The sequence below is a fragment of the Silene latifolia genome, chromosome 4 (assembly GCF_048544455.1).
Source record: "Silene latifolia isolate original U9 population chromosome 4, ASM4854445v1, whole genome shotgun sequence".
Lineage (NCBI taxonomy): Eukaryota > Viridiplantae > Streptophyta > Magnoliopsida > Caryophyllales > Caryophyllaceae > Silene > Silene latifolia.
In genome coordinates this window covers 1,144,803-1,215,709 of record NC_133529.1, presented here as the reverse complement: position 1 = coordinate 1,215,709, position 70,907 = coordinate 1,144,803, and the positions used below count along the sequence as shown (strand labels likewise).

The window sequence follows — 70,907 nt, the reverse complement described above, 5'->3', positions numbered from 1 at the left end:
TATTTTTTTTTTTTTTTTTTTTTTTTTTTTTTTTTTTTTTTTTTTTTCATTTCTTTTTCCCTCTTATTTTATATACAACACCAAATGTAGACAAAATTTCGACCCAATGGACACGTACTTCGTCCATCACCAAATTCCGACTCCACCACCTAGACACTTCTACAAATCATGACCCATTCTTGATTAAGGAGGGGTGTTTTTGGGATGTAGCTCTTTTAGTGGGTATGCCAAAAGGAATAGGCTAAGGCTCAGAGGGGTGAATCAAAAAAGGAAATCAATGCAAGGGACGAAACTAAGCTAATTTGGCTATTGTGAGGTTCATAAAACTGATTTTTGCTTCATATCATGTGCACAAAAATGTAATGCAATTTCATGGTCTAAGGACGACGCGACACACTTATGCGTAATGATGTGACACGCCTCGCGAGGAGACCTACTCTCAAACCTAGATGAGGGCGGGGTATGAATGTACCCGCCCTAGGAGGCTCTACCCTTACCTTTGAGTAGTTAAGTCGAGTCAAAGGTCTAGTCTACGGCCCTAGGTCTCACAAGATCGGTCTAGACTCATTGGTCAAGCCCTCCTTCCTCGGCTAACTAAGAGGCCACGGGTGCGAGTCACGAGGAGGGGGAAGGCACAATTGAGCACATAAGTTCATCATGGGGGTACTTGGTTCCCTTCCTTTGACCATGTTCTTTCTTAAAAGCTTATTTACAAACTCAATGCAAAAGAAAGAAATGCAACAAGTATTTACATGTGAACAAATGCATGCGGAAATTCAAACAAACATGAAATGAAACGTGCAACAAATTGGCTAAACCTAGCAGCACATCAACACCAAAATTCCAAACGGTCTCCCAAGGAGACACCCAAAGCAACAAAATTCCCATTCTCCTTCAAAATATCCAAGATACTAAAAAGAAAGAATAGTAAAAAGGAGCAAGAGATAGGAAGGATTATACCAAGCGGTCTTCAAGCTCCTTTTTGCCTCAAGTGGTCAATGCGCCGAGCCAAAAGGTTAGACAAAACATATATAAACAATGCAATTTTTTTGAAATTTTCAGAAAATTTTCAATTTTTAGGCATTTTCTTGAATTTTCTTAAATTTACAAGCATTTACAAATATATACAAATATTCACAAGAGTGATATTTCCCTCCCCACACTTGAGATGTACATTGTCCTCAATGGACAAAAGCATAGGGAGTGAATAAGAAAAAGAAAGGAACATATTTTTTTGATTTTTGATTTTTTCAAAGGGAAAATAACATATTTTTGTGATTTTTGGTTTTGAGAAATTAAAAAGACATATTTTTGGGTTTTTGATATGAGAACTCCCTCCCCACACTTATTTATTTACATTACTTCCAAATGGAAATAACTGTGTGGAGGGAGTATAAATTAAAAGACATATTTTTTTGTTTTTTTTTAGGCCCTCCCCACACTTATTTATTGACATGGGAGGGCAATAGTGAAATAAAATAACATGTTTATGGTTTTTTTTTTTTGGTCATTTTTTCAATTTTTAGTTGTGTTTTTTTTTTATGAAAATGCAATGCATGCTCTATTCTATATGCTAAATTGAAATGACAATGCAAATTACGCTAAGTGAATGCAATTATTAAATGTGACAATATATTACAAAATTGAAATCTAATGCAATCCTATATGATGCAACTAAATGAATTATTAACTAAATGCATGCGAAAAATTTAAATATGGATGAGAAATTTGGATAAAGGGGAAAGATCATACTTGTCATTTGGATTGATTGGGAGGATAAACGAAACCATCAACTCGGGGACTAAGACCCCATGTCGTCATCATCATCTTCATCATCTTCATTACCATCACCATCACCATCAATTGCCCCGAACTCGGAGCCACGAATGAAATCGTCAGTGTTCAAGTGGACATCCGAGCTAAAATCCTCCATGGCTTGGCTCATACCAACAAATATCTCCGGGTGCCCTCCGGCACCACTGGACCCGCCCTCTTGGAAGATCGAAGGGGCACCCCCGAACCACCTCGCGTCATGTCCCTCCCCTTGGGAGGTAGGCGGGGTGGGAAAAACCGGAGCGCTAAAGTAGTCGGGCCGCAAGTTAATATCTCCGTAGCGGAAGGTCCCGTCTTCCGGATGTCCGCCATCCGGGAATAAATAGTAGGAGGGGTGAAGGCCGGAGGGGTGCTTGTAATGGTTCCTCATACAATCGTCATAGACCGGAAATTGACCAAGAGAGGTGTCATAGTAAATCCGGTCGAGTCTTTGTTGAAGGCCATGCCGCTCGTTTGCGGCGTTTGTCATATTAATTTTCATCTCCGCCATGAAGGAGACGAGGTCGGCATGGAGAGGAGGCGATTGTTGTTGGTGTTGAGAGGAGGACCCCTCTCCTTGTTGCAAGGGGCCGGGGACAAAAGGAGAAGTCGGTGTGGCATACCGCAAGGTAGACCTTGCGGGGATGATGGGTCGGCCACGAGCATACCGAAGGTTAGGGTTAATTTGTTGGGGGATGGAGGGATCTTCAAGATCTTCAATCTCAAGCAAGTAATATTCTTGGTTAGGTACTACTTTCATTTTATCGGGGTTGGGAAGAGGGATAGAATTCCGATCAACTCCATCAACCCGAATTTGCCAATAGTCTAGGCCATCATTCGGGTTGGTCTTCAACCAACCGAGGTTGTGGTGGATGTAATTTTTGAACAACATTGTATCACCAATCATGGAACGCAACCCACCCAAGTTGACCCTCCGATTGAGCCTCTTCATCAAATGGGTGATGAGTCCACCCACGACAACGGCCGTATTAGAGGCCGGAGAATTGCTAAGCCGCTGTAATGTGAGGGCCAAATGGTGGGCAATGTCAATTTTGAAAGTAGTTGGGTTGGAGCGAAGGTAGGAGCCGAGAATTAATTCCTCCGTTCTGAAATTATGATTTTCCTCTCGGCCAAAGATGGTCCAACCCATGTACCTATGCCAAACCCGGATAGCCGCATTGTGGACTGTGTTGGCGGCTCTCTTGACCCCCTTAACATCATCTAACCCCGTAATAGCCTTCCATAAGGCCCCATGGTCAAATGTCTCGGGTGCCTTGTGAGGAGGGCTAGTGTCAAGCCCAAAATGGGATGCAAAGGTCGGAAGGGTCAAGGAGTAGTCCTTGTTCATCAATCTAAAGTGCAGAAAGGCTACCTTTTGGGTTTGGCGGTGTTTGTCAAGACGGAGGGAGCTCAAAAACTCCCAAGTAAGGCGAACATAGGTCCGCTCATGAATTCCATACATCATTTTCATGCCCACCCCATCAAATAAATCAAGAGTAACTTGATCTAATCCTAGTTCCCTCATGGATTGACGATCAATGAATCGGGTAGGGACAATAGGGCGTCTTTTGAATAAGACAAACTTACCTTTCATTGTGATTGAGGTGAATTGGATGTCCGGGAAGTCGGGGTCGGAGCTCATGTCGGTCGCCGCCGCCGCTACCGCCTCCGCCTGCTGAAGAGCCAAGTCTCCTCTCCTCACTCTCTTCTTTGGGGCCATATTTGTGGTTTTGATGGTGGGTGAAAGGTTGGGAAGGAGGTTGGGTGGTTGTTGGTGGTTGAGGTGGTGGTGGGTGGTGGCTGGAAAGGTTGTGGGAGGTGGTGGTGGGAGTTGTTGAAGGGGATGAGGGAGGGGGAGTTAGGGTTAGAGTGAGAGAGAGGGGAAGAAAGTGTCGAAATTTATGAGGGAAATTGGGTGATTTTGGTGTTAAAACACGATCAGAGTACTCCCAGCCGGTCAGGAGACCGGCCGCCGGTCAACCGGCTGGGAGTTCGGGTGATTTTTGAAATTCCGTAAAAAGGATCAGAAAACTCCCAGCCGGTCAGGAGACCGGCCGCCGGTCAACCGGCTGGGAGAACACCCATTTCCCAATTTCTTCATTCGTGCATTCCCAGTAGGTGGACCATTGTCGGCCTCTTACGGGGACTTCCTTCTTAAGAAAACTTGTTGAAAATCCCTCCTAAGCGTACCCCCAGCCGGTGGACCGGCTGCCGGCCTGCCGGCTGGGACTTCCCTTCAATCCAATTTGATACATTTCCTCACATATACGCACTCCCAGCCGGTGGGCCGGGCTCGCGCCGCTCTTGGTGGGACTACCCTTCCTTGAGTTTTCAACAAAATTCCAACAAATTTACAGAACTTCCCACCGGTCGGGGGACCGGCCGCCGGTCAACCGGCTGGGACTCCTTCTCACAATGATTTCTTCAATAAACCCCCTTATTCCAATTCCCATCATTTATTGGCCTCGCTTTCCGTGTTTTCAACTTTCAAACCCGACTCGGGACGTCGGATAAAGGCCAATAAAAGGTCAAACGCTTGTTCATCAAACAAAAACCCCAAGTCTTCAACACTCATGGCCGACAACAATCAAATTGACAAGTAGTATCCATCCAAAATTCCTCGAATACTTCCTAAATGCATGATATATACAAAGATGCATGGGTTGCCTCCCATGAAGCGCCCTTGTTTTATGTCGTAGGCTCGACGGAGTTATGAATAACAATCAAAAACTTGGAATAAAAGTGGCAATTGAGCTCACATTCTTGATAAGAGGGGTTCCGGCAATGTAGTGCTTTAGCCGTTGTCCATTTACCTTGAATGTTTGGTCACCATCGGAAACTTCAACCGACCCATATGGAAAAGCTCGGACCACGGTGAAAGGCCCCGACCACTTTGACTTCAATTTTCCCGAAAAGAGCTTGAATCTTGAATTAAAGAGGAGAACCAAGTCCCCCTCCTTGAATTCCCTCCTTATAATAGCTTTGTCATGGAACCGCTTGGTCTTTTCCTTGTACAACCTAGAGCTCTCATAAGCCTCTAGTCGGAATTCTTCAAGCTCATTGAGGTCAAGTAGCCGCTTCTCCCCGGCGCTCTTTAGGTCAAAGTTTAGTAGACGGATGGCCCAATGTGCCTTATGCTCCAACTCAACCGGTAAATGACAAGGCTTACCGTACACCAACCGGAACGGTGAAGTTCCAATTGGTGTTTTAAAGGCGGTCCGGTAAGCCCACAATGCATCGTTGAGCTTGGTAGACCAATCTTTCCTTGACCGGCTCACGGTCTTTTCGAGGATCATCTTGATTTCACGATTAGAAATTTCGGCTTGGCCGTTGGCTTGCGGGTGATAGGCAAGGCTCCGCCTATGTTGCACCCCGTGCTTCTTGAGTAAAGCATCAAGAGTCCTCTCCCGGAAATGGGTTCCACGGTCACTTATCACAATTCGTGGGACTCCAAACCGGGGGAATATGATTGTCTCCATGAGCTTGGTCACGGATTTTGCGTCACAAGTCTTTGTTGGAATTGCTTCAACCCATTTGCTCACGTAGTCCACCGCAACAAGAATATATTCATTCCCATTTGATGAGGGAAAAGGGCCTTGGTAGTCAATGCCCCATACATCGAATAGCTCCACCTCAAGTATGTAGTTCATTGGCATTTCATGCCTCTTTGAAATGTTACCACTTCTTTGACACTTGTCACACTTCTTGACGTAGGTGGCCACATCGTGAAATAGGGAAGGCCAAAAGAATCCACATTGGAGCACCCTCGCGGCGGTTTTTCGTGAACTACCATGCCCTCCACTTGGCATGTCGTGGCAATGAGAGATTATGGGTTGGACTTCTTCATTGGGGATGCATCTTCTAATTATCCCGTCGGCACAAGCTTTGTAGAGACACGGTTCTTCCCAAAAATATTGCTTAAGGTCATGGAAGAATTTCTTTCTCTTATGGGAATCATAACTGTGGGGATGACCCCGGATACCAAATAATTTACATAGTCCGCGTACCACGGGGTATCCATCAAAGCTAGTGCGAATAGTTGATCATCCGGTAATGTGTCATCAATTGGCAATCCATCCTTATCCTTGACATGGAGTAGCCGAGAAAGATGATCGGCTACCACATTTTCTACACCTTTCTTGTCTCTAATCTCGATATCGAACTCTTGCAACAATAGTATCCACCGAATCAAGCGGGGCTTTGACTCCTTCTTAATTAGCAAGTGTCTCAACGCCGTGTGATCGGTGTGCACAATAACCTTAGAGCCCACCAAATAAGAACGAAACTTGTTCATGGCGTAAATGACCGCCAAAAGCTCCTTTTCGGTGGTAGTGTAATGAGATTGAGCTTCATCCAAAGTCTTGCTCGCATAATATATGGCATGGAGTTTACCATTCTTCTTTTGTCCTAGCACCGCTCCCACCGCCACATCACTAGCATCGCACATCAATTCGAAAGGTTCTCCCCAAGTGGGAGGTTGCATGATTGGAGCGGTGATGAGAGCTTCCTTCAACTCCACTTGAGGAGGCGTGGATCTCTCCTCTTTCTTATCATCTCTTCTCAAACTTTCAAATTCTTTTTCCGGGTCTTCTTCAATTGTTGCTTCCATAGCTAAAGCATACTCCCGGTGCTCCTTGCAATCCTTTACCTTGCCCTCAAGGAACCCTTGCAAACCCTTGTCTTCATCAAATTTCTTCATATCAACCCACTCTTCTACCACATCAATCATATAACAAGACTTTTCTTCCGAAGGCTCTTTCATAGCCTTGTTCAAGGAGAATTCAACCTTTTCTTCACCCACTTGCAAAGAAAGCTTCCCATTCTTCACATCAATCATGGCACCCCCCGTAGCAAGGCAAGGGCGCCCCAATATGATGGGAATATTTGAGTCTTCGGGGATGTCCATTACATAGAAATCACATGGAAATGCAAGTTTCCCCACCTTGAGTGGGACATCCTCCACAAGACCAATAGGGTATCTTACCGACCTATCCGCAAGTTGGAGAGAAACCCTTGTTGGTGAAAGCTCATAACCCTTCAACTTCTTGAAAATTTTGAGGGGCATAAGACTAATGCTTGCCCCCAAATCACACAAAGCCCTCTCAATGTGCACGGTCCCAATCTTACAAGGTATGGAAAAACTCCCCGGGTCTTCAAGCTTTTGAGGAGCTTCATTCATGAGAATTGCACTACACTCTTTGGATAAGCTCACCGTGGTTGTTGGGCTCAAAGAGTTTTTGTTTGAGATAAGCTCCTTCAAGAACTTGCCATAGCTTGGGATCTCCTTTACGGCATCAATGAAAGGCATGGTAATGTTGATACCCTTCATCATGTCCATGAACTTCCCATACTTTTGTTCAAGTTTGGCTCTTGCCAACCTTTGTGGAAAGGGAACCGGTGGGACATAAGTTCTTACCACTTGTTGTTGAGGCTCTTCAACCACCCTTGTTGGTTCATCAATCACTTTTGGAGTTTCCACAACAATTTCCACAAGCTCATCTTTTCCCTCCTTTTCTTCAATTACCTTAGGAGGTTCAACCACCATTTGAGGTTCAATGACATTGCCCGGTCTACTACTCTTCCTTTTCTTGACAAATTCCCGGTCTTCCAAATCTCTACCACTCCTCAAGTGAATAGCATTCATGGTTTTCGGATTTTCCTCGGTTTTACCCGGGAATTTACCTTGGGAGGCTTGTAGTTGGCTCATTTGGGTAGCCAATTGGGAGATTTGGTTGTCCGTCATCCGTTGAGAAGCTTGCATTTGGGTCCTAAGTTGGTTGATGGATGAGGTTGTCTCTTCTTGTTTTTGGGTGGTATGGTTGATGAATTGTGTTTGATGACTCATCATTTGTTCCATCATGAGTTCCATGTTTGACTTTGGTTGGGTGGGTTGTTGGAATGGTTGGAAATTTTGTTGGAAAGGTTGGGTTGTTTGTTGGAATGGTTGGGTGGTTGGTGGGTTAAGTGATTGAAATTGTTGTTGTCTTGGTTGGAAGGTTCTTCCTTGGAAACCCGGTGGACCTTGATTGAATGTCGTGTTTTGTTTTTGAGTTTGGAAGTTTGGTTGTTGTGACTTTTGTTGGAAGGTTGGGTTTTGGACATTTTGAGAGCCATAAGAGAAGTTTGGGTGGGCTCTCAATCCGGGGTGATATTGGTTGTTGTTAAATGCTTGCTTGGCCGGACTAGACTCCCATATCCCGTTCACTTGCTCCATACCACTTCCATCTCCAACCACCAAAGGACACTCATTGGGTGGGTGTCCTTGGTCTCCACAAAGCTCACAACTATAGACTTGGTTCCTCATAGAAGAATTGCTAGATGTTTTGCTTGAGCTCATCAAGGCAACTTGTTGCTTAAGCTCTTCTATCATCTCTTTCACTTCCACATTGTTGGCCGACTCGACCGTTGACTTCCCCTTCCTCTTGTGCCTATCATTGTTCCAATGAAAGGTACGAGAAGCCATTTCTTCAATAAGCTCTTTCGCCGTCTTGTGGTCTATCTTATCCAAAGCTCCCTTCCCCGAGCCGGAATCAAGGTTCATCTTCATATCATTGTTTAACCCTTCATAGAAATTGTTGATGAGCTCATCATCTCCAATACCGTGGTGAGGGCATAGCCTTTGGAGGCCCTTGTACCTCTCCCATGCTTCATAAAGGGTCTCATCTTCTTGTTGGGTGAACCCTTGGAGCTCACTCTTGATTCTTGCGGTTCGTTGGGGTGGGAAATACTTGTTGAGAAAAGCCTTAGAGACATCATCCCAAGTCCGAAGAGAGTCGGGTTCACAACTTTTAAGCCATTCCTTGGCACTTCCCCTCAAAGAGTAAGGGAAAAGCCTAAGGCGTACGGCATCCTCCGTCACTCCATTGGCCTTGAACATGTCACAACTATCCAAGAACTCGTTGAGATGCTCGTTGGGGTTTTCGGTGGCTCCCCCTCCGAATTGGTTCCCTTGGACAAGTTGTAGCAAGGTGGCTTTCACATCAAAATTGTTGGCTTGAATAGGTGGCTTCACAATACTCGGATTCACCACCTTTTTCGGAGCCAAGTTATCTCTCATAGGAACCGCGGCCATTGTTACTTCCGTTTCCGGTGTTGCAAAAGGATTTTCGAAAGTTTCAAAGACCCGTGGTTCTCCTTGAAGGTTCTCAATTACTGGATTTTCTTGAGGAATCGGTGTTTCTATAAGCCCTCTTCTACGAAGTGAATTTAGTCTTCTTGCGGTTGCTTCGATCTCGTGGTCAATCGGACGTATTGGATGACCTCTTCGAGTTCTCCTTCTCATGCAAAAAGTCCTACACACTCAAGAGAGGGATTAGTAACAAAGGACTTAGTCTAAACAAGAATGAAAACAATTAATATCTAGCCGAACTCCCCGGCAACGGCGCCAAAAACTTGATGGTATCAAGCTATACCTCGCAAGTGCACGATTCTATCGTTGTACACTATTAAGGGTCGATCCCACAAGGAGTTGAAAAGATTACTAATTGTTCTAATCCGATCGTTTAGCTAAGTCGAAAATAAAAGATGATGGTTGTTATACTAATGCTACCTAAGACAAAATGAAATGCAAACTTAACAAAAGCAAGGAAAATAAGCAAGAACGAAGGATAAGGTGTAATTCAAATAATTTAAAGGCCTAAGACTCGGTTCTTCCCAAACTATTCGCAATTCCACATGGTTAAATTTCTAGGCTAATCACAAAGGTAGTTAGGTGAGGAGGTGACGGCTCTAATTCGCCTAAGACCCCCCTCTCGGGTTCGAAATAGGACACTAGCTCTACCCACCAACCCCCCTCTCGGGTTCGAAGGTCGGAATCCCTGACTCAATACCCCACTACCCCAAAAACATGCATTTTCCCGAGGTAGTCCGATATTTGCTAAGGTCATTAAGCCCCATCAATACCCGGGTCATCCCACTCCCTCTCTCGAGGGTCGATTTCAAACACTAATTTAGAGGTGTCCTACCCCGGTTCTCCCTTTCGGTCTCAACCGAGGTCAACAATAGGGTCAAGTCTCGGGTACCCAAATCACAACCTAACCAACTCTCGTTGGTGGTCAAGGGTCGTGAGTCAACACTACCCAAGAGTCAACCCATAACCCAAGTCATCCCTCTAAACTACCCTCACCAATTTCCCCAAATAATTAGCCTTTATGAAATTCAATTAATGAAATTACTCATGTCGGGTCAAACCGAGCCCTAGTGGAAGACTACTCACTAATCATGGTTCTAATTGCAAAATTAACAATAAAGATGGAAACTTTGATCACAAACATGGTGAGAAGATGAAATTCACTACTAAACATGCAACAATCTAACAATGGGTGGAAGGAAAGATGATTTAATCTAATAATGAGAGAGATTTAAACTTAAAGACACAATCTTTAACCAAATCAACTCAAAGATTAAGTCTTTGAGGACAACTACCCAATGATGAACAAAAGCAAGAGGAACAAAGGAAAGATGAACAATGATAAGATGAGCAATGATGGAATTAACAACAACAAACAAACAACAACAACAATTTTAACATAAACAATCAAACAAACATAAAAGATGAACAAAATGTAAACAATTGAAAATAGGGAGAGAAATAATACCAACAAAATAGTGAAAGAGGAATTTGGATAGAAATAATAAAGAAGGAAATCCTTCAATCTTCTTACAAACCCAAATTCAATCACTAATTGATTGAAGAACTTCTCTAATTAAAGAAAGATTAACAAAGAGATTAAGAAAGTTTAAAGCTTGAAAGGGTAAAATTTCTGGATCTAGGGTTGTGTGTACAAGGGTTTAAGGAGAGGGGTATATATAGGTTACACAAGGATTAGGACAGAAATTGGAAATGGGCTTTGAAACACGTATATGTACTCCCGGCCGGTTGACGATCGGCCACGGCCATTTGACCTACCGGGAGTTTCTGGATTTTTGGTTGAAGTTTTGAAGTCATCGTGTGCACGGCGGTCAACCGGCCACGGTCCACGACCACGGTGGGGCAGCTTGACTTTGAAGCTTGACTTTTTGCCTTGGAGGAACTCCCACCATGTAGGCTAGCCAGGCTCATGGCCATTTGACCTACTGGGAGTTTCTGTAACATTCTTCCAATTTCTTGTTTCTTGACCAATGCGTCCTCCCGGCCTGGCTAGCCAAACCACCGGGCCGGGAACACTCCTTCCTTGTTTCCTCCTTCGTTTCTTGTATACAGTGCTCCCGGCCGGCCAGCTAGCCGCATTCCTGGTGAGAGTACCTCTCAAAGATCAATTCCTTCATTTTCCTTGTAGATGTACTCCCACTAGGCTAATGGCCACTGCCTTGACCTGAGGGTACATCTCAAAGATACTTCCCTTCTTCTTTCATGCAAGGCTCAGAAATCCCGTCTTTCTAGCTTCGTTTCGCCTGTTCCCGCCTCAATTTCGCAAGGGGGCAAAGTGTCATAGTAAAGGGAATCGGGACTAGAAACGAGAGTAAGGGGGTACAAAACCGCTTTAAATGGGGTCGAATATGCATGAAAATAGAGGGAAAAAGAGTGCAAAATGGTCCTATATCACTAACTCAAGGAACTTTCTATGTGATTTCCGGAGAGTTTTATTCCGGGACACCGGAATCCCGAAAAACCGTGTATTATACATTTCAATTTCAGCCGTTCGGAAGGTCGTACCGGAACCTGTTTCTTTTTCTCCCTGTTTTTCAAGCACGCGTCCGAGCTCATTTCAGGAATCAATCTGCTCGATTTCGGGAATCAACCTGTTCGTTTTCAGCCTCAAATAACTAGCTTTAACACATTTTTCACGATAATCCGAGTTTCGGCGAATGCTAGTTTGTGGCACACCGGCACCCCCAAATGTCTTCCGTTGGTGCTCAAACTTTGCGTGACCTCTTTATCTGACCCGATGAACTTTCTATGTGATTTCCGGAGAATTTTATTCCGGGAACCCGGAATCCCGAAAAATCGTGTATTATACACTTTAATTTGAGCCGTTCGGAAGGTCGTGCTTAACTGTTTCTTTTTCTCCCTGTTTTTCAATCATGCGTCCGAGCTCATTTCAGGAATCAACCTGTTCGATTTCAGGAATCAACGTGTTCGATGTCAGCCTGAAATAACGAGCTTTAACACATTTTTCACGATAATCCGAGTTTCGGCGAATGCTGGTTTGTGGCACACCGGTACCCCAAATGTCTTCCGTTGGTGCTCAAACTTTGCGTGGCCGCTTTATCTGACCCGAGAAACTTTCTATGTGATTTCCGGGGAATTTTATTCCGGGACCCCGGAAGCCCGAAAAACCGTGTATTATATACTTCAATTTCAGCCGTTCGTAAGGTCGTACCGGAACCTGTTTCTTTTTCTCCCTGTTTTTCAATCACGCGTCTGAGCTTATTTCAGGAATCAACCTGTTCGATTTCAGGAATCAACGTGTTCGATGTCAGCCTGAAATAACGAGCTTTAACACATTTTTCACGATAATCCGAGTTTCGGTGAATGTTGGTTTGTGGCACACCGGTAGCCTAAATGTCTTCCGTTGGTGCTCAAACTTTGCGTGGCCGCTTTATCTGTCCCGAGGAACCTTCTATGTGATTTCCGGAGAATTTTATTTCGGGACCCCTGAATCCCGTAAAATCGTGTATTATTTACTTCAATTTCAGCCGTTCGGAAGGTCGTACCGAACATGTTTCTTTTCCTCCCTGTTTTTCAATCACGCGTCCGAGCTCATTTCAGGAATCAAGCTGTTCGATTTCAGGAATCAACCTGTTCGATTTCAGCCTCAAATAACGAGCTTTAACACATTTTTCTCGATAATCCGAGTTTCGGAGAATGCTGGTTTGTCGCACAGCGGCACCCCCAAATGTCTTCCGTTGGTGCTCAAACTTTGCGTGGCCGCTTTATCGAACCCAAGGAACTTTCTATGTGATTTCCGGAGAATTTTATTTCTGGACCACGGAATCCCGAAAAACCGTGTATTATACACTTCAATTTCGCCGTTCGGAAGGTCGTACCGGAACCTGTTTCTTTTTCTCCATATTTTTCAATCACGCGTCCGAGTTCATTTCAGGAATCAAGCTGTTCGATTTCAGGAATCAACCTGTTCGATTTCAGCCTCAAATAACGAGCTTTAACACATTTTTCGTGATAATGCGAGTTTCGAAACGCCTTTCAGTTTGTACACAGGCACCCCCAAATGTCTTCCGTTGGTGTTCAAACTTTTCGTGGCCGATTTATCTGACCCGAGAAACATTCTATGTGATTTCCGGAGAATTTTATTCCGGGACCCCAGAATCCCAAAAAACCGTGTATTATACACCTAAATTTCAGCCGTTCGGAAGGTCGTACCGGAACCTGTTTTTTTTTCTCCCTGTTTTTCAAGCACGCGTCCGAGCTCATTTCAGGAATCAATCTGTTCGATTTCGGGAATCAACCTGTTCGTTTTCAGCGTCAAATAACTAGCTTTAACACATTTTTCACGATAATCCGAGTTTCGGCGAATGCTAGTTTGTGGCACACTGGCACCCCCAAATGTCTTCCGTTGGTGCTCAAACTTTGCGTGACCGCTTTATCTGACCCGATGAACTTTCTATGTGATTTCCGGAGAATTTTATTCCGGGAACCCGGAATCCCGAAAAATCGTGTATTATACACTTTAATTTGAGCCGTTCGGAAGGTCGTACCGGAACCTGTTTCTTTTTCTCCCTGTTTTTCAATCACGCGTCCGAGCTCAATTCAGGAATCAACCTGTTCGATTTCAGGAATCAACGTGTTCGATGTCAGCCTGAAATAACGAGCTTTAACACATTTTTCACGATAATCCGAGTTTCGGCGAATGCTGATTTGTGGCACACCGGTACCCAAAATGTCTTCCGTTGGTGCTCAAACTTTGCGTGACCGCTTTATCTGACCCGAGAAACTTTCTATGTGATTTCCGGGGAATTTAACTCCGGGACCCCGGAATCCCGAAAACCGTGTATTATACACTTCAATTTCAGTCGTTCGGAAGGTCGTACCGGAACCTGTTTCTTTTTCTCCCTGTTTTTCAATCACGCTTCCGAGCTCATTTCAGGAATCAACCTGTTCGATTTCAGGAATCAACCTGTTCGATTTCAGCCTCAAATAACGAGCTTTAACACATTTTTCACGATAATCCGATTTTCGGCGAATGCTGGTTTGTGGCACACCTGCACCCCCAAATGTCTTCCGTTGGTGCTCAAACTTTGCGTAGCCGCTTTATCTGACCCGAGGAAATTTTTAAGTGATTTCCGGAGAATTTTATTCCGGGACCCCGGAATCCCGAAATACATTGTATTATACACTTCAATTATAGCCGTTCGGAAGATTGCACCGGAACCTGTTTCTTTTTCTCCCTATTTTTCAATCACACGTCCGAGCTCATTTCAGGAATCAACCTGTTCGATAAGCCTCAAATAACGAGCTTTAACACATTTTTCTCGATAATCCGAGTTTTGGCGAATGCTGGTTTGGGGCACACCGGCACCCCCAAATGTCTTCCGTTGGTGCTCAAACTTTGCGTAGCCGCTTTATCTGACCCGAGTAACTTTCTAAGTAATTTCCGGAGAATTTTATTACGGGACCACAAAATCCCGAAAAACCGTGTTTTATACATTTCAATTTCGCCGTTCGGAAGGTCGTACCGGAACCTGTTTCTTTTTCTCCATGTTTTTCAAGCACGCGTCCGAGTTCATTTCAGGAATCAAACTGTTCGATTTCAGGAATCAACCTGTTCGATTTCAGCCTCAAATTACGAGATTTAACACATTTTTCGTGATAATCCGAGTTTCGGCGAATGCTGGTTTGTGGCACACAGGCACCCCCAAATGTCTTCCGTTGGTGTTCAAACTTTTCGTGGCCGATTTATCTGACCCGAGAAACATTCTATGTGATTTCCGGAGAATTTTATTCCGGGAACCCGGAATCCCGAAAAACCGTGTATTATAAACTTCAATTTCAGCCGTTCGGAAGGTCGTACCGGAACCTGTTTCTTTTTCTCCCTGTTTTTCAATCACGCGTCCGAGCTCATTACAGGAATCAACCTGTTCGATTTCAGCCTCAAATAACTAGCTTTAACACATTTTTCACGATAATCCGAGTTTCGGCGAATGCTGGTTTGTCGCACATCGGCACCCCCAAATATCTTCTGTTGGTGCTTAAACTTTGCGTGGCCGCTTTATCTAACCCAAGAAACTTTCTATGTGATTTCCGGAAAAATTTTCCGGGACTCCGGAATCCCGAAAAACCGTGTATTATACAATTTCAGCCGTTCGGAAGGTCGTACCGGAAAATGTTTCTTTTACTCCCTGTTTTTCAATCACGCGTCCGAGCTTATTTCAGGAATCAACCTGTTCGATTTCAGTAATCAACCTGTTCGATTTCAGCCTCAAATAACGAGCTTTAGCACATTTTCACGATAATCCGAGTTTCGATGAATGCTGGTTTGTGGCACACCAGCACCCCCAAATATCTTCCTTTGATGCTTAAACTTTGCGTGGCCGCTTTATCTGACCCGAGTAACTTTCTATGTGATTTCCGGAGAATTTTATTTCGGGACCCCGGAATCCTGAAAACCGTGTATTATACACTTCAATTTCAGCCGTTCGGAAGGTCGTACCGGAACCTGTTTCTTTTTCTCCCTGTTTTTCAATCACGCGTCCGAGCTTATTTCAGGAATCAACCTGTTCAATTTCAGGAATCAACCTGTTCGATTTCAGCCTCAAATAACGAGCTTTAACACATTTTTCACAATAATCCGAGTTTCGGCGAATGCTGGTTTGTTGCACACCGGCACCCCCAAATGTCTTCCGTTTGTGCTCAAACTTTGCGTGACCACTTTATCTGACCCGAGGAACTTTCTATGTGATTTCCGGAGAATTTTATTTCGGAACCCCGGAATCCCGAAAAACCGTGTATTATATACTTCAATTTCAAATTGTTCGGAAGGTCGTAATGCAGGAACTGTTTTTTTTCTCCCGTTTTAAATCACGCATCCTAGCTCATTTCAGAATCAACCTGTTCGATTTCGGAATAAACCCGTGTTCGATTTCAGCCTCAAATAACGAGCTTTAACACATTTTTCACGATAATCCGAGTTTCGGCGAATGCTGGTTTATGGCACACCGGCACCCCCAAATGTCTTCCGTTGGTGCTCAAATTTTGCGTGGCCGCTTTATCTGACCCGAGGAACTTTCTATGTGATTTCCGGAAAATTTTATTCGGGGACCCCGGAATCCCGAAAAACCGTGTATTATATACTTCAATTTCAGCCGTTCGGAAGGTCGTACCGGAACCCGTTTCTTTTTCTCCCTGTTTTTCAATCACGCGTCCGAGCTCATTTCAGAATCAACTGTTTCGTTTTCGACCTCAAATAACTAGCTTTAATACATTTTTCACGATAATCCGAGTTTCGGCGAATCTTTGGTTTGTGGCACACGGCACCCCCAAATGTCTTCCGTTGGTGCTCAAACTTTGCGTGACCGCTTAATCTGACCCGAGGAACTTTCTATGTGATTTCCGAATATTTTATTCCGGAACCCGAATCCCAAAAATCGTGTATTATACACTTCAATTTCACTAGTTCGGAAGGTCGAATGCGGAACCTGTTTCTTTTTCTCCCGTTTTTAAATCACGCATCCGAGCTCATTTCAGAATCAACTTTGTTCGATTTCGGGAATAAACCTGTTCGATTTCGACCTCAAATAACGAGCTTTAACACATTTTTCACGATAATCCGAGTTTCGCGAATCTTTGGTTTATGGCACACACACCAAGCACCCCAAATGTCTTCCGTTGCTGCTCAAATTTTGCGTGGCCGCTTTATCTGACCCGAGGAACTTTCTATGTGATTTCCGGAGAATTTTATTCGGGGACCCCGGAATCCCGAAAAACCGTGTATTATATACTTCAATTTCAGCCGTTCGGAAGGTCGTACCGGAACCTGTTTCTTTTTCTCCCTATTTTTCAATCACGCGTCCGAGCTTATTTCAGTAATCAACCTGTTCGTTTTCAGCCTCAAATAACTACCTTTAATACATTTTTCACGATAATCCGAGTTTCGGCGAATGCTGGTTTGTGGCACACCGGCACCCCCAAATGTCTTCCGTTTGTGCTCAAACTTTGCGTGGTCGCTTTATCTGACCCGGGGAACTTTCTATGTGATTTCCGGAGAATTTTATTCCGGGACTCCGGAATCCCGAAAAACCGTGTATTATATACTTCAATTTCAGCCGTTCGGAAGGTCGTACTGGAACCTGTTTCTTTTTCTCCCTATTTTTCAATGGTGCGTCCGAGCTCATTTCAGGAATCAACCTGTTCGATTTCAGCCTCAAATAACGAGCGTGAAGTAAGGATTTTGGGCTAGCGGAATGTCAAATTGCTAGTTCTTTAAAAAAATAGGCTATGTCGGCCAAACAACATTACCTTATTGCTTCATGAGATCTTGCCTAAGGCCGGGATACAAGAGTTAGACGTACGTACGTGGTCTTACCCTTGTACTGGGTAATGGTCAAAACGGATACATAGTGACTCCCGTTTACACTATTAACAAATAATAGTAACAATTTTAATTCTAGACTAAATTACAGGTATGAACCTCCATTTCTAATATTTACGGAGTAACAAACTACTTTGGTATTATCCCATTACGTCAGTTTGTTTATGTGTCTTAATCATGTACCCGACTTGTTTTGACAATAACCTTGCTTTACCCGGTTATCTATAAACTCTATTAAGTATTAACACCGTGGAGTGAAACTAGTTAGTATGAAGTACTTTAAAAGTATTCACCCTTACCCTCCATATGGGTCGATTATGAAAATGTTTGGTACTGATTACAGTACTACTTGAACTTATCTTGTGTTTTTGGATGACCAGTAATGAAAATTGCATTGAATGACGAAGAAAATAGGATATCTTAGGCTCCATTGAAAACTCAAAATTGATATTATAATAATTAAAATGAAAAGAAACACAAACTAATAAATATTCTGTAACAAAGACCGTGTGAGAAACTATCTATTACCTAATTGTGTGAACAAAACACTAAAACAGACATACCTTCGACATGTCAAATTAACTCCCCATTGCTCAAAGTTGAACGACATACCTTTGGCCGTTGTTGAAGATACTAAATTACATCTAGTGAGACCTGAACCACTTCTTATGAGACTAATGACATTGTGCAGCACTTGATTAAGAAATCTCTTCATCCCCATTCAGGAGAAGGCCTATAGTGTTCTTTCACGCCACACCAACTTTCATGGAAGTAGAATGCCGTAAACTCTCACATCCAGGGCAATTATGTAAACTTTCATGAATGTATATGTCACAATCGAGGCAAAAGTACTTTTTGCATTTGGGGCAAGTAACACAGAAACTGATACTCGTCCCTGCATATTACCAAATAACCAAATTAAGAACCCTCCTAAAGAAACGCTACCCCGTACCAACTTAACAAGCTTGAAAAGAGTGATATATCCTACTCAAGCATGAAGATGGATTAGATCTGCAATGAGAAGCAAAAACTTTGATGGTAGTATTATGGTAGAAAAACATTGTCATTTTAGCAAATACAACTTTATGATCCAACCGGAATTAAATTACTATACCCACAAGAAGTTTTGTGATGTGAAATAATTAGGGAAAAGGGGTGCACCTATAAAGGCGTATCTTATCACCTCAAATGCGCACAATTACTCCCCTTTTTCAAGTTATAGCTTCTCCATAAACTTTCACTCTTCATCTTCAATTCATATGTCCAACAACTTCAATCACTTAGCTTATGACATTGCCTCAGATCCAGTAAGTTACACTTTTTAAACAGAGACTTGTCATCTTGTTCCGTAGGTATTTTTCAAGTTCTAGCACATATTTTTCTAACGAATCACAATTCATAAGTCACAACTCACAGATGCCCTACCACCTGCTTTTAGCGTAATTTTTACGGAGATATTTACCGCGAACAGAAAACACAAGTACTATTACTATAGACCAACAACATTACCAAATGAAAAAATAAATAAAAATTGCTTATAGATGCATACCAGGATTTTTGAGATTTTGCATGCAACCAAAACACTTTTGTGGTAATCTCTGTCCACCAAGATCTTTATTTGAGAAGGAAACTTCATCAAATGGTGTTACTGGGAACAAGTGGTGATATGACCTCGCCAAATGGGGAGAAGAAACAAGAGTCAAACCGCATATACGACATTCTGTTGGCAACTCACAGACACGTGCTTTGCATCTTGGACAAGTGTATCCACCTCCGACCTTAGCCTCTTTATGACATACACAAATTGAGACAATACCTTCTGCTGCTCTTTGAGGAAAACCCATCTTGATCAAGTTAGCAATTGCATATTCTGCAATGGCCGGAGGAGGTGGTGCATGTTCCAGTAACAATTCCTTCAGATGAGACTGCAAGAAAGGAAACCAAGTAATAAGATTCTTTAGGCAGAATAAACACACTCCAGCTTCGATTCTATCAGAATAAAATTTGATTTCCGACACTTTTCCAAACGCAAACTTACCTCATCAAGGGCAACAGAGTACGATCCACCAGTTTCTTGGCATATATGTTTGCATATAAACATTTCTGCTGAAAGTCCCACTATTGAACACCTAATTTTAGACTTCTTACATTTTTTAATGGTCTCCATTACATCCCCTGGATCACAAGTACTAAGAGCTGAATACACAATCAAAGCTTCACGATGACCGTATGATGGAATTAGATTCAGATTTTCATGAACAAGTTCTAGAGCATTCTGTAAAGATGCCTCTCCTGAACACTCCAATTTCCTCATCAATGCCTTAATATGAGACTCAGGACTTCCGCCCATCTCTGTTAAGTAGTCTGCAACACCATCTTTAATCATAACAAGACCTATTTGACTAAGTGGGTTCTGGTCAAAAAACTCGCGGATGAAAGCCTCGACATGTTTGGCAACAACAGCCATTCTGCTTGGTCGAAAATCCATCTCTGATCCTGCCTGAGAATAAAAATTTGCAGTTACAGCTATATGACACAGAAGCTTAGAAAGATGTCAGTAATATGAGTGAAAGTGAACTGAGCCTGCTAGAAGTTCCCTCGCAACCAGTTCAATCAAAGATTGGCTGAGCTCGGTCAAACCAAGCTCAAAGCTGATCCTGAGCCTAGGTTGTCCCAGTTTGAGCGAGCCCATTAAAGCTTGGATCGAAGAAGCTCCTTTGGGCTCATGATTAATTATTTTAAGTGTGTATAACAATATTTATTTCTATCAAAAGATATTTTATGAATTTGATTTGAAAGCAAAACAAATAAGAAAATACAGAATCAAACTGAATCTGAGTGATGGATACAAAATGCTAGTCTAACATTAACTGTGAGTAGTCCTCAAAGGAACTCGTGAATATATACGAATCATATCCCTTAGAAGCACCACAAGCAAGCAAGCCATGTAAACATTATATTTGTGGCCAGCCTCTCAAATCTCAACGTCAGAAAACCATTCTAAAGCCAAGAACAGATCCAATAACTGCTGATAGAAGTGCCGTGTTCTAAACACTCACTTATCAGGGAAACCGTATCAGCATAAATGCAATTCAAATAAACCTTTTTGAAAAAAGAAGTTTAAGAGAAACAACTAGCAATGGAACATAAGCAACTATGATCAGAATAATGCATAATTGCAAAGTAATCAATTACCCTTGAAAAGTCCATGACAATATATAAATAGCGGATCAACCCTTTCTGAATCCGAGTGGCAGTTAAGGCAGATGAGATGGCACGAAGTCTTCGACGATATTGTGCATGATAGAGTGACGTATTATCAATAGCCTGAAGAAGTCCAGATTCATCTTCTTGCAATGATTCCCACGATCTCTCATCAGCATATGTTCTTTCCCATGCAGCCATATCATTATCCCCATCTTCATCATCCTCTTCTTCATCTCTATCAGGCCGCTTACCTCTACTATTGCTGATCTCCCTATGTTCAATGCTATTCATGATCACCCAACCTAAGCATACAAGTCACTACCAATCAGTTGCAAAAAAGTCTGAATGCGACCAACTAAGTTTGCCATTGTTTCACTATATGACCGCGTACAATCATCTAACAGTCCCCCATACAATCAGGCCCGGTTCTGAGGGTCGTCTAGAGGGGCGGCGGCCTAGGGCCCAAGCTAGAAAGGGGCCTATTGTTCAGAGTTTTAAAATAATAATAGTGGTAGGAAAAGAATAAAAATCTAATTTAGTAAAAACGAAGCAATGCTTTTCTAATTTCTCACCCTGACTAACTACCCTCCTTTTTTTTTCTAAGACCCGAATTCCCAACTCTTTTCTTCTTTAATTGGAAATTTAGAATTAAAAAACTCATCTTCTAATTCCTAAGCAACGGTTTCTTAATTTCAATGGCCCAAGATATAAGATATATGATCACTGATTAACTGATTTAGTCGATCATAACCTTAAAGCTTTGATTGAGATGGTCTTCAAATGTGGTAGGGTGAGGCTCTTGATAAAAGTTAACGCCTTAATTAAGAGTTAATCTTCTTCCACTACCACCACCCTTAATCCACCTTACACAACCCCAATAACTGCAGCAAACCCACTATCAAAGTTTAAAGCATTCATTCATTAACTAGCACACTCTTGGACAAATCATCATCAGTAAAATCAGATGAAACATATGAAATTAAGAGCAAATTAATATCAATTGAATAGCAAATTAATAGAGTACTAATTTAAGGGCAAATTCGTTTGAATAGAAAACTGAATAGCAAATTCGTATGAGATTCAATTCAATTAAAAACAATAAAAAGATTAAAATCATACTTACTAAATAATTGATGGATTCGAAATAGGAATAAAAAAAGAGGGATTTATCATTTATCCTTCTTGCTGGTCGTCGTCTTCGCCGGTCACTATCGTCGTCGGCTGCCGTTTAATCTCAGTTTATGGTTAGAGGTGCGTTTAGGGTTAGAGCCTAAATTTAGAGGTGGGTTTTCGGCTCATTGGGATGTTGGTAAAGAAACACCGTCAAATATGAGACCATACTTTACACCGGTTGAGATTTTTTTGTCCAAATATTTAACCGTACTAAATTTATTCATAAAAGTAAAGGGAAAATGAAAGTAAGAGGAAAAATTATGGGGAAAGTAGCAAATTACCCCCAAACGAGTTTGTAGTTCTTGAGTCTGATATCACTGAGGGCTCTTGTCGAGTTTTGGAGCACACTTCTATTCTACTTCCTCATGCTCTTCAAGGTATTTATTTGCTCTCTTTTCCGATTTCATTCTTTGGCTTAGCATTCTAGGCTTATATTAACATCCAAATGTTGTGTCAAACATATTGTGGGTGTAGTTAGTCTACCCTAAGACGAGATAAATGTCACCATTTTGTAATAAAAAGTTATCTTACTGATAAAACTTACATGTTTCTTATTTTTTCAGTGATTTTAAGTGAATATTACCAATGATGCAGCTTATGGACAAATCCTGAATAACTTGCTTGGTTAAACCTGGTAAGTAATTAAATCAACACGCCCGGCCACGCTTTCGTTTTTATTATCATCCATACAAGTGCGCTGCGCTCAAGTAAAAGTTTGATCGATGAATCGTTGCTTATCTATTGGACATTTCTCGGGTTTTTTTATAAATTATAGATAAGCGTTTCGACTTTGGATGCTGCTGATTTCCTCTTAACCTTCAACATTAGTATGATATATGTGTTTTTGGTCGGAGACTGATGTCGAGGCTTTTCATTTACATCGATGACCGGCACTTGATGAATTTCACCAAGTATGGTTTATTGTTCTCGAGTTGTTGACATATAATGTGATTAATGTCGAGGCCTTTCTACATCAATTTCACTGTGGCCCTCTTAGGGGAAAAAAAAGGTTTACAAACTATCGGTATAATACTATAATATGACCCATCGATCTTACAGATTCACATGGATCGATGAAAAAACTCGTACTTTGCTGGCACTAAAGGTGCACCTACACTTAACCTCCCTGATCCCGTGACCATCTGAGAGACGAGGCAAAAACCAGAAAAGTGTGACTATCACTTAGACGGAGTTAAACCGCGTAAACTCTTATAACCTGATCAATCTTAGCTCGACAGACTGGACATTCTCCCTTATTGGTTCTAATTTCTGTCAAGCAAGACATGCAACCAGCCATATGACCACACGGAATGCATGCCCCCTCAACCGGGGCATCCCAACATATAACACAAGAACCCTCCTCGCTTTTACCATTCCCTTTGTTGCCGGTACTTGTTTCGCCTTGAGGTTGAGGTGCAGGACCGACGGGCGTCGAGTCGATTTCAGGATAATGGATGGGGCCTTCATCTAGAATATCACCCGGCAAAGGAGGTGCTGACGGGACAGCAGAGACGGGATGTGGTCGATTAACATCGTGGATGGCGGGACTGGCACTAGGGCCCCACCCATTATACTCGTCTGTAGTAGCGGGTTGATCGGTCCATCCACTGGTGCTTGCCTTTGAGATTGGTGGGCCACTCATTGAACCAGGGCCCCGTCCATTGTGAGTAGTAGTATTACTAGAAACATCACCCCATCCATTTGTAGTGTCTGTCGGGAGGCTTGGTTGGGCGTTAGAGACTAGAGGAACTACTGCATCTGGCAAAGGGAGAGCTGCATCCTGGGACTGTAAAGGCGGAGGCGTAACCTGTATAATTCACAATAGATATTGTTTGATGAGTCGAATTATGAAAGTTTATGGCATCATATAAAATATGGGTCCGAGTCTAAATTCTAAAACAGGTCGTCATGGTCTAATCTTGGTCATTCATCGTAAATGCGGCCGATGCTACCTCAAAATATACAAGACCAGCCAAATTCAACTGAAATCCCCATCCAATTACCCATTAACAGCAACATTATATAGTGTTATCATGGAACCATCTGTCCGTCTCATATGAGAATTTGTGACCTTCAAAACCTTAGTAATCGGTCATGACCGGTGTTGCAAAATCCTAAACTAGGAGTACCAAATAAATAAAAAGAATGTACAGTTTGAATCCATTTTGATGTAATATAATTCTTATAAAAATTCTATAATACAGTTTGAACCCATAAAAAGAAATACATCTTTTAAGCATGTGGTATACTATGCTATTAAATGAAATGATGTCAAAAGTGATCAGTTCCTATATGAGGCATGAATACTGGTTTTAGTCTATGAGATTAGAGGTTGTGCATTGTTTTGAATTTTGATGATGATCAAAGAAAATTAAACAGTGAATATAACGTTTTCGTATTTTGTTCTAAAGTTGGGCAAATGACGGTTAGTTTAGGTGGTAAACTCCCGAAGCAGTCGTACACTCGTACTCATGACGGAGGTTTGAAATGTTGTCGGCATCAAAACTGCGCTTGTGGTCCCTTCACACCACCAAAATTAAAAGTTGGGAGATGCCCAATTTAGGGAAATTATCAGGCCAACCACCCCCAACCCCAGCGACATAACAATAACTTTTATGCAAGTTATGCTACTTAGACCTCGGCTAGAAGTATCCGAGTTAGGCGAACATGACTACTTAAAAATAAAAATAAATAAAATAATAAAATAAATCATGTTTTGGCTCAACATGAAGTTATATGCCATGCCCATTTCCATGTCAGAGTGTCGCACAGGGGGTACCTTGAGAAAATTAGATGGCAATGACCTCCTAAAAGTAAACCACGTCAAAGAGTAAAATACCTCAAGAAACCCTTTACAGGCTTTGTATAGCTGAGTGAATTGCCGCCGGTCTCCCTCGATGGCAGAAACAAATTTATAACGAGTTCCTGAAAAAGGAGACTGAACATCTTTTAGAGATATCAGAGGGAGAAGAGGTGATTGGGAGAATAAAACAAGCGAAAAAGGACTTTGTAGAATAGACACAATTCATTCAAATGCTCTGCATATCTTTCAATTCTATAAGCTAAAAAAAAGCCCCGATAACCGAATAGGTATGAACTCTCTGACAATTGACAAGCTCTAAGGGAATCATAAAATTTGCGGCAAAAGTAGAAAAGCAATTGAAATGCAGGAAAAGAGAAGAAATTGCTTGGAAATTATAAGTAATGATGTTACCACTGGACTCGTTGACAATGACCAAGGCAGGATCTGGCTCCTGAAATTTTGGTTCTGCAATTTGACACTTCCATAGAGCAATGACAGTATGAGGCTGTGGATCCTGCTCATCACAAAATTTATCTTTTATTACGACTTTTCTCAGAAATTTGATGCACGAAGTCCTTACATGAATAAACTATACAAAATGAATGCTAAAGACACGTGCTTGTATTTAATCGAAATAAAAGGAGATCAAAGGAATAGCAACACAACAAGGGAGTCTTCTAGATATATATAGCATCAATAATACGCAATCCTAGAAAAGAAACCCTTTAAAAATATCTTGAGGAAGCAAGATAAACTACTCTATGCCACATAGAAAAGCCGAACGCCCCTCTTAAGGCCATAATTCAAAAGAATAGCTAAGCAAGTTTATCCAAAGAAACTTTCTCCCTTGTTCCACTGAACGGAATATATGTACACAGGAAAAGTCGACTCGTGAAAGGTCTGTACAGTAGAAGGCTTTTGCTTTGCCTACAACATGACAAGGAGTCGAGGAAGAACCTACTCTCATGTTGATTCGCAAAAAGATGAGAGAACTACATAAGGAGAACAACAGAGTAGCAAATTTCTAGAGCGCAGCAACTCAAAACAAGATTACAATCTTTGGCCCTCATACTATATCACAGATTTTCAGCTATGAGTTCTGTAGCATACCTGGGGACTATTATAAAGTGCGAGTTCTAGTTTCGGAGGCTTGTTTGGGGTTGGCAAGTTGCAAGGAACAACCACCGCCCAGCACTTCCTGTAAAGCAGAGAGGAAGAAGAAGAAATAAATCACCCAAACTCTTCCTTGTCACAAACGAATGACACAAACCCTCAACATTGCTAATTTTAATGCACTAACAAATGACAACCATCATCAAAAAAATGACTTGAGATCGGCTGACATGAATCATCATTTGAAACTGTCCATGATAAGTAAAATAATGATTCAGAAATTAAAATTAACACAAAAAAGGTCATCATCTTCATCCCCTCCACGTCTATGTCCAGCTACTTCTCAAGGGTGTTCTCATAAAATTCTTTTAGATTTCAAAAACTCGGGATTGACAGAAAGAAGATATACATTTTCGTCTTTTCGAGCAAGAAGGGAAGTATACCTCTATATGAAAAATGTAAATAAGGTTGAGGAGAATCTTACTTTGACCTCTTTCTTGATAGCCTTTGAGGAACCAATGATTCAAGAATGCCAGGCACAGCTGTAATCTCGCGCATATCTCCAGAGAAATAAGAGACGTGAGCCTGAGGGTAAGGGGAACAGAATAATAGGGAAAATAGGGAGAGGATAAGAAGCAAAACATAGTTAGGAATGAATCTTTTAACTTTCGAACCTATTATGAGTACTTGGTAAAAGTAAATATATAACTGTACCTCAATTGCACGGACGACATTACAATGCCCCTTCACTCTAGCCACATCCAATGGTGTTTGACAATCATCATTTCTCACAAAAGGGTTCGCTAAAAATTTACAGTATTATTTCGTTACCAAATGCAAAATGTTCAAAAATAACCCACCCAAGATACAACTAAGACAATCTATGAAACAACAAATTTACCTCCGTGTGAGAGGAGCAACTTAACAGTGCTGTCAAGACCTCTTTTTGCAGCATGATGCAACGGTGTTCCTGCATGACGCCCTAACACGCAAATGGAAACTCTTAAGATTGGCAAAGAAATTACTAAACCGAGTCACTATTAGGCTCAAATCCTTAACAGTATACACTCTTTCAACAAACCGTAATCTACAAGCAAAGCTATAACTTTGAAAATCATGTCCAAGCTAAAACTCGGTTATTGTAGCTGCTGAAGGTTCATTCAATCTTGAATTCACTCATTCACTCGCACTCGACAACGTCTAACAACAAGAAAAACATCATTTCACCAAAATTGAGCTTATATCAATCTCAATACAAATATACTAATGGCTCAAAACCATTTCATCATTGTATAACAAAAATGTAATAAGCATTCAGCAACTACTCCCTCCGTCACTTCGTCCCAATCATTTATTTACCTTTAATTAAAACACTCCTCTCAGTGAATAAAAAAGAAGGTCGCAAATGAGTGAAACGGGAGAGTACATGCAAATATAGACAGGAGTTTCGTCACTTGTAAAACCGTTTTATACAAAAATTTTGTAAAACGGATTCATTAACCCGTCTTACAAAATACAAATACTTGTGTAAGACCGTCTTATGCATAAGAAACGAAGCTTACCAGGACGATACGCATTAACATTAGCACCCAATTCAATAAGAACTTTAGCAACAATATACAACCTAGGATCCATGGAAGCCACAATTAATGGAGTTTTCCCTTCTTTATCAATCCACTATACAAAAATCAAAAACAAAACAAACCCACAAAATTATTAATGAAACCCACAAAAATATAATCAAAATAATAAAGATTACACTAAAAAAAATTCAATCTTTCATATAATAATATTATTATAATTACCTCAAGACGAGCTCCTTGAGTTGAAAGAGCTTTAATTGTATCAACATTTCCTTCAATTACTTGTTGATAAATCAATTCATCTTTTGAATTTTGTTGTCCCATTTAAAAATTTATAAATTAGAAATTTTAATTAGGTTTTGTTCCCAGAAGAAAAATGTTTGATTAATTATGAATTATTGATGGTTCTTAATTAGAGAAGATTTATGGAATGGTAGAAGTGTTTGCTTGAAATTCCTGGTCAGTGTGAGCCTTGTGCCTTAACGAGGAAGGATCTGGGTTTATTTTTTTTTATTTTTTTATTTTAAATTTTTTTCCACAGTTGTCAACCGTGTATAATTCTCTCGTCCGTGTTTGCCAAAGAAGTTTAAGGATCAAGCTCATGATCTCATGAGTAAGGGATGAGGTGCTCAGCTACCACACTAAGCTCAATTGGTTATCACCGAGTTTATTATATACGTGAAATTCTTTAGACACCGGAATATAATGTCGTGTCATCATTTAGAGTAAATTAACGAAAAAATGTACTCCATTTGTCTCGATCATTTGTTTACTTATTCCGTTTTAAGGTGTTTCAATCAATTGTTTACCTTTCTATTTTAGGATTGTCTTTGATGGCAATTTGATCCTTCAATTTCAATTTGGTCCACTGATTATCTAATAATTGGTCTGTAGAACATAATCTAAGTGAAATAAAAAAAAATATACTCCCTCCTATTCTAAATAACCCTCCCTATTTCCTTTTTCGTCAATTCACAATACTCTCCCTATTTCCTTATTTGTCAAACTTTTATATTTATTTTAATCACCTCACCCCACAACAATACCCCACAATACCCATACTTTATCTTATTTTAATCACCTTACCCCACAACAATACTTATTTTAATCACACAATACCTTCCCTCTCTCCAATCTCCTACCCCCACACAAATACTTTACCATTTAATACTCCCTTCCTTAATTCTTGTGCCCCCCTTGAATAGGGAGGGTTATTTAGAATAGGAGGGAGTATTAATTAGGGAGTACAATGACATGATTTATTAGATATATCTAAAAATCTAAGTCCCCATGTCATAATTAAAGTACATGAACTAGTTTTTTTTTTTTTTTTTTTTTTTTTTTTTTTTTTTTTTTTTTATTTTTTTTTAGGTAAGAAAACCAGTACATGAACTAGTTGTGTACAATGACATGGTTTATTAGAGTTGACCGCCCTAGTAAAATGAGAAAAAAACAATGTACATCAGATGTACTATCTCATACTTCATTTAATGACTTTTTTTGTTTTTGTGTATTTTGTTTCAATTCTATAGAATTTATAAATTACATTTTAGTTTTACGATGTCATAAATCAAGTTTTTCTGAGCTTATATGTAATTTTTTTGAGTTATAATGTAATTTTTTGAGATTAATGTTTTAAGTAAATGAACTCAAAATTTTTATAATAAAACTAAAAATTTTCAAATTAAAACTCAAAAACTTTATCTTAATGCTCAAAAACTATAACATCTGATGTGATGTACTACATCAGATGTATGATCAACTTACTGTAGTAAAATTAATAGTAAGTGGACAATACAAATACATCAGATGATAGTTTTTGATCGTTAAGATACAAATTTTGAATTTTGTTTTAAAAATTATGAGTTTTATTAGAAAGTTTTTGAGTTCTTTCTTTTAAACATAAAACTAAAAAAATACAAATAACTTTAAAACATTACAATATAAGTTCAGAAAAAATTGAGTTTTGGCGTTAAAAAACTAATATGTAACTTTTAAACTTTATAAAACTCGAAAAAAATACACAAAAACTCAAATATATATGGAGTCTGATGTAATACATCCGATATCCGATGTAAAATTCTTTTTCTCTAAATCTGCTAACGATAGCAAGTTTAAAAAATGAATTATATAAGAGACTAATAATAAAATAGTTGTGGCAGAATAATGTAAATCGTGGCAAATGTGAATGCATTGTGCCAATATACTAGACGAACAATAAGAGGGAATTTCAAGAATTTGACTTATAAGCAAGAATTTTGAGGAATCATAAAAGGGGATCGAGTTATAGCCCTAATTCATTTTGAGGGATCGTAATTAATTGTCAACAATAACAATAACGGAATGTTTAGATTGTGATTATACTGTAATTAACTGGAAACACTAACAATGGCAGATTCCGAAGACTTGATTTTAAGAAACAATTTTATGCAATCGTAATCTAATTAATAACAGGGAAAGAAAACCAACTAAATAGAAACTACACACATGGAATTACAAGAATTCGGTATAAGTGGTGATTACTTTCGGGTGAGGGTCAGTGTTTGTTTTGCAGACATGATTCGTGGTACAAAAGTCCTTGTAGGTTTGTTGATTCCCGATCCCCAACCTCGCTTTCGGTAAAGATAATTGTATTTGATTTTATCAGTAACTTTCACCGTCACCGGAACCACCTTTTTAGGAGGCATATATGTTGAGAGTAGAGTAGAAAAATTATAAATTGCAAAGAAAACCCTAAACGAACAATAAGAATTCCAAGAATTTAAGACACAATCGTAACCTAATAAAGGGAAAGAAAACCCAACTAATTTTGAGCAATAATAACCTAATTATGCATAATCCAATGAAATAAAAAAAAAAGAATTTTTATACCTATGGCTATGGCGAAAACCAGAGATATCGTAGAAGAAGGGTAGAAGACGAAGGAGGAAGCGAATTTTTTTGTGACCGTTGGAGAAGGTTCAAAGAAGCATAAAACAAAAACCTTATATTATACTAGTATATATATAGTGAATTGTCCGTCGGTTAATGTCTAGGATTTAGTCAACGGGAGGTAATGGAATGTAATATTACTAGATTTGGCCCGTTATTTTATGCAACTTGGCCCGATCCGGCTTGGCCTTGGCCCGTCGTTCGCTCGGGCCTGGTCCGAGTGCTAAAATTTCAGCCCGGCCCGACATTTTAGCAAATAAAAAAAATTGGTAAGGCCTGCCAGCCCGACCCGCCCTTGGTCCGCCTCGGGTCCCGGTCCGAGTCAAGCATATCCTAGCCCGGCCTGGCCCGGGTCTGACCATGAGAGCTCGGCACCCCCGGCCAGTCCAAGTACAGATTTAAATATTACTAGCTTTAATATTACTAGCTTTTAAAACCGTGTACTGCACGGATGGTAATGAAATGTAATATAATTTTTTGCAAATTACAGTCTTATATAATTTTTTTTTTTGCAAATTATATCCAGAATTTTATTTCTAATGATAAATTACAGCCAAAACTTTAAATCCGGTTGACAATCGACTTCAATTTGAATTTTTGTCACTTAATTTCATTTTTATTGACGACAATACCCTTACCCTTATCTTATACTCCGTGTCTATCTTGACTATCTATAATAATAAAGAAAGACTCTTATTAGGTAAGCAGAATGCAAAATATAAGAAACGCTCACCATTATTCAAATTGATAAGCCGAATGAGTATTAGCGCATTCTACGCCCTTTATGTAATAGGAGTATCTCTCAAATGTTATAGCGTTAATATTTTCTAAACTCGAATTTCGGGACGAAGTTCTTTTAAGGGGTAAGATTATAATACCCTAAATAATTTGTTAATTGTATTATTATTTCTCATTTTGAAGAGAAATAGCTTTAGCCTTTACTTATTTTATATTCTTGAAGAATGGATTTTCGAGTCAAGTTTTAATTAAAGACTTTGTAAAAGATTTATTCCATTTTGTTTTCATTTGTATAAAACAGACTTTTTAACATCCATTGCAGATTTGCAGTTGCAGGTGATCAAGTGATCAACCAAAGAGGCAAAGACAACCTTTTCATTGATTTAACAAAAAAAAATTGTAAGAACCAAACGGAAAATTACAGGTTAACTCTCTTTAACTTCCGGTAATTTCGTCCTTAAGTCACTAAGGTATACCAGAATCATCACTTTCAAATCAGTGCATTAAGTCACTAAGGTATACCAGAATCATCACTAAGGTAACTTCCGGTTATTTTCGCTTTGTTAGGGGTTCGATTCAAAATAGAACTATTTGTATTGATGGACATTATCCAAATCAGTGCATTATAAGCAAGTGAACATCATTACTCATATAAGTACCCTGCAAATGCAACTAAATGGGATGAATCAACACCAGAAAAATATCAGCAAGTCTTCAATCATTTTGTTCAGTAAGCAAAAAAGATACTACCATTTAAACAACAGTTTTACAGAATTCAAAACTTTCACAAGAATAATCTAAAACATAACCTCAGAAACTGTCAACTTTATACCTATTCTAGTAAACATTCATTGCAGATTTGCATTCAACCAAAGAGGCAAAGACAACCTTTTCATTGATTTAACAAAAAAATTGTAAGAACCAAACGGAAAATTTCCGGTTAACTCTCTTTAGTCTTTAACTTTCGGTAATTTCGTTCTTAAGTCACTAAGGTATACCAGAATCATCACTAAGCAATCCAATTAACTCAGACTTCTTCAACTTGGAAAAACCCTTCATACCTCGGGATTTTGCAAGTGCCCTCAGTTCCACTAGCTTCATACCATTCAAATCTTTGACTTCATGATATTTCTTTTGTACATCTTTTTCATCATAAGCATCTACTTCCGCCTCTAATAAGTCACCTTCACCCACAGACCCAATTTCCGAGTACACTTCTTCTTCCTCTTCCTCTTCCTCTTCCCCTTCCTCTTCCGCTTCCGCTTCTTCTACTTCTTCTTCTTGCACTACCTCTAACCCGGATGCAATATCCAAAATTGGATCCACATAAGACTCCAACTCCGACTCAGACTCAGACTCAAAGTCAGGGACTGGTTCATAATAAGACCCGTTTGTGTTTACATCTAGTTCAGGCTGAACCACAGAATCATGGCTTAACTCAGTAGAGACAATGGGCTCAAATCTAACCTTAGGAACCGGAGACCTACGGCTGAAATTTGAAACTGGCCTGCCAAAAGAAGGTTTCGGGGCTTCTTCAGACACTTCCTTAACAACCCTAGTGGGGCTTGAAAAACTCCTACTCTCATCCCCATAGCTTTTCCTACCATTAACTTTACTAGGGCGGTCAACTCTGAATTCACTGGTATTTCCACCGTTGACTTTTCTTTGACCTTGCTCGGATGAATGTTTTCTCAGAAGCTTAAGGAGAGAATCAACGGTTTCACTCTCTTTGTTTTGTCCTCTCACAGTATCAAGCTTCTTCTCTTCTTTCATAGTCGATCTTTCACGAAGTTTAGCTTGAACCTTCCGAAAAAGTTCGACAATCTCCTTTTCTTTTTGTCCAGGAGCAACAGTGGAATTGGACTGTGGACTGTTAGACAGAGAAAGTATTGGCCCATTTTTTGTGGATACGAACTCAGATTCACCTAGATGACTATTCTCAGAGTTGTCTCTCTCTTCATTATATCTATTTCTATTTCGAGAGTATATATTTCGGTTCCGTGGAAAATCCGGGTTTCTTCTCTGACTATTGGAGCCTGCCTTGCAGACAAACGGCGTGTGCTTCAAAGAACGCTTTGCATTTATTATTTTCACTTGACATGATTTAAATACACTTCCAGCACCTGAACATATGGAGCCTGGTTTTCCTGAAACCCTAAAGCAGGGGATCGTGCTGGTCTCAGATGGTCCATAGCCTACCAAATGGAAGACCAAAAGATAAGTGAAACAATCATACGGACTCTACAAAAGAAAGGGTTACAAAACATGAACCACTGCACCTATACAAGTATCAATTCATTGACGTTATTGACAGAGTTGCAGAACAAGTTGCGACTTTTGAACGGTTATTTCCTCAACATGTATGTAGCCATCTAATATTTCAGTAAATACCCTCAGTTGCATATTTCAAGTCCCAAAGTGAGAAAGTAAATATCAGTAACTCCAGCAAGAGTAATTTCACAAACCCACAAGAGTACATTTTAATATTTTACATACGATAACATACAAGATGCACTGACTGGCAACATTAACGTAAAATACACGGACACTCATAGTAACCCCTAGTTTGCTTGAAGGAATTGGATAGGTGAAGGTTAGGGGATAAATTCCTTTGTTTGGTTATCAATTAGGCTGGACTGTTTGAGAGATTCAACAGGGAAGCATATGTTTTACTCCCTCAAGCTAAAACAAAATCCTTCATTTCTCTCCGACCTAATTTCCTTTCCCTCCGACGCAATTAGCTATAAGGGAAAGCGTTCCTTAGAGCTCTCTTTCCCTCCATATCCTTCCATCCAAACAAACGGTACAAGTCGAAAAACAATCTAGAAATGAAATACATGTAAAACCCCATCTCTAATTCAATACTCCTACATAGGTCAATACAAGCATACAACTCAAACATAACACAAAATCTTCTATAAGGCGGTTTTACAATCAAGGCCTACATAGTTCTTTCATGGATGATTTTACTGTAACTTAAACTTAAGTGTAAAACCGTTTTACACAACACCACTTACGAAACCCTTCGGGTGTGTTTGGATAACAAAAGTGGAGGGAAAGGGAGGGGAGGGGGAAGGAGGGAAGAGAAAGAGAGGTAAGGGAAGGGGAGGGCAAATGGAGAGTAGGTGTTTGGATACAATTTCCTTCCAAATCTTGCCTATTGTGGAGAGATTTTGATATGCCTTGGAGGAGGGAAAATGTATCCCTCCAAATCTCTCCCCCTCCATTTCCCTCCACCCTTATTTGCTATCCAAACAAGGGAGTTTAAATCCCATACTCTCCCTCCCTTTCTTTTCCCTCCAAATCACTCAATCCAAACACACCCTTCGAGGTCCATTACTATACAACACTAAGTATAAACAACCTTAAATTTCCCACTTGCTTCTACGACTATCAAAGAAACTTACGAAACCCTTCGAGGTCTAGAGTCGACACACAACACTGTTATTTCTACAAACACTTGGTGTGCATAACCCATAGCTTCTAAAACACCAAAATTAACACAGAAAACAACTTTTTTTAGCTCAAATAATGAGTTCCCACTAAGGTAAGAGCTACCTAATTGATTCCTCACTCACTCATTTGACAAAATTCCAACAATTTGATTAATCTTAATTATCAAATACCACCCATAATATGCTATAAATAACAGAAATTGGAATAATTAACAAAACAAATTAGATAATAAACTTAAAATGAGATTAATTTCTATGTAATTTAGCGTTGAATCATTAAAAATTTAGAGTAAAATTCAAATTCACATAATATGAGAATATTTGGGTGGTAAATTACAGAGAAATGATGTGAATTGAATCGAAAAATGTACAAATTTGAAACAAAAATAGGGATGAAAAAGCGAGGGAAATGGATTGAAAAGGGTACCTTGAACGTAGGTAGAGATGAGATTTAGGGTTCCAGACATATCTTCCAAACCTTAATTTCAATGGCGGATTCTTCGATATTTTCGCGCGTTCACGGGAGTGTTCGTTGTAACTTGTCGTCAACAACCCTTTTTATTTTATTTCTTTTAAATAACCTGATAACAACACACTCGAAAAATATAATGTCGGAATGTGATTTACCAGTCTGTCTTATTAAAGACGGATACTATCCGTCTATAGCATAAACGGATAGTGTCCTTCTCACAAATAAAAGTGGGTAGTGCAAGTGGGGTATTCATTTCCCACCCACTTGCACTACCCATTTTCATTGGTGAGAGGAACACTATCCGTCTATAGCTATAGACGGATAGTGTCTGTCTATAATGAGAATTTGCGGTGATTTAGATGTTCCCTTGCAAATTACTTCCTCCCAATTTTCACAACAGTAAATAATCATCTCAAAATAAAAGTTGCAAAAAAGCGAACACGTAAATTCCTTGACCTGATAAAAATGGCCCGACCTGAATAATCGACTTGAACCTGACCACCTGAACTTGACCCGAATCCGAATTGACTCAACATAGTAAAATCCGATCTGAATGTTTATTGTTGTAAACTGATTATTATCCACAAATCTACCTAGTATAAAAGCTAGGTTCTTTCAAGGCTTCTCATTGGCTGAAATTTTTTAGAAATTTGGCCAATATAGGACCCACCATGTTCTATACACCATTTAATTACCCTCTCTCCTCTCATCTCCTCCACTCAATTCAAATCTCAAAAATTACTCCGAAGAAAACGATTTTGAGTTTATTTTAAACGTTATTTTGATAATAAAATCAATGTATTAATACTCCGTATAATCTAAGCTAATCTAATTTGAATTAATATAATCTAATTCTTTTAAATGATCTCAAGAAAGTTATAACAAATATTTAACATCTAAAAATTACTTATGTTTTTTTTAAAAAATTGTTTTAAAATTTTCAAAAAAATCCGAAAACTAAATTTAACAATTTATTTCAAAAAATTCTCTTTAAAAATCCTGTAATTCAGTATAGGAAAAATATGCCATTAAACCATAAAAAACTTATATAAAAAATAAGATTTAGGAATTTAATTGATAAATATTCTTCAGAAAATATCCAAGTCATTTAAATTTAATAGATTTGATTTCCGTTCTTAGAAATACTCTATTGTTTTGTCAAAAAAAATAAAATAAAGAAACTTCAAAAAAGGGGAAGATTACATTCAAAATATGGGATTTTTTTAAAATTAACAAAAATAAGTTTTAAATAAATGAAAAAAATAATTTAAACATAATATAGGCAACGAAATAAAGTAAAAAGAATATTATTTAAAAACACATACTTACTTATATTGAGTAATTTTATTTAAAAAAATAATACTCATTAGATCTATGATATTCACTAATAATTTTATAATTTATAAAAAAATAAAAAATCAACTTTTAGAAAAATAACCATCAGATCTATGAGAAATTGAATAGAAAAAAATCACAGAAACATGAACAAAAAATGAAACCAACATGGATGATAGTGAGAGACATTGACAATTAGGTAAACATTATCGAGTAAGGAGATGATATATTGTTTAAAGAATGAGGATTATAGAGAGAAGTTATAGGGACTATGAATCCATGAGATTTACGAGAGATAAAGTTGAGACAGAAGTGAGAGAATGAGTTTGAGGGAGTGATATAATGACGGTGACTGGTGACGGTGTGTTTGATGAGAGAGAGCGAGGGAGAAAGAGGCGTGTGAAGTATGTTAGGTTAGCATTACTGATTTACTACTATTAGGTGAAGGTGGCGGCTTTGGCGATATGTACTGGGATTTTAATGGGTTAGTTTGAGGTTGTTTAAGCCTATTTTAATCATATTTAGATTTTGAGCCAACAGTTTGTTATTCAACCTATTTAGATTGACACGAATTATAGAGTAAGACGGATCACCCTGTGAGACGGTTTATTTCTACAAATAAACTATTTATCTAATATCAGTGGCGGACCCAGGAGTTTAAGAATGGGAGTGCACACTTGAAAAAACGAAAAACTTCGGACAACATAAAAAAAATGATTCAACTGCATCATTGTCATTACATAGTAAACATCTTGCCAATTTTTTTTACCAATGATAAGGATTTGAAATCATCCTAAAAGTTAAAAATCGTCTTTTAAACTATTGAGTTTTTTAAATTAATGAAAATGGTGTATTTTTTTTCTCTAGCTTGTGAGTACTAACTATTAAGGGTTTTTATGCGTGTGTTTTTTTTTTATGGATTAAAAATAAAACTTTTAAGTTATTGTATTTTTCTACTTTTATTAATCTAAAAAATGAAACGTAATATTATATATTATATAATACATAATTCACAATGAAAATTCACAAACAATCAAAACAAAAGTTAAAAAAAATTCATAAAACAAATCAATAAAAGAGAATTTGAAACTAACAATCTAAATTAATTTTAAAAAAATGGGTAGAGGGAATTTAGAAGTTAGAGTTTGAAGATTGAGGATTTACACCAAATTAAAAAAGAAATCGAATTTCCTCGGAAAAAAAACAAAGGAAAGCTGTAGTCAGTGATTTACACCAAATAAAAAACATGGGAACAAAGGGAGGGGGAATGGAGGCTGAGAGGAATTGAACACGCAACCTCACGCCTAAGTGACAGTTGCACTACCAACTAAGCGACTTCACATTAATGATACATAATAGGCGGAAATAATATAGGCACTTGATTTTCACTGCTTTTATAAAAAAAAAAATCCCGCAATTAACTGGGTCCGCCACTGTCTAATACTAATAAGTAAGTTGTTTTTATATACAACGAAATCGTCTCACCGTGTAAAACCATCTCATATAATAACAACTGTATTAATGTTATTGTCCTTACTATATTCAATATTGTCGATTGATATTCTTACTTATAATTTTGTATATTTGAAATTCATATTTCTACATTTTCTTCATTCATAATTTAATAATAACAATTGTTTAATAAGTAACCCCGTGCAATTTTTGCACGGGATTAAAACTAGTAACTTGATAATTATAGCTTATCCGAAAATGACTCGACCCGACCCGGCCCGACCCAAATCCGATCCGATTAACCAATTTTCCAGGTTACACTAATTTTTATTCCACAAATCATTTCACAAACTATACAACGCACGCAATCCAAAGAAAGTTATACAATAATGAAAAGGGTCATGATTTTATGAATGATTCGTAAATAAAAAGGTCATTGTCACAAAGAAATGGCCGGTTATGATTTATGATCTACATTTTATCCCGACCATGAAAAATAACCAGTAGTCCACTTTTATAGTTAGGCAAAATTCTTACCCTAGCGAATATTTTACTTTTCACTTGTTTGAAAAACAGTAAATGCTTATGTGAGCGTATACTACACACGCATACTCATTATTATTTAAGGATTCAACTTGACTATAATCACGGTTGAATATCAACTATGTTTAAATGAATCTGATAACTTAATTTAGTTACGAGCATGAGATTAAGTGAACTGTGTTCAAATGAATCTGATAACTTACTTAAGTTACCAGTATGAGATTAAGTGAAAATACCGTGCAAACGGACAGCGGCACATCGAACGTGGTTAATGAGAATAATACTATTTCACTAGAAACTTCCTCCCTATTTTCATAACAAAAAATGTCTCAAAAATAAAATCTACAAAAATACCAACACGCAAATTACTACACTAATTTTTATTCCATTAATCATTTCAAAAAATTACACAGCATCCCGCAATCCTAAAAATGTTATACAATAATGAAACAAAAATTCTAAACAATTGCTGAAGTTTATCGTTCCCAAATAAAAGTATACAAGTATATTAATTAAATATTGCACGGTAAATAAACTAATGTATGTAGAATTGCGTACGCCATATATTATTCCATCTATAATATTATTTCCTTTAGCTTGTCTTACTATGAGTATATTTAATAACTTCTTATGCATGCCAATTTCCCCTTTGATCAAACCAATCATAATTCTTATGCATGCATAATATACTTCTTTTGTCCCGTTTATTTATTTATCTTTTAATTAAAAGGTAAATAAATAATTGGAACTGAAAGTAAATGACGTGCATGCATGCATGATAATGATACCCAATCATTGCATCCTCATTCTATCTAATCTCTCTTCTTAATTTAATCTTGAAGCCGCATTTGTTGATAAAAATTAGCAATGAATAATTCAGCCTTAACATCAATCAACTCATCCCCTACAAGACCATCATAATAAGCATCTCCATCATCATCATCATCATTCTCTTCATCAATAACATCATCATCATGGTTATCAAGGTCATACAAACTTTGAGCTGATGCATATTTGCTTGTCATCCCTCCTAGGGAAGATGATCTTGATAACGAGCACCTCGAGGTGGAGCCCACAGAGTGGCATGGAGATGCCCCGTATCTAGTAGGAGACATCACCACCCCCTCCTGATCCAACACGCTTTCAGGGGTGAAAAGTGATTTAGTTGCTAATGGGGGTGGTGATTGGCACATTTCATCCACAACACCGCTCTGGAGATAAAGGGGTCCAACTGACCCAATTATTTTATTGAAAGCGGTGTTGGTGGATGTAGGAAGGGTGGACTTGGACTTACTGTTATTTTTAAGTCCGCCCTTCCTTTTCCTTAGCAGGTGTAATGCCACCTTAAAAATATTTGCGGACCCCTTGCCTTTGGAGGATGGGGGTTTGTTGTGATTAACATTGTCAAATTCGCCCTTGTTCATAATTATGAATCGAAATTGAAATTAAACCGAGTACAATGAGAGATTGTTTGAGCCTTTTCTTCACCTCTTCCCTGCAAGCAGGGATAGAGGGAATACTTGTTGCTCTTGTGATAATTTGAGGAACAATCTTAGGAATGATAATGTAGGTTTGATGCTTTTATAAAGTTTAAATTTAAAGATTTGAGAAAATAACGGAGAAATTTAGCAAATAAATAATGAAGGAGAGGTTGGAAAGAGTTTGAAATTAAGAGCATAACATTGTCTAAATTTTAGAACAATCATAAGGCTTTAATCTCTATAAGAAATGTGTGGTTTGACATAATAATAGCCATGTATTTATGGCTTCATTTGGGGTGCAAAAGGAAGATCAATTTTTTTCTCATAAATAGTCCTAGGGATGACATTTTTTTTTAAAGTTATGGTCTTATTAAAGCCGGTTCACATTATGGGATGGCTTACAATTACGAGTTCAGATTATCTGTATCACTTCTATGTTCATACTTACTATATCTCATTATCTTTATCTTGTGACACATGTCTAAATAATAAGAATCACGGTAATTTATATTAAATTGATGACGTGTCACATGCGGAAGATACTAGGACATGCATAGGATACAAAATGGGACATATCAGAATTTGATTAATGTAATTAATAAGAGTATAAACTAGAGTATAAAAAAACCTTATAGTAATAACATTATTGAAAATGTCACAGATTTCGATTATTACAATAAATGAGGGATGCTATTTATGATCTAATTTTGGTACATGTATGTATATCTAAATAAAAATTGCTCAATACAAAGTATATTTTTATGGGAAATGGATCCTCTCCATTTCCTTTCTCTCCATTTCCTCTCACAATCCCCTTAAATAATAATTTCTTCTCTCACCCTCATTTTCCTTTATTTTTATGCGTAAATTTAGAACCGTTAGATGATATCAAGATACGATCCGGGCCATTAATAGGTACTTGCCTCTCCATTTCTTTTGAGGAAATGGAGAGGAAATGAGCTCATTTTTATGGTACATACAAAATTTGTTACATTGAACATGACTTCTTATCTTGCTTTTGTGTATTTAACAAAATTGTTGTAAGAGGACATGTTACCATGAATCTTGTTCTCTCATCCTAATAATATATGTTTGATCACATCAACCAACAACCGTCCACTGTTTAATGGAGTGCTATTTTCGTCTGAAACAATAATATGGATTTTTAAGGCTATTTTATCGTTAAATATGACTGCTTTTAAAATGTTACTAATAATTTGTAACTCTAGATGAACCTTTATTGATGGGGCATATTCTGCACCCGCTGACCAGTCAACATATTGAGCAAGGTCAAAGATATCCACAGCAAGTCAACGGCTTAGACGACTTTAACCGACGACTGTCGGCTGTCTCTTGGGTCCCATTGGGCAATCGGCCAGCCGAGGCACACATCCGCGAACTCATATCCAAGACCCCTCGGCGGTGAGTCAACAGGGCCCGCCGGCCTGCCATGGGTCCATCGGCCGAGGGGTAGATCAGTCTTTCCACCTGCTAACCACTTGGCCACTACGTGACAAAAGGTGAAAGTCTATAAATACTCCTCAACTCTCATTGAGGAGGAGATCCAGAATTTAACCTAAGAATCACTATTCATCTGGTAATATCTTCCTTATCTCTCTACAATACGTACTTCGCCAAGTAACCACAACTTACCTCTCTAAGTTACTGACTTGAGCGTCGGAGTGAGTTCGCTCAGTCCAAAGCCGAGCCCTCAGTTTGTTCATCGTTTCAGGAGACCGCAAGGAGGATTCAACCAAAGACGTCATTCTACAAGCACGGGTGGTAACAAATAACTGCTCTGGAAATTATACCCGGAACAATTGGCGCCGTCTGTGGGGAAGATACTAGAAGCTAGTCACATTCATTCCCAAAAAAAAAAAAAAAAAAAAAAAAAAAAAAAAAACCCACCCAAAAAGCTAAGAAGATGTCGAAACAACCAGAGAAGGTGTTGGTGGAAAACGAATTCTACCAAGACGAGACATTCCACAACTCAGAAATCGGGCAGTCTCCCACCGGCCGTATCACTGATACGACGAACGGGACGCCAAAGGAACAAGATATGCCGCTGCCCGCCAACCAGGTCACCATCATGGGACATGTGGTTGATGTGGCAAAACTGAAGCTACTCCTGGACCTCATTGGTAGCACGGCGGCTCACACTGTCACACCGACAAGAGCGGCGGAACCCGTCCAGGAGACCAGGGCCCAGAATGTAACTCCAAGAGACTTGAACGGAGCACTGGAAGAAGCTGGCCCTGTCAAGACGCCGGGGGAGCCCAGGATGCTAGTGGTAGACCTGAGTCCTTCCCGCACTCGCGGGAGGATGGCGTCGCCGCAGCACCGACGAGGCGTCCCCCAAAGAAGTCCGACTCGCCAGAGTCGGAGAAGAAGCCCGACTCACCAGAGTCGGAGAAAAAGCCCTTCCCGCCACGGGGAGAGGAGCCGGACTAGGGATGAGAGGAGCCGATCGCCGCGTGTCGTTCGACACGTGGTCAGACAGCCCCTCAGCGCCTACGTCCTAGATACCCCGGTGCCGACTAAGCTAAAGTTGCCACCCATAGCATACAAAGGAGAGGGCGACCCAACCGACCACGTTGAGGCTTAAGAGTCTCACATGTCGGTATGGGAGCAACCCGATGAGGTTTGTTGCCGAGTCTTCCCAACGACACTGCATGGGATGGCACAAAGTTGGTACAAGGGGCTACCCGACGGGTCGGTGTACTGTTACGCCGACCTAAAGGACACATTCCTAGCCCAGTATTCTTGCAACAAGAGGAGGGCCGTTGAGACCTCGGACCTCCTGACTATTAGACAGGAGGGAGGCGAGTCTCTCCGAAGTTATGTGAAGAGGTTCGACGCCAAGGTTCAGCAGATTCGTGAGCTGAATAGCGAACTGGCGGCCTTCGCGCTGATGAAAGGCCTCCCAAGAGGGGACCTAAAGAATGAGCTCATCAAGTGCGGCGGCCAGAGACTAGACTCCGTCAGGAAAATGGCCGATCAAGCCATTAAGGTGGAGGACTACCACAAAACCTGGGTAGGCCCCAGCGAGGCCGAGCACTCAGAAAGAAAAAGCCGCCGGGAGGACAGCCCGGATGAAAGACGCCGTGACAATAATAGGTCACGGTCTGACAGGTCCACCAGGAAACAGAACTCGGCGGACGCCGGGGGGAGTTCGGGAATGAACCGCCAGAAGCGGTACAATGATCACACCCCCCTGGTCGTGTCTGCCGCCGAGGTCTTCGCCCTGAGCAAGAACGAGGGTCAGAAGTGGGAGAGGCCTCCCAGGCCGAGGAGTGACGGTGACACGAGCCAGTACTGTGAGTACCACGGCCACACCGGTCACCTTACTGACAACTGACGGCATCTGAAGAATGCCATCGAGGAACTAATCCGGAAGGGGAGCCTCGGCAAGTATGTTGCCAAAGGCCAAAAGACTGATGCCGGCGGTTCAGATAAGAAATCCGTCTTCGAACGGATAGGAGTAATCCATGTTGTCATCGGGGGCAACGAGAACGGTGGGTCCGCTCATGGGCACAAACGGCACCTGAACGAGATGTATCAGGCCATCAACTTTGTGCCCAACACAAAATACTCCCGCTTCCAACATCCCCGATATAACTATTGGGAAGAAGGACTACGAGGGAGTCATCGCCCCTCACAGCGACCCACTCGTAGTCCATTTGGACATAGCCAACCATCTGGTGAAGAGGTGCCTGATTGACACAGGCGCCTACACAAACATTATGTACAGCGAATGCTTTCTCAACCTCGGTCTGAAGGTTGAAAACTTGAGCCCCTGCACCAACCCGTTGTACAACTTTTCTGGGGCCGGCCTGGTACCCCTTGGGTCGATCAGGCTGCCGGTGAGGTTCGGCGAGGGAAGTGCGGCCAAGAACGTTATGTCTGAGTTCGTGGTCATTGACGGCTCGTCCGCCTACAACGTTCTCATAGGCCGAGTCACCCTGAGCGAGGCCGGTGCGAAGAATGTCCATCCGGGCTCTGACATTGATGTATGTCTCGGACCGGGGGAGGCGCATAAGCTCGTCTCAAAGAACGAAAAAGACGAAGTGGTCAATGTTCAAGTGTCCGCCAGAGGGTGCAACATGCAATCCTTCAAAGTGGCGAAGAAGTCAGAGAAAGGGAAGAGCCCATCCTTGCGACAGGAGGGCGAGCGCATGGATACCACCGTCGGCATGGTCGAAGGAGCGGAGACCGAAGAGGTGGAGATTGACCCAGGCCGCACCGTAACTATCGGTGTTAACCTGGAGCCAAAATTCAGAGCCGCCCTCCTAGACCTGCTGAGGAAGAACAAAGACGTCTTCGCCTACTCAGCGGCCGAGATGCCAGGCGTAAGCCGGGAGGTAATTGTTCACAAGCTAAACGTACTCCCCACCGCTCGCCCTGTCAAGCAAAGGATGAGGAACTTCTCAGCCGAGAAGGATGAGACCATAAAAACCGAGGTAGATAAATTACTGGCGGCGGGCTTTATCATGCCTTGTACCTATCCTGAGTGGTTAGCCAATGTTGTAATAGTGAGGAAATCATCGGGGGCATGGAGGATGTGCGTGGATTTTACCAATCTTAATAAAGCATGCCCCAAAGATTGCTATCCCTTGCCTCGAATAGATAGTTTAATCGACGCGACGGCAGGCTACACTATGCTGAGCCTGCTGGACGCCTTCTCAAGGTATCATCAGGTGTTCATGGCCGAGGAAGACATGCCTAAATGCGCATTCATCACTGCCAACGGCACATACATGTACAAAATGATGTCGTTTGGTTTAAAGAACGCCGGTGCAACTTACACAAGACTGGTGGACAAAGTGTTCCAAAATAAAAAAGGGCGAAACATCGAGGCTTACGTCGACGATGCTATTGTAAAAAGCAAGTCCGACAGCGAGCACTTAGCCGATTTACACGAGACATTTTGTTCACTAAGGAAATACAAGATGAAACTCAACCCAATGAAATGCAACTTCGGTGTCCGGGCAGGTAAGTTCATCGGCGTACTTGTCAGCGCCAGGGGAAATGATGCCAATCCAGACAAAGTCCAGGCAATCCTAGACCTGCCGGAGCCGAGGAATCGAAAAGAGGTTATGATGCTGACCGAGAGGATGGCGGCTCTAGCCCGTTTCATCTCTCGGTCAGCCGACAAGAGCACCCCATTCTTCAAGGTGTTGAAGGGGAATAAAGACTTCGGCTGGGGGGAGGAGCACAGCACAACTTTCAAACAACTGAAAGCTCATCTTCAGACTCTCCCAACCCTGTCCAGGCCGATGCTGGGGGAAACACTATATCTGTACATAGCAGTTACCTCGGCCACGGTCAGTGTCGTAATCGTCAGAGAAGAGGACAAGCAAAGAAGACCCAATCTACTTTGTCGACCATACATTGTTGCCCGCCGAGAGAAATTACCCGCCGATTGAAAAAGCGACCTTTCTTTGTCGTCGTCGCAAGGAAATCGAAACCCTACTTCGACGCACATCCCGTGACGGTCCTAACCGACCAGCCATTGGAGAAAGCATTGGAAAAATTTGAGCAATCCGGCAGACTCATCAAATGGGCGGTAGAGCTATCCGGTTTCGGCATTCGACAAGCCGAGGCCCTCGATAAAGGGACAGACAGCGCATTTCCTGGCCGAATGCACATACCAAGAAGAGCAAAACCTCGGAGTATGGGAGGTATACACCGACGGGTCCTCCACGACGAACAACTCGGAGCCGGATACTTATCATCAGCCCAAACGGGGATGAGTTCGAGTACGCCTTGAAATTTACCTTCTCGACCTCAAACAACGAATCCGAATACGAGGCGGTGATAACCGGAGTCGAGCTGGGTAGGGCCGCAGGGGCGGAGCACATCATTTTGAAAACAAATTCACTTTTAGTGGCTAATCAAATCAGAGGAGAGTACGAGACTCGAGACGACGGAATGGTAAGATACCCGGAAAGGGTAAAAGCGACACCTCAAAGTTGAAATCTTTTCGATACAATGCATTCCCAGTGTCGAGAACAACCGAGCCGAAGCGACGCTCTCTCAAAAACTCGCCGATTCAACAATCAAGAATGTCACCAACCGTCTTTGGTGGACATCGAAATTCCAAGAGCATTACGAGGCCGTCGGCATGGTGGGTAACATAGAGACCGAGACAACGTGGATGACTCCGATAATGAAATACAAATTGACAAGTGAACTACCGGAGGACCGCAGTCTCTCGCAGAAAATAAAGAGGATCGCAGCAAGGTACTTGGTGTTTGAAGGGGAATTGTACAGGAGGTCCGTGATGAGACCACTCTTAAAGTGCGTCGGTCCAGCCGACGCGGAGCTAATACTGACAGAGATTCACGAAGGCATCTGCGACCATCACATGGGGACAAGAACACTAGCCCACAAAGCTCTCCGAGCCGGCTACTTCTGGCCCACCATACTTGCGGATTCCAGAGCCAAGACCAAAAAGTGCAACAACTGTCAAATGCATGCTCCGGTGATACATGCGCCATCCCGAGACCTGCAGCCGGTATTTAATCCCCTTCCTTTCGCACAGTGGGGGATGGATCTATTAGGGCCATTTCCAACGGCATCCGGCAGAAGAAAGTTCTTGATTGTCGCCGTTGACTACTTCACCAAATGGGTTGAAGGCAGTAGCAAGACTGCAAAGACGACGGCGGCCGTAAGAAAAAGGTAATCTGGAAAATGTCATAACTCGTTTTGGGTTACCCCAAGTCATGGTATTCGACCACGGCCGAGAGTTTTGGAGTGACACAATAATGAGTGGGCCGAAGAACTCGGTATCAAATTTGCATACTCCTCCGTCTGTCACCCACAGAGCAATGGACAAAGGAGGCGGCCAATAAAACAATCCTCAACGGTTTGAAGAAGACAGTTGAAGACCTAAAGGGAAGATGGGCCGATGAACTACCCGGCGTCCCGTGGTCCCTGCGAACCACGGAGAAAGAAGCAACGGGTGCATCCATTCCACTTAGTCTACGGTCCGGCGATCCCCCGCGATTGAAGCAACGGTGCGACATTCGAACGGCCACCTTTAACCCGGTTGAAAATGAGGAAGGCTTAAGAACCTCCCTAGACCTGGTTGAAGAAAGCCGAGATACAGCACGTCTCAACTTGGCGGTGTACCAAAACCGAATGAGAAGAGCTTACAACCGAAGAGTCCACAGAAGGGACTTGAAAGTAGGAGATCTAGTCCTAAGAAAGTCGGCCGCCACCAACAAAGGAAACATTCATGGTAAACTAACGGCCAACTGGGAGGGTCCCTACAAAGTGGTTGAAGAAATGAGGCCGGGTACATACCGGCTGACCGACATGGAGGGTGTGCCTCTGATGAGCCATTGGAACACTGACAATCTCAAGAAATACTTTGTGTAGCGGCGGAGGTGTCCAAAACAATTGTTGGCACCCCAACGCATGTTTACATCTAATGAAGAATCACCCAATTTTTCCATCAAAGTGTTTATCCCCTCCGCGGTCATATCGAGGTAGACGCCACGCCCAAGCCGGCAAATCACCCCAAGAATGCTGTCGCGCCGTAACCCCTAGTCACCTCGGCCCACCGAAGGTCTGGCGGGGGACACAACGGTCGATACGCCAAAGAACGCTTGTCGCGCCAGAACCCCTAGTCGCCTCGGTCAACCAAGGCCTGGCGGGGGACACAACGGTCGATACGCCAATATACGCTGTCGCGCCGTAACTCCTAGTCGCCTCGGTCAACCGAAGGCCTGGCAGGGGACACAACGGTCGACACGCTAACATGTTCACAACGGCGGTTGGGAAGCGCAAATCCGACGCCTCGGCTAGACCGAGAGTGAAAGATGAAGCGACCAACACGCTAACATGTTCGAGAAAAAGACGTTAAACGCAGTTGAGATACGCATTCTAGCTGCCTCGGCTAAGCCGAAGGTAAAAATGAAAAAGCGCTCAATTAATAACGCAAGAAGACAAGAAAAGACCTCGGCCAAGCCAAAGGCAAAACAAGCAAACTTTCATTAATGATAACAGATTACAAACGAGAAGAATGCAAACGACGGCCGTCCCCATAGGGATAAGCCAAAACGCAACCTACCAAAGTTTTACAAAAACAGGGAAAAGAAAAGCAAAAGGTTACAGACATGATAATTTGAAGCGCCAAAAGATGGCAGGGAGGAAAGGCTCAATAGTTAGCCCCCGAACAGCTACAGCTATCCGAGATGCCGGGTGAGTCTGGTGACGACCGCCCGTCTCCCTATGCTAGTTGCTGCCCTCCATCGGCAGCAGCAGCATCATCAGCAGCAGCATCGTCCTCGGTGGCCGGCCCAGAGGAAGGCTCGTCATGTTCACGTGCCTTTAACCTCTCAGCCTCCTCATGGGCCTCCTTCACCTTTGCATCGTAGGCCGCCTTGGCCTCGGCTATCTGAGCCGCCTTCGCCGCCTCCGCCTTTTCCGCAGCCGCTTTTTCCGCGGCTTCGGCCATCTCATCCAAGAAGCTGTTCAAATTTTGCCCACGGGGAAGGAGCCTTCAGGAATGAGCTTCTTGATTGCCTCCCAAGTCGCTTCCTCGGCCTGATCCCGGAATTGAGCGCACATGTTAGGCATGATCTCGGTTTGAAGCATCTCAATATCTTTCTCCCTTTGGGCAAGGATATCCCTTGTATCCCTATGTGCCTCCGACTGGGACAAATACAGATCTTTCCATTTGTCCCTCTTGGCAACAACGGCGTCATAACCGCCCTTATACCTGTCCCCTCCTCCAAAGAATCGGGCGGAGGTGGCATCGGCGACCTCAACTTTGGCCCTCTCGGCCGATGGGCGCTTCTCGGCTTCCTCCGCACGCTTCCGAGCAGCAAGGAGGTCAAGCTTAGCCTTCCGGCTTCTCCTTTGCGGCGGAAAGATCAAGCTTAAGCCGTTGGATCGGTGGCCCGGCTGGGCCATGGCTTTGTTCTTTCTCCATAATGTAGGAGCGGCCGATTGAGTCCACTTCGCCGACCTCTTGTATATTCTTGTACCCTCCGCCACAAGCTCGGCGGGGGAACCTTCCGAGTACGGAGTCAACGGTGACATTCCTATCACCCGCCTTCTCAGTCGCTTCTCTAATTGCCGCTCGAAGAACGGCGGCTGCCGACGACGGATCTACAAAAAATTCACACAGCGCATCCATGTCAACATTCATTGACACATCGAGAGTCTGTCGTCGGAATGCATAATGAACCAGCTAAGTCTCGAACCACGAGTTAGGTCCGTACCAGTCTGGACCCTCTTAGATGGAGGACCGGGTGAATCATTCTTTTCCCAAAGAACGGTAGAAGCGGCAGTGACTCTTTTCTCTTCTTCGGAGGAGGAGGGCCCTTCGCAACGGTCACCACCTCCTCGGAGACATCGATGACCTCCACATGCTCCTTCCGGGCCGTTGGTGTTGAAGAGGAGTTGGGATTGACGCCGTCGCCAACCTGGATGTCGCCTTTGGTTTTCTCTTGCACGCCTCCGAGAACCCGTGCTTGAGCCGCCGCGGGATCCAAAGGTGCCTTCACCGCTTATCCATAAGTTCGTTGGGAGCCGATCTACGATCACGCGCGTCGGCTGAGGGTGCCGCTCAACGACGTTCCCGTCCTTATCAAGCCCTAACCTCTTCAAGGTCCTCTCGACAGATCCTGGCCAAACCGGTCCGCAAGAAACCGGACAAGAGTTACATAAAGAAGTAAAACAAAGCTCTAAAAACAGGAGCGTAACAGGCAAAGATGGGCCTCACACCGACCCTACTCACCCTGGTTGAGGGCCGGTATGAGGCCGACGCGGCAAAGCAGCTCATCCTGAAGAATAATCTGGGTCGGGGGCACCCATCCCTTCTCAGCATCAAACAGCTGCATCGCCCGCTCCTCGTCCGCACCAAGAGGAACCCTACTGGCATCCATCTTGAGCTTACTCTGGGAGACCCATTTTTCACGCTCCCTCTTACTCTCGCACCGTAAGTTAACTTGGTGCTGGAAGGACCGGGGCAGCGGATAGTCATCCGGCACTTCGACATACACCCACCGCCCCTTCCGGTCCTTGCGAAGAAAGCTTATCAACGAGAGAGGGCCCGCTCCATCTCGCACGCCGTACCACCCCACCTTACCGGGGGTCGATGCCCGAAGATGATGAAGCCGGCGGAATAAGTTAACTGTAGGTACCTCCCCCTTGAAAAGACAGAGCTACACGAAGCCAACTATCGTCCTAATGGCCAACGGATGCAGTTGAGCCACGGCGACGTTCATAGCTTTGATGATGGCCGTGACGTATTTATTCAAAGGAAACCGGAGCCCATACTCCAGATGCCTGATATATACGCCGATATGACCCGGAGGAGGGCAACAGACCGCCTGACCCTCCCCAGGGATAACAATTTTGTACCCCTCACCGAAGTAGAAATGACCCTCGAAAAGAGTTCCACCGGAACAACTGGCGAATTTATTGGTCCAGGCACGGTCAGGACCAATCATGCACGCCTCGCCGTGATCCAGGATATGCGGCCTCTCTTCACCAGAAGGAATCCTTTCCTCATAGTCATCATCAACATCATCATCCTCCCAACCCTCCAAAGCTTTTGGATCGACTTCAGGAGACGGAGACCTAGGGCCCCATAACCTTATCGGGATGGCGTTTAGTATCTCCTCCTCATCAAGACGCGACGGGGAACCCCCCGGCGCAGGCTTACTAGGTCCGGCACCAGCAGAAGACATGTTTACAACAAAACTTACGAGTTAAAAAGAGAAAATTTATTTGTTTACCTTGAAGAAAAATGTCACGCCGGAGTAATGATTCTGAAAGCTAGAGAGAAGTTTCGTCAAAGAGGGCTAGAAAGAAGAAAATTTTTGAGAAAATGAAATTGATGTCCAATTTCGGGATTAATCGCCTATTTATAGGGGAAGGCCCATAAAGAAGGACCAATCGGGGCACAGACCCATGAAACGTCGGCCAATCGGAAACGACACGTGTCGGACATGCAACCACGGAATGTCAATCGTTGCAACAGTTGAACGTCAATCAATGCAACATGACCAAGCGTCTTCAACACGCCCCTTCAAATCTCTCTCCCTATTCGTCTTCCTCAACAAATTCCTAAATATCATTCTCCGCCGCCACATGATCAACCAAGCTTGTCGGCACGGCCGGGGCAATCAAAAGCACACGGCGCTCACAACCTCGGTCTCGGCCAAAGACCACTTTCTTTTCCACATCGATGTCCATTACACATCCATGTGGATGGGGATATGGTACGGCCTAAGCGAGCCACGCCGAGATAGAAGAAGCGGGCGAAAAAATTTTCACTTGCGCAGAATATACGCTCAACATACATCGGGCCCATACCACGGCATAGACTACGGCGGGGCAAATTGATGGGGCATATTCTCGCACCCGTGACTACCAACATATTGAGCAAGGTCAAAGATATCCACAAAGAAGTCAACGGCTTAGAACGACCCTAACCGACGCACTGTCGGCTGTCTCTTGGGTCCCGGGTGGGCAACCGCCACCGAGGCACACATCCGCGAACTCATATCCAAGACCCCTCGGCGGTAAGTCAACAGGGCCCGCCGGCCTGCCATGGGTCCCTCGGCCGAGGGGTAGATCAGCCTTTCCACCTGCTAACCACTTGGCCACTTGGCCACTACGTGACAAAAGGTGAAAGTCTATAAATACTCCTCAACTCTCATTGAGGAGGAGATCCAGAATTTAAACCTAAGAATCACTATTCATCTGGTAATATCTTCCTTATCTCTCTACAATACGTACTTCGCCAAGTAACCACAACTTACCTCTCTAAGTTACTGACTTGAGCGTCGGAGTGAGTTCGCTTGGTCCAAAGCCGAGCACTCAGTTTGTTCATCGTTTCAGGAGACCGCAAGGAGGATTCAACCAAAGACGTCATTCTACAAGCACGGGTGGTAACAAATAACTGCTCTGGAATTATACCCGGAACATTTATGATTACATTTTATGATTAAAATGATCAATAAAATTCTGCCTTATTGTTTCAGATGAAAATAACCCGTCTAAAACAAATTCTTTGCGATGATTAATATTGATCATGCATGTATTGGAACTACATGATTGATGGTTACTTGTCACCAAAATTCCGCGGAATTTTGTGCTCGGGTCCCAAGCAATCAAGCTAACGTCCTTGTGATGAACTTAACATTACCTTTAACGAGAATTACATAATTTTGTTTACGAGCTTCTAGATAAGATCATCTTATATCGACATTTGTAATTAATTGTAAATATGATTAATTGTTTGGAAGTTATTTTTCTAGTTTTTATAGAATATATGATTAGACTTGACAAATAAGTTATTTAGTTCAGCTTTAGAATGGATTCGATTAAAGTTGTTCCAATCTAGAAAGATTTGATTTCAATTCAGTTTAGGCTCATTTCAATCACTAATCTTATTTGATCTAAGGTAATTGTGTCGGTACGAGTTCAGACAAGTATAAAATGATGTGAGATTTAAGTTGAACCACTGCTGGATTTCATGTGAACAAATGTATGAGTTTCATGATAGTTTTCATTTCAAATTATATTACTGTATAAACTTTCAAATTATTGTTATAGTTGAATCAAACAAAAATTAGAAAAGGCCTACTCCGTACAAAGAAAGGGTATTGTTAGCGAGATAAATGAATCAATTCATGTAAAAAATACTCGGATGATTTTATTTCAGTTAAATTCAATGATCATATTTTACAAGCAATTAACTAAAACCAAAATGTGTTACTTGGAAGTTGGAATACGTTTTCTTAATATAATCTACAAGTTTCTTCGAGAGTAGTTTAATATATATTTTGTTGACGGAAACTCAATAATTAGCTAGGAAACATGGACAAGTTGAAGAATGATTGTATGTTCGTAAATTGTAAGCTTTTTTAGGGCAGCAAACTGATTAGTTGCAGAATTCTGGCTGATAACAAGGCAGACTTTGCGCACAAGTTACTTATTTTCACTCAAAAATACGGAGTAACTAAAATTGGAAAAAAAAAAAGTTCCGTTGCCGGGAATCGAACCCGGGTCTCCTGGGTGAAAGCCAGATATCCTAACCGCTGGACGACAACGGACTGCTGATGATTCTTTTCTGTTTAATATATATATACTTGGGTTGTTTCCCTCTGCGACAAAGGAGAATTTTTATTTCCTAAAGGTTTCTTTCAACACAAATTTAAATTAAATAGTTAATTAAAAAAGTTTCATGTTAAAGACTTAAAAGTCAATTTAACTAAAACGAGTATTCATTTCCGACGCTTCATATATTCATCTAGGTTGTATCACTTGTATGAAGTCGTTCCGTACGAAAAATTTGTATGCTTTAAAAATGAGTAATTACTTCTTACATGGGTTAGTCTAATGAGAATTTTTTCACAAAATCATCATACCGAGTATATGAAATTATAATAAACGTTTATTTCTCTGGTTTGCGGACCAATTAGAAAATAAGTCTCTTGTATTCCGATTTTATGATACAACAAATCAGAAAATAAGTATCTTGTATTCCGATTTTACGATACACGGTGTAAAACCACCCATCAGCTCAAGCAATGAGAAGTACGGTGGTTCTAATTACCCCTGTTAACTGAAACTTTCGGAAGGCAGCTTTCACAAAATTATTCGTGATAAAAATAGAAATAAATATTTTCATAAAATGCGGGATGAAACAATTTTAGATTTCGAATCAGAGATTCACAACCTTTCATGCACAAGTAGATGTTCATCTTGATACAAAAATGTTATTAGTATCAAACAAAGCAAACCGGAACCTAATTCTACGTATCCAAGTAAAAATGGATACTTCTGGTTTTGAACCAGCAACTAAAGCGGGGTGAAGCTCGCTTAGAATTAAGAGTATAGGTCAGGAGCCTAGAAAGTCCTCGTGTATTTCCGGATCTCGTGTATAATTAGTTGGATCGAAACCAGATCCTTGTTTAGTGAAGACCCGCCTGGTACCTTTTTAATACACTCGGTCAGCCTGGTGTAGTAGAGGAGTAACTGGGTCAATGAAGCTCTCAAGATATCCATTCCACATAAGAAGTTGCTGAAAGAAGTTATGACATCTTTGTGCATCAACTCTATTGCGTCTTTCCATCTGCTCCCGAAGTCTTTCACTAGGGGCTCGACATCAGCAACCGTGATGGGTTTCTCAGAACTTGATTTTGGATCCTCAGCTAATTAAAAATCGTCACACCCATCATTTTAGTTTTGATAGAGCACAATAAACGAGAAAAGGACACTATGATAAACAAAGATCCTTACATGCCCTTATTTTCACGAACTTAATCAGATCACCGAAGTGCTCCAGCAGTAGCTCTTCCTGCAATGACAAGAAACATATATCAAGCTACAAACAATGACGTTGAGAAAGTGAAGATCCCGGCCATCAAAAGCTAGAGGTAAAACCAATTGAATTAGTTCATAACGAATTAGCATCAAACACGTGATTAAATTAGACAACGGCAAACGTCCTTGGTTGTGTTGCTGTTGGGTCAATTAAGGTACTGATTGATTCGTGTCTGGTCATTTACGGGTTTGAGTCGTGGCTAGTAAGGTTTTTTACTTCAACCTAGTCTTTAAGATTGTTTCGGATCAGGATATTTTTTAGGGTTGATTGTTTCGGATGTTAATCTGGGTCTGGGTTTGCTTCAGGCTGTTTTTTGAGATCTGAGTCGGGTCTATTGGGGGTCGAATCAGTTTTGCTAGGTCTAGTTCATCGAGAAAGACAAAAGGAAACCCACCACAAAAATTGTAGTTTGGCTCTTCAAAACTTCCTCAAAATGTATCTGAACTTTTCCGCCATGTGGATCAGCTTCCTGAAATTCCACAAAGAAACACGATTAGCGAGATTATATCACTAATATCAAATCATGTAGCTCGTCTTTTCTATACAATTACTAACCTTTAAAACAGAAATTGTCATGTCATAATTGTTTATAAGAAATACGCTTTGCAGTTTAGACTTGTGAAACTGTGTGGATAGCTTCATAATCAAATCAAAAACCGCCATCCTGAGTCTTTCCAAGTTCATCTCTAGCTGAAAGATAGGCAAGAATGTTATAAATTAATACAAAAAAAAAAGCGACTTTCTGGAGAAGGCAAAAGCAAATGGAAATATGGAAAAGAACTGTAGAAGCGGGGAGACCTGGCCATCTCCATACTCAACATTGAGATGAATAAGGGAAGCAGTAAATTCGGCATAACGTCTCATGACATAGTGAGGATGAACATCATCTTCCCACAATGTTTTCACATTTGCGCTTCGTAGACTACTGAGGTGCATGTCGAAAACCATCTTGAAACGTGGCCATAGTGAGATGTTCACCTACATACATTATAAAGGCAATAAACAAACAGCTTAAGCATCTTGAAACCATTTAACTCTTAATTCCATCGATGGACCCATTACAAATGAATAACTGCCCTATCTATCACGAAATTCGGGTCAATCTCATGATACTCTTATCAGCCGTCTCATGAGACTGCAAAACATGAGCATCGTGGTGTAAATCCAAGATTCAAGGTCCTTGAAGTTATTTTAACATCGAGCTCACAAGGTGACCACTAACCAGAATAACCAAGTTCATTGCAAATGATGAACAGAAAACAAGTCAAAATTTTCGGTTGGCAAAACACCGTTTTTACTTGTAAGAAGAAAAACATGACTATGTGGTTAAAAAAAAAAAAGCAAGTTACGCAAAAAACATGCACACCTTATCCAGATACGAATCCAAGCAAGGAATGCGCCTCCTTGACATAATAAGCTGAAAGAACAACCTGATTTAGTCAAAAGTACTAAGGGATGATGAAAAACAGTAACTCAAAGATAAGAGGATTAGAGGAATACTCGGTGCTGATGGGTAAGACGGATCATAAGCATTAAGCCAATAGCATCGAATGAATTTGATAAGACTGCACTGAAGTGCTCATCAATAACTGCCAATGGACCTAAAATAGAAGGAACAGTATATATCAGAATGCTTCCTCATAAAGCTTTGAGCAGGAAACATAGAAGGGATATTATATTATTATGTTCCGCAGACTTCAGGTCTGAAATAGAATTATCGTCGATAACTATAGAGTATTTGGCACGAACGAGATGAAATGGCTATACCTGCAAATATCTCATTAAATGACGATTCTTCCCCAAAGAAGTCGCCACAAAAAATATACCTGAAGAATAACAAATTAGATTAAGATGTCGACACAATCAAATACTCCCTTTTGGTTCATCTCAGGCCTCTTTTTATATCTAGTAAAATAAAACGTGAAGTTCTTATAGTAACCTAGTTAAGTACGATAATGATTAGGGTAATGTGGTGTCTCCACATGTAAATTTTTTAAGGGATAATCACTAAATCTTAAATATAATATCCAGTCCAATGGGGGCAAAAATAAATGGGATGGAAGGCTAATCAATTATAAAAACAATGTCATCTTTGTTAAGCAGGTACATACTCAGAACTAGCAGTATCGATTAGCAGCTTGTGGAAGCTCCGAAAAAGCACTTCATAGGGATACTTCTGAGAGCTTGCTTCCGCTATATGGGGAATCAGTGCAGGTTGATCAATTTCCTGAATTTAACAAAAAAAAGGCCAGTGAAGATAAAGAATGATGTCATTGCAGAAGAAGAGACGAAAATGAGAATATAGAAACCTTTAAAATATTAATTCTGTCCCCAAGGGCAAAAACAGAGGAGCGATTCTTCAAAGGCTCTCTTCTTGTTGAGAAAAGCCCAGTGCCCCCTCCTCCGGCTTCAATACCTATTAAATCACTGGATGTCGCAATATCAAGCTGCGATTTCTCCAGGGACTGAATGTAAGCACGGAAATGTGCACTGAGAACCTGAAACACCAACACACATATGACTGATAAGTAAGCTACTGTTAAAACACGCATGTCCCTAGACCTGGCAAATAGGTCATTTGGGCCAGGTTTAGGTAGGATCATTTCGGGTGTGAGCCTTCAGATACGGGTCAGTTTGGGTAGGCTCAACTCAGGTATGGAGCACTGGTCATATTAGAGCAGTGAGTAATGGCATGGTCATTCCGGAATTGATTTGGTCATGGCTATGAATCTATGATGGTTTTTGTCATATACGAGTATATAAACGTAATACGCCATAAAAGATGCACTCTATGGAAAAAAATGCACCACAAGCAATGCAGTGATTGTAAGATTCAATTTTCAATCACAGACCAAAAGGCCCGACGCACACATCATTGGCGGCATTCAAGGACTGTAGAGCACCAATCACCTTAGTGACAAATGGTCTAATAATGATTTCTATCATGATTTTGTATAATCTCATATTTACCTTGTTCATCGTATCAATGTAAGCTGCTCGCACTTCAGTGTACACCTCTTTCCCATGTTCCTTGAGAAAATAAATAACATACCTGTAAATATTATGTTCAAAAGCTCATTTAGGTTCACAAGACTAAAAGCATATTCCTGTTATATTCTAGCAATTCACATTCGGTTCAACGTATATGTCCTACCTAGGTTATTGGTTTAAAGAAAATGCAAATATGAGAGAGGAAGCTCGCTAGAAAATTAACTTTTTTAACCCTCATGATGAGTGGGTTCTCTACTAATAGAGAGACAATGATAACGCTTTTTTGATAACCTCGAATATCTCCCTAATACAAGTGTCGTGGCCAAAACATCTTATCAGATGAAACGAGGGGGTGCATTTTAAGAAAACCCATCAATTAGGTAGCCATGACAAGAATGTAGCCCCCGAAGCAGAAGAGAACAAGTACAATTACATTTACATATGCCGGAATGATAATGCCACGGGGACAATGTCGTTATCCACGGGTCGTTGTCTCACACACGGGTAAGAGACAAGGGCCCATGAATAAAGGCAGTGGTCCCCATGGAAATAGCAATGCCCTACATATAACTGATAATGTACTGAGTAATCATGGGATGTATGGCTCGACTAATAATTGACCAATAGACTAGAAAATAGAAATATTACGAACCTATCTGATTGTATGGTGAACAAGCAGACATTTACAGGAACCACTCACTTGTATTTTAAAAGAACGCTTTGTTGAAGGATCTGTATGTTTGTTTTGGGTTTCCTCAATGCATAAAGCTTCTGAACAATGAACTCAAATACCTACAAAGCGACCAAGACATAAAACCAAAAGTAAATGTGATGCTCGGCTTTAGGAAAGATGAAAACCAAGAAAAATATATTGCCAAGAAGATGCTGGAATAAACTGATCCCAATTTTCCAGTAACTGCTTGACTAATGCAAGCAAAAAAGTTGTTTAAGAAAACAAAGTAATAAGGTTTGTGCTCAAATTTGCTTAATCTCAGTGATCCTAAGGCCACCTTGGAAACTGCCTTCAAACGAAGCTTTTCCAACTCAGGCTGGACATCTTTCAGAGCCATTGATGTATTCACAACGGAATCGGTAACCACAAACTTCAATTTCTTACTGAGTATCTCTAAAGTTCTCATGTACTCATCATTGACCTGCACGAGAATTAAACATCAGTTAACACATCAAACAAGAAAATACAGCTAGACTACTCTGAAAAATAAACAGCAGCACATCACAAGGCATGAACTGAATATCCAATTGAAAGCCGTACTGCAAATAAGAGGGAGCATTGGGCAAGAGCTATTTTATCCAAGGACAGATAAAACTCCATAACCTCCCTCAATAAACATTATGCAAAATAAGGGGCCATAATCGGTAATTACCTCACCATCAACAATAACATCAACCATCCTTGGTGGGATAATAATATCTTCGACAAATTTGGCCAACTTTGATTCTGCAACCTGTTAAAAAATATACAGATGGAACAACATAAAACATTAACGCCTTTTCTGTGATAACCAAAAAATAAACAAAATGGAAAGCACGAGGAAACCGGGGCGGAGGATATCAAGTTGATTAGCACCATTGAGTGAAAAATATTTGCAAATAATATGCTAGATAGCTCTAGTGAGGATTTGTAAAGGCAAGCCCAGAGAATCATCAAAATATATACCTTACGATTCTTCAGCTTCAAACCCATGTCCATTGACTTCTCTTGGAGAACTTTTATATCCGAACTTATCGATCCAATTTCAGCCTATATAGATCAGCAACATTTACAAGAAAATAGTCAGAAGAGCAAGCATGAATGCACCAAGCAATACAAGCTGAGATTAACACTTGATCATCAGGAGTCGGAACTTAGCTAGAAGGAATAGAGAATGTTTCACAGACAAAAGTTGGTAAAAATTCAGAAGAGAGAAGGAATATTGAATGATAAATATACAAGAGGAATACGCATGGCTACTAAAACAGAAACAGCAAGCGTAAGCTGAGCCTACATACGCTCCCTGGATATGAGAATTACACAACATGGAATGCACTCAATTTTGGGTTGATTTGGCCCGACACCACTAACCATCCTCCATTTTGCTCACCTTTAAGCGCAGTCACGGTAAAATTAACTGTACCAATTGCATTCTTGTATAAATCATTAAGAAGAACTTCGCTAGAAAGTTATCACATACCTGAAATCCACTGAGAAGAGATTCCATCTGTGACAAGATGATATCACAGTCGCGAATTTGATCATGAAGTGATAAAAGATTATCGCTTTCTGTTATATAATCCTGCACAGTTAAAAAAGAACTATCAGAGATCGATCACACGAAATATAGCAAACCAAGGAGAATACAGAACTTTAGGAAAAAAAAAGGCTGTAAACCTGAATAGAATCTAGTTCAACTTCTCGCAAGTTTTTCTCAACAGTCTTTGTGTAATCACGTAGTTTAATACCTTTTGAAAGGATGTTAGCTACCACCTGCACAGGAGAAATTACAATGTTTCAAAATGTAAAATAGTACATTCGGAAAAAATAGTCAAATTGCCGACCCCAAATCATTTTGGGATTAAGGTTCTGATGTTGTTGTTGGAAAAAATAGTCAAATAACCACTGGCAGTAAATTAAATGTTCACCGGCTCACCGCTCAGAAACTAAAATTTCACTTCATGATGAGGTTCACTAGTTCCTAATGTTACCAAAAGCAATCTCAAGATGCGGACAATTTCATGTGCAAATTACATCAAATCAAGTAGTAAAAAGAAAAGCAAAGAACTAAATCTGATGATTTCGTGATGTCTCACTAAAAGAGAGAGCACTTACATCATCATCCTTACATTCTTCCAGTTCGTGTTCTAGCCCTTCAAGTGACACGTCATCGCTAGGAAAAAAATAGACAACGGTTAATTAGACTGAAAAGAAGGGAAAGAGATAGCAATGACATTGGATAAAATTTCAAAAAAAGACGCTTGGACTATTTTGATGGAAGATCATGCCAATAAAGTAACTTGCTCCAGTCAACCAGGGTATTAGAGGAATATCTTGCATGGATATAGCAGAAGGAGCCTACTGAAGTTCTTTATAAGTTGTAGAAAAGGAAATATTGAAATTCTCCACACACAAAAAAAGGGTTATTCGGCCAACTCTATATCACTGACTATGTCCTCACTAGTCACAAACTCACAACTCACTGCTCAGCAATTGACTTGATAACTTCTTAGACAGCTTATAATGTTTCCCAACCGAATACTCTGGCGATCTCACACAAGTCTTTTTGTGACACCGCTCCAGTTACCCACAAATTATCAATTAGTATGGTAAGTAATGGTTAGTGGGTATGTCTTACACCTTCGATATGTGAGACCGTCTCCTCTTAAGAACCTAGCTAATACTCCAGAAATCAGAATCCCACTCCAGTAGTAGTGCACTCCTCACTCATCCTGTAACCTACATTACTTCTATCATTGCGCGAAGGAAGCATTAAGCCGCCTTAACATTACAGAAATTGATACTTAACCTTTCTATTACTCCAACAACTTTATCCAACAAATACATCAAACAATCCAACATACAAAAACTATCTACAAGAATCATCACATCAACTCGAATAATAGAGAAAACCCAAGAAACCCTCAATTCAGCAAAACCAAACTTTGATCTTTCTTAATTGAATTTACGCAATCGTAAACAATACCAACTAAAGGAAACACAGAGAATGGCACCTGAGCAAATCTTCATCAAAGGACAAATCTCCAACAAATGCCCCTAAATCAATCACATCCATTTGCCCATCAACATCTCCTCCATTAGAAACATCCTATGATCATTACATACCAAACAAAAAAAAAAAAAATTAAATACTGGGTAATGCAATACATAATTAAATAATATCAGGGTAATCAACCAATCACAAATTAGAGCTCTGAACAAATTATGGGCAATCAAGAACCCTAATAATATCCGAGGATGCATAATTAAATAATGCAATTAAAGCAAAATCAAAGAGAATGAGTTAATACCATTACTTGATTAGCTGATGCAATGTCAGCCATGGAAGATCAAGCGAAACTTCAACGCATTGATCTGGGTGTTTTGTAATTGATTGAAGTTGGGGAGGAAATAAGATGATTGAAATTAGGGTTTATCTAACTAAATGATCTAATTAATGTGTAATGGATTCTGGGATTTGTAATTAAATCGATCAAAATGTTGTCTTTAACTTTGGAGTTTAATTATGTTTGTTTGAGCATCTGCATTTCGTGCGGTCACTGCAATCACTGTGTTTTGCATTCAAGATAGTTATAAAATTTGACAACCATCATCTGAAAATAATTTGGGTTCGATTGACATTAGTTGTATGAAACCGTTTTTGCTAGATTACATTGATGAAATGAAATAAAATAGGGGGATAAAATAGAAAAAATGTTTGAATCTAACTTTAAAAAAAAAAATGATCAAAGATAATGAATTTGGATCAGACTTTCTCAACGTTCGAGTATAAAATTGTGGGAACAGTTTTTAAGAACAAATAATGGGTGTGGGTCTATGGGATGAGTTTGGGCATTGAAGGTGACGAAGGGAGCGGTCGGGGTGGTGTGAGGGAGTGGGTTGAGGCTCGGTGGAGGGAGACAGGGGTGGAGGAGTACAAGAGGTTAGTTCATGACTTCATGGTGTGCTGTTGGGCGATGTGGGAACACCGGTGCTTGATAACAAGGAGGTGACTTCCAAGTGTATTGTTAAGTGAGCTAGGGACATCATCAACGAAATATAGGAGGGCGAGTATGGTGCAGATCGGGGGCTGGGGCAAAGGGGATATAGGGAGGAGGTGGGTGAACACGAGGGGTGGAAAGGCGGAGGAGGGTATGGTCAAAGTGAATGTCGATGCCGAGGTTAAAGCGGGAGAGGGTATGTTGTCCGGAGTTGTTTGTAGGGATGCGAGTGGGGATGTCTTGTGGGTGGTTACTATTGTTCGAGAGCAAGATTGGGAGCCGCATGTTGCTGAGGCGCTAGCGGTGTTAGATGGTCTTCACTCATCTTGAGGAAGCACTTCGAGAAGGGCATCAAGATGTGACGGTGGAGGGACGGTGGAGGGAGATTGCCTACAAGTTATGGAGTTGTTAAAGAAGAAGAAGAGTCGGGGACGGAACATGTTTTCCCTTATTATTGATGACATTTTCGCTCTTTGTTATTCTTGTAGTTCAATTAGCTGATCTTATACCAAATAGGGTGATAATTGCCTAACTCATGATTTGGTTCACGCGTTTCCTAGAGTAGTTGGTAGAACGGTATGGTCGAATAGCTTGCCACAAGATGCAGAGTTGCAAAAAATGTTATAGCTTTTGATTTAATCATTATTGAAGTAAAACCTTTGGATTTTCCCCTAAAAAAAAAAAAGAAAAAGAAAAAGCAATGAACCATGTATAGATTTCTCGAGGTAATCAATATAGAACAAAGTTACGAGTTACAAATAAGTTTCTTGTAAAACCTTAATACAACATTTGAAGGATCTTAATGCAAACACGATCACGTCAATTAATCTAGTCTAAGATGACATTGCACACATGAAGCACCTAATAATTCCACACTTTGACGCAAATACAAGTATCGGGCTACTCGATAATGCCATCAAGCAACCAACTAGTGAAATTCCTTAAAGTACCGGGTTCTTTTGACACAAACACGATAATCTTGCTTAAAACCGTCGACAAAAATGTCGGATTTAGTATCCACAATAATTATTCGAACTTTTAACTCAAAAAACTAAAGTCTAAAATCAACAATCAACAAATAATTTCGTTTTAGAGAAAACAAAAAAAAAAAAAATCCTGGTATTTGCTGATAATTTCAGAAAGCCAAAACTCAACACAAATAAAACAGGAAACAAAATCAGGTAAAAAAATTACAGAAAAAATGCGATCGGAATCAAATTCAGCATCTCCATCTCCAAGTGGGAAAAGAAGCAGAGATCCTGAAGATGAAGTTTATGTTGATAATCTTAATTCCCATAAACGTTATCTTAGTGAGGTATTTATTTCTTCTTTCTATTTTTAATTTCATATAATTTTTATTATCTTGCTGAAAGATTCAATCTTTGTTGATTAATTAGAGAAATATATAATCTTTTGCTAAATGGCACTTCACAAATTCTATTAAATTGAGTAAATTATTGTTTTCTTGAATTTTTTCAGCTGAATTGTGACATCTTTTGACAGTAACTATTATGTATGTGAATTTGTGTAAGGCCGCCTTATATAAGAATTTGTGTAAGACGGGTTTTTAGTAACCGCATTGTCAGTTTTGCTAATGGGAGTGTTACCTATTGGATTACAATGAGCTAGACATTGATGAATTGAGCTTTTTAAGTTAAAAAGGTGACATCTTTTGACAGGAGGTAGTATGAGTTCAAGAATTTGTGTAAGACGGGTTTTTGGTAGCCGCATTGTCAGCTTTACAATGAGCTAGACATTGTTAGAGGAAGGATTATGTTTGTTGGGATAAGAGAATTCAAAATTGAATCTGAAAATTCGGGTGTTTTGAAAGGATTGAAAAGGGTATAGTGATTGATAGGGATGAGGGTTTCGAGTTGTTGGATAATTCTTGTTTCTTGGCCATCTGCATTGTGGAAATGTTGTTGTTTTGTTTGAGTTAGTGCTAAACATGATGGGAAATGTTTCAGATGATGGCATCGAGTTTGAATGGATTGACTGTGGGAGACGCGATGCCTGAAACTATTATGGATTCTCCAGCGAGGTCTGAAAGCATGTGCTATCTGAGGTGAGGTGATTTGTTTATGTTATGTTTCGTGTAGCTTTAGCTTTGTGTATGTTGCTTCGACTCTTCAGTTTTTGGGTCATACCAATGTCTGACGTGACACTCACGAATATGGGTGTGTTATCCTTATCTGTCCCTTCCTAGATCTTACACGGACCCTTGCTTATAAGAAATAGAAATGGAGTCTCGCATGTCTGTAAAGGAGTAGACTGATATATGAATCCTGGTATGATTTTTAACATTTTGGGTGCATTATTCGCGTATACAGATTATGATCTCTTGATGCATGCATGACAATTGGAAGAAAGAGCATCATTTTTTTTTAATTATAAACCATGAGTTTGTCTGGATAAAAAAAATAGAGGGAAGGGAAGGGTAGACGGAAAAGGGGAGGGAATAGGACGGTCAGGAAGGGGAGGGGAATGGAGGGGGTGAGTTTTCTTCCGAATCTTTCATTTGTTGGAAGGGAAATGGTTCGCCTTGTAGGAGGAAAAATTTCTCCACTTCCGTTCCTTCAAATCTCCCACCTTCATTTTGCTATCCAAACAATGTAAATTGTCTCCCTCCAAATTCCTTCGCTCCCTTCCCCTCCAAACTCCCTTATCCAAACAGAGGGTTAGATATGGAGAGCGTTATTGTCCTCTCCTAATGAAGTACTGAAGGGCTACCATCAAATGTCCAACTTGGATGTCTCGTGTCTGAACTCTTAACACCAAGAAGGCAAGAAACATTTCATGAAAGAAAAACGCTTCGCAAGCAAAAGGATTGTTAAAATATATACAAGCAAGAATCAGTCATTTCTTGCAGTACTATAACGATTGCCACATGCTGCAATCTATCAGACTGAAAACGATTGCCACATGCTACAATCTGCGTCAGACAATATAACATACTGTATAAAAGAGACATAATGGTTTTGGTTCACCTTTTGAGGCACTAGGACTCTCCTGAAATTAGGAGACGGGTATGGGTACACGTCTTCAAGATACCATCAAGATGAAAAAGGATAAGCAACAACACTAGCTGCTAGGCATGCCTTTCTAGCCTAGATTACCCAAAATGCCGTATTGGTCATGTTTTGGTAACAATTGCAGTATCGGGAATGTAGGGATGTCACGTAAATACGTAATGTATGTTATTTTTTGTGGCCGATGGCTGTAATTTCAAAAACGTTTACCCACCATGAGAACTTTTCACTTCTAAAAATTGAATTTTGTTTAGGTTTTGTAACTTAGTATCTGTTATTATCTTTTATGCCTATGCCCTATTTTTCACAAATACATTCAATCTCCAAATCTGTCTCTTTACCAAAAAAATTTCAAAAACTAGTGAGTAGTACTCTAATTTTCATAAGCTCTGTAATATATGGTAAAGTGTCGGTGAAATTTGAAGTATAGCTTGCCCTGCCTCAAATCTCAGGGTATTCTGATAGGGCATTATACAACGGGAAATAATGTCACGGAAGGTTGAAATTCCGCTTTGTAACAGGCGAGCTTGTATACCATCTTCTGGTGTAATAAAGATAAAGTTATAAACTCCTAGTTGGGGGAAGAAAGAGGAGCTATCACATTTTGTGTTTGTGCTCTCAACAAGGTTCTTTAGAGTGTGTCGTTAATTATATCAGTTTCCACCAGTTTTGGTGTCGACTAAGATCTTGTCAACGAAAAAATTTCCACTTGTGGCTGTTAATATAACTCTATAAGCTATGCAAGTACATCACATTTCTTTTCCCTATTAACTCATATGGCCATCTGTCCGGTGATAACTAAGTTGTCGTAGTATGGTCAGTCATTGGTCAATTCACCTTATAGCAATCGGTGTCTTCTGACATTAGAAAGAAAATTTTCTCGTCAGCTTTCCCCAGTTTTGTGGTTAGAAATTTAAAATTTAGGGAACCTGAGAAATAAGTTTTGTGGTTAACAATGTAACATTATTATTGCAGAGATGAAATGGCCTTGCAGTATTCACCAATGTCAGAAGACTTGGACGACATGAGGTATTACGAAACTCCAATGAGCGCTTGCTCATCGCAATCCGAAAGCCGTCCTACGAGTCCTGTCTCTCCATACCGATATAAGCCGATGGGTGCATGCTGTAGTCCTCCCAACACTTCTCTGCCCTCTTCAGAACCTCGTCAAAGAGGTTCAGATACCGAAGCTAGATTTCCCTCGTCGCCCAGTGATATATGCCACTCGAGCGACTTACGAAAAACAGCTCTTTTACGGTCTGTGCAAATGAGAGCTCAACCTTCATGCTCCTCTTCCTTTGATCTAGGGTTTAATAGCGGAGTTGAAACACGGTCTTGCTCGTACCTTAAACCCTTGGGTGATGTTCGGGATTATCATGGTGAAAGATGTTCTTCAATGGGTTCTTATATGAAACCATTGGAAGATGAACATGAGTACCATCTTGGAGCATGCTCTTCTATGGCTTCTTCCGAGTCCAGCTTTAATGGAGTGCAGGAACCAATGAAAGCATTGGGAAATGAAGGACACCATGTTGAAGGATGTTCGTCTCTAGGTTCCTCTGAGCCTGTCTTTACTCCAACCCCTGATTCTATGCTTAGTATTCAAGATGAACCGCTATCGTGCTCATATATGAAACCTTTGGACGATGGATGTAAGTAATATGTTGTGTCCCCGCCACAGTAACTGTTGTTCAGTATGTACGAGCGACATGTTTGGTGTAGACCTACTCGTTTGATATTAGAAGTTGTACAGGGAACAGGTCGCATGTTTTTGGTATGTTACTCGGACTTTTCATATGACATTGCGCACTCATATTGTACTATCGACATTTTGACTATTATGACGGGAAGATTTTGACTGCGATAGTAAAGTTCGTAAATGTATACAAACCATTGCTATTTTCGCGGTATTTTCCCATGTTATGGCGAACTTTTTTTTTTTTTTTTTTTTTTTTTTTTTTGTTACCTTGGCACGAGACGTAGTAAGAGTTTTTGTTTACATATATTTTGTGTAAAACTGTTTTTCCAGTATCAATGAGATGGCGGGATATGTCGAGTTTCTAAGGTTTCGTAAGAAGTGTTCAACAAAGCTTACCCCAGAAATCGACATTTCTCACCTCGTCCAACCCGAAAGAGAACCCTTTTTTTAGCCATAAAATGGATCGGACGAGAGCCTTGACCCATACCGTACCCAACATGTACCCGGGTTTTGTTTAATCAGGATACGGGCTTTTTTTCTACCAGGCTTATTGGGCAAAACCTGAGATAATTGGACTGTGTTGAATTGGGCTAACAGACTTGGGTCATTTGATCTCATAACATCCATATAAACACACAGACTTCCTGGCGCCTAAATACGTTGGAGTAAGTCTGCTGTAAAACGATTTTAAAATGAAATATAGAGTAGAACCTAAAGTTGGCATAAAGGGCCGCGGGCCGGTGGGCGGCCCGGCCCGCCAAGAAAATTGAGGAAGCACGGGCACGGCACGGCACGATTGGGCTTGAGACGGGCTCCGACGCGATTTTCTTCAGAATTCCGTGCCCAGGCACGACACGGCCCAGGCACGACACGGCCCAGGCACGCACCAGGCACAACGGGCTTGGCACGGCCCGGCCCGAAGAATGGCCCATTGATCATTATTTATTAAACAAAAAGTACATTATATTTAATAAAATATATATTTAAACCATTAATCATCATTTATTAAACAAAAAGTACTAAAAATATATCAATTATATAACGTTTTTTTTTTAAATAAAAAAAATATTAAAGCACATAGGCCGGCCCATGGACAAGGCACGAAAAGCCCATGGGCCAGGCACGGCCCGAGCACGAAAATGGTCGTGCCTTGAGCGGGCTGCGGCGTAGGTTTGGATCAGTGGGCCTGGCACGACACGGCCCGAGGAGCTCAATATCCGTGCCTGGGCCGGGCCAATTTTGGGGGAAGGCACGACGGGCCGGCCCAGCACGACCCATTGCCTACTCTAGTAAAACCATAAACAAACACCTTGATGCCGTATTATAGAAAGTGGCAGTTAGTGAAAGTTATTTTAGTTGTGTTATTTATGTAAAATATCACTTGGTTTTACAATAACACTTACATAAAACAGTTTTATATAAGAATTATTGTTTTTAATATGCTAATGATCCAAAAATGAAAAATAGATATATTCGGGAAATTCTCTCATGACAAATTATCAAACTGTCTAATATTCCAATTTCTCATAGTAAAATGCTTTGTTAGTATATCCATTTCATATCTTTATTAATTATATTTCACTAAATACATTATAGAAAAACCTTATTATTAGTCATCTCGGTAATATTGTTCTTTTGGACTAAAATGAGATAAACAGAAATGAACTGAATTGAAATTTGCTCAGATAAAGTTAGCTGAACTGAATTGAAACGAGCTAAAATTAATCCCAAAAGAATAGGGTTGTCAATAAATATTACTCTGTAATATGAATGAAGTCTTAGGCCCTTTTCTTTTGGACTTAAAGTCACTTAATTTAAGTTAACTTCAGATCCTATAAGTTAAGTTAAGTTCAGTTCAGATCCTATAAGTTCAGTTCAGTTCAGATCCTATAATTTCAGTTCAGTTCAGATCCTATAAGTTCAATTCAGTTCAGTTCAGATCCTATACGTCACTTAATTTAAGTTCAGTTCAGATTCTATAAGTTCAGTTCAGTTCAGTTCAAATCCTATAAGTTCAGTTAAGTTCAGATCCTATAAATTCAGTTAAGTTCAGATCCTATAAGTTCAGTTCAGATCCTATAAGTTTAGATCTTATAAGTTCAGTTCAGTTCAGATCCTATAAATTTCAGTCCAAAAGACCAGGGCCTTAGATTCTTAAATTACACGTCAATAATTAGTTGATGATGATAATGATATTTGTATCGTTTAATCTTTGTCTAATGAAGACGAGTGTTAGGATTAAGGTAGAAATTATAGTAACGTGGAAACATTGTAGTTTAATTAAGTGTACCATGCACTATCACATTATTCACATACTCACGTCTGTCTCAATTTTTGTCGATTTCTCTCAATTCTCGTTACTTACCCTTCTTTCTAAACTCTAAAAGTCCGCTTTTAATTTCCAACTCCAACTTCCATGATGCACGTGTTGGTTGATGCTAAAGCCTAAACAGTAGGTCTCTCTTGTAACGGGTAAATCCGTCACAAGCTTGATAATGACGGATTATATATCACTCATATGGGTAATAAGACAAAAATTAGACTGCCTACGGAATCACAAATAATTTTTCTTTATCTAACCATGTGAGTTTTATTTGACTAGTCACAAATTAGAATTTGTGAAACAATAATATATACCTACTGTTTCAGTTTATTTGTCATTTTAGAAAAGATCAAATTTTCTTTATACTTTACATGTCCTTTTTCCATTTTTCCTTAATTCTTATGAAATCTTCTAAAATGACAAATAAAAAAATGGAGGGAATAATATTATAGTATCAGGTATTTCTATTTCATACCTTCGGAAGTAATACAACCAACTGAAATAATTTGAACCAATCTTATACGTATTGTATTTGAGTTAAATTGTGAATTTTTCACCTGAACATTTAGAAAAATCTAACTGAATTTATATGTATTTTATTTATACAAGTTACGCTGCAATTCTTTAAATTCAACAATTATGTGAAGGATCTATCTAATTTTATATCATGTCTCATAAACTCTAATTTTTAACCGATTCTATACGCATTATTTCTGAGTTAAATTGTGAATTCTTCAGCTCATCATTTATGAGAGAAATCTAACTGAATTTATATGCATTTTATATGAGTTACGTTGTAATTCTTTAAACTCAACAATTATGTGAAGGAGCTATCTAATTTTACGTCATGTCTCATAAACTTTACCACAAAGCTCAAAAAAATTTATTATAGAGTTCATAAACACAAAGCTAGCAGTACATACAACTGATGGTATAATCTATCAGTTGATAGCCTAATTCGTACATTTTCAAAGGGTCACATTCGGACTTTAATGTCACTATAAGGGCACACATCAATAGTGATCTTGCAAAATCGTTGCTATCGTAATCACTAGCTGGTTTTGATTGTTTTTGCCCACATAATACGAGCCAAGATCCTGTATCTCATTTATTTATTGTGTTTTAATTTGTGACTTAATAAGGCTTCAATATAGATACACCTTAATACCTTATCACCCTGAAATTTTACTAGTTTAGGGTATTAATCTCAAAACTTTATAAGTGGTCGATATGCTACTAGCTAGGATTTTTTTTTTTTTTTTTTTTTTGGTGTATACCACCTAGAGGTGTACAACGTGGTGAGCTACCCAGCCCAACCCGGGTATGTGGGCCGAAAAAAAGTGGCCCGTTCAGCACACGGCTCAGTCCGGTCATCCCTTAGTGCCGGGCTAGTGCCACGACTTCCCTAGCCCGGCCCGGTCCAAACACAAAATAAAATAAAAATAGAGAGGCCTAGCTCGGCCCGACACTAGCCCGTTACTGAGTGGGCCGGTTTAGTGCCAGGCAAAACTGGCCCAGCCCGGTCCTCATATAGTGCTGGGTCAGTGCCGCACTCACCCAGCTCAGCCCGGCCTAGCCCGCCCCTTGGCCCGGCCTAGCCCGCAGTGGCCCGACCCAGTGTACACCCCTAATACCCCCAGATTTAGTCCAGATTCAAGTGGGATAGGACTATCATGACATTAAAGCTCTCAGGGTTGAACCTAATATCTCCCTTGTTAAGCCAGCTAGAATAACTCTGGCTTTTACCCGTTAATCTAAGTGCTACTAGGAATTAGCTAGTCGATCAATTCTTTACAGCTGTTTGTATTGTGTACCAATATCATCTTTATTACAGTACAAAGGGCTAAAAGTAAGTAACTTATACATGTAGTGTCGAAACCTTAGTGATAAGACAAAGCTATTTTGGACAATAGGTATTAATAAGCTTTAATCCCTTTCATCGCTCCTATATAGTATTGCCCTTGTGGCTCATTTCACATAGAAATCATCTAGCATATATTAGAGCTATAGTTTGCGATAAAAAAAAAAAAAAAAGAAAAAAAATTGGGGTGTACATTAATGTAGGCTATGGTTGGAGGTGGTGATATCGATGATACTACCCGGCGAAATCATAGGAAAAAAAAACAGAGAGAAAACCAAGGTGCACAAGGGTATGTTACTATGTTTATTCACCTTTCACAATCATAATCAATATAAACTACCAAATTGTATGA

General features: G+C 40.5%; 5 protein-coding genes and 2 non-coding genes across 10 annotated transcripts; 2 read left to right on the top strand and 5 right to left on the bottom strand.

Moving 5' to 3' along the window:
* The first annotated feature begins 8,408 nt into the window (after positions 1-8,408).
* On the top strand, positions 8,409-8,515 carry LOC141654364 (small nucleolar RNA R71). Its single transcript, XR_012547924.1, has one exon. It is a non-coding gene; the product is annotated as a small nucleolar RNA R71 (small nucleolar RNA).
* A 9,215-nt stretch (positions 8,516-17,730) lies between these two features.
* Positions 17,731-21,843, bottom strand: LOC141652480 (general transcription factor IIH subunit 2-like). Of its 3 annotated transcripts, none has more exons than XM_074459981.1 (5): positions 21,627-21,843; positions 20,496-20,809; positions 19,339-19,800; positions 18,850-19,225; positions 17,731-18,195 (listed from the first exon to the last, which is right to left on the bottom strand). In XM_074459981.1, exons 2-5 carry the CDS (start codon positions 20,796-20,798, stop codon positions 18,047-18,049), a joined length of 1,290 nt encoding a protein of 429 aa, XP_074316082.1. In that variant the 5' UTR covers positions 20,799-20,809; positions 21,627-21,843; the 3' UTR covers positions 17,731-18,046. The 3 variants fall into 3 exon arrangements, with proteins under 3 accessions (XP_074316082.1, XP_074316081.1, XP_074316083.1); XM_074459980.1 differs by having other exon boundaries at positions 21,631-21,842; XM_074459982.1 differs by lacking the exon at positions 17,731-18,195 and adding an exon at positions 18,274-18,311 and having other exon boundaries at positions 21,631-21,842.
* Positions 21,844-22,643: 800 nt separating this feature from the next.
* On the bottom strand, positions 22,644-27,735 carry LOC141652479 (putative E3 ubiquitin-protein ligase XBOS34). The gene is made up of 9 exons (XM_074459979.1): positions 27,402-27,735; positions 27,159-27,273; positions 26,498-26,578; positions 26,311-26,399; positions 26,081-26,181; positions 25,594-25,681; positions 24,895-24,997; positions 24,520-24,605; positions 22,644-23,487 (listed from the first exon to the last, which is right to left on the bottom strand). The coding sequence occupies exons 1-9, from the start codon at positions 27,501-27,503 to the stop codon at positions 22,873-22,875; spliced, it is 1,380 nt and encodes a 459-aa protein (XP_074316080.1). The 5' UTR covers positions 27,504-27,735; the 3' UTR covers positions 22,644-22,872.
* Positions 27,736-31,538: 3,803 nt separating this feature from the next.
* LOC141652478 (rho-N domain-containing protein 1, chloroplastic-like) lies at positions 31,539-34,881 on the bottom strand. The gene is made up of 2 exons (XM_074459978.1): positions 34,731-34,881; positions 31,539-33,043 (listed from the first exon to the last, which is right to left on the bottom strand). Exons 1-2 carry the CDS (start codon positions 34,768-34,770, stop codon positions 31,836-31,838), a joined length of 1,248 nt encoding a protein of 415 aa, XP_074316079.1. The 5' UTR covers positions 34,771-34,881; the 3' UTR covers positions 31,539-31,835.
* A 17,712-nt stretch (positions 34,882-52,593) lies between these two features.
* TRNAE-UUC (transfer RNA glutamic acid (anticodon UUC)) lies at positions 52,594-52,665 on the bottom strand. The gene has a single exon. It is a non-coding gene; the product is annotated as a tRNA-Glu (tRNA).
* A 550-nt stretch (positions 52,666-53,215) lies between these two features.
* LOC141652476 (vacuolar protein sorting-associated protein 52 A-like) lies at positions 53,216-62,707 on the bottom strand. Of its 2 annotated transcripts, XM_074459974.1 has the most exons (20): positions 60,954-62,707; positions 60,657-60,751; positions 59,758-59,815; positions 59,320-59,415; positions 59,123-59,224; positions 58,609-58,692; positions 58,316-58,396; positions 57,941-58,084; positions 57,631-57,722; positions 56,910-56,991; positions 56,249-56,437; positions 56,051-56,166; positions 55,707-55,765; positions 55,440-55,540; positions 55,306-55,356; positions 54,738-54,917; positions 54,495-54,629; positions 54,334-54,408; positions 53,855-53,912; positions 53,216-53,766 (listed from the first exon to the last, which is right to left on the bottom strand). In XM_074459974.1, exons 1-20 carry the CDS (start codon positions 60,984-60,986, stop codon positions 53,462-53,464), a joined length of 2,136 nt encoding a protein of 711 aa, XP_074316075.1. In that variant the 5' UTR covers positions 60,987-62,707; the 3' UTR covers positions 53,216-53,461. The 2 variants fall into 2 exon arrangements, with proteins under 2 accessions (XP_074316075.1, XP_074316076.1); XM_074459975.1 differs by lacking the exon at positions 57,941-58,084 and having other exon boundaries at positions 60,954-61,210.
* A 126-nt stretch (positions 62,708-62,833) lies between these two features.
* Positions 62,834-66,534, top strand: LOC141652477 (uncharacterized). The gene is made up of 3 exons (XM_074459977.1): positions 62,834-62,958; positions 63,611-63,708; positions 65,648-66,534. The coding sequence occupies exons 1-3, from the start codon at positions 62,845-62,847 to the stop codon at positions 66,330-66,332; spliced, it is 897 nt and encodes a 298-aa protein (XP_074316078.1). The 5' UTR covers positions 62,834-62,844; the 3' UTR covers positions 66,333-66,534.
* The last annotated feature ends 4,373 nt before the right edge of the window (positions 66,535-70,907 follow it).

Coding starts and splice junctions, on each gene's coding strand:
- LOC141652480 (XM_074459981.1), bottom strand. CDS start 20,798: ATGAATAGCATTGAACATAGGGAGATCAGCAATAGTAGAGGTAAGCGG. Junction 19,801..20,495: donor TTGTCATGGACTTTTCAAGG/GTAATTGATTAC, acceptor TTTTATTCTCAG/GCAGGATCAGAGATGGATTT. Junction 19,226..19,338: donor ACTCTGTTGCCCTTGATGAG/GTAAGTTTGCGT, acceptor CCTTTCTTGCAG/TCTCATCTGAAGGAATTGTT.
- LOC141652479 (XM_074459979.1), bottom strand. CDS start 27,503: ATGGGACAACAAAATTCAAAAGATGAATTGATTTATCAACAAGTAATT. Junction 24,998..25,593: donor CACTTTATAATAGTCCCCAG/GTATGCTACAGA, acceptor TGTGATGAGCAG/GATCCACAGCCTCATACTGT. Junction 23,488..24,519: donor CCTGTAAAGGGTTTCTTGAG/GTATTTTACTCT, acceptor TGAATTATACAG/GTTACGCCTCCGCCTTTACA.
- LOC141652478 (XM_074459978.1), bottom strand. CDS start 34,770: ATGTCTGGAACCCTAAATCTCATCTCTACCTACGTTCAAG. Junction 33,044..34,730: donor CATCTCTACCTACGTTCAAG/GTACCCTTTTCA, acceptor TCCATTTGGTAG/GCTATGGACCATCTGAGACC.
- LOC141652476 (XM_074459974.1), bottom strand. CDS start 60,986: ATGGCTGACATTGCATCAGCTAATCAAGTAATG. Junction 59,416..59,757: donor AAGAATGTAAGGATGATGAT/GTAAGTGCTCTC, acceptor TCTCCTGTGCAG/GTGGTAGCTAACATCCTTTC. Junction 54,918..55,305: donor TGGATTCGTATCTGGATAAG/GTGTGCATGTTT, acceptor TAATGTATGTAG/GTGAACATCTCACTATGGCC.
- LOC141652477 (XM_074459977.1), top strand. CDS start 62,845: ATGCGATCGGAATCAAATTCAGCATCTCCATCTCCAAGTGGGAAAAGA. Junction 62,959..63,610: donor ATAAACGTTATCTTAGTGAG/GTATTTATTTCT, acceptor GAAATGTTTCAG/ATGATGGCATCGAGTTTGAA. Junction 63,709..65,647: donor GAAAGCATGTGCTATCTGAG/GTGAGGTGATTT, acceptor TTATTATTGCAG/AGATGAAATGGCCTTGCAGT.